Source organism: Benincasa hispida, chromosome 2, assembly GCF_027475165.1.
Source record: "Benincasa hispida cultivar pf3 chromosome 2, pf3_genome.v1.1, whole genome shotgun sequence".
Classification (NCBI taxonomy): domain Eukaryota; kingdom Viridiplantae; phylum Streptophyta; class Magnoliopsida; order Cucurbitales; family Cucurbitaceae; genus Benincasa; species Benincasa hispida.
The window spans coordinates 33,015,789-33,086,616 of NC_143479.1; the positions used below are offsets into that span (position 1 = coordinate 33,015,789).

The 70,828-nt window shown below is 37.7% G+C and overlaps 5 protein-coding genes and 2 long non-coding RNA genes across 10 annotated transcripts; all 7 read right to left on the reverse strand.

Annotated features, from left to right (window-relative positions):
* Positions 1-2,659: 2,659 nt before the first annotated feature.
* LOC150037836 (mediator of RNA polymerase II transcription subunit 7a-like) lies at positions 2,660-11,567 on the reverse strand. Of its 2 annotated transcripts, none has more exons than XM_090310660.1 (5): positions 10,667-11,567; positions 10,280-10,349; positions 8,968-9,134; positions 8,814-8,887; positions 2,660-2,890 (listed from the first exon to the last, which is right to left on the reverse strand). In XM_090310660.1, exons 1-5 carry the CDS (start codon positions 10,799-10,801, stop codon positions 2,887-2,889), a joined length of 450 nt encoding a protein of 149 aa, XP_090166786.1. In that variant the 5' UTR covers positions 10,802-11,567; the 3' UTR covers positions 2,660-2,886. The 2 variants fall into 2 exon arrangements, with proteins under 2 accessions (XP_090166786.1, XP_090166785.1); XM_090310659.1 differs by lacking the exon at positions 2,660-2,890 and adding an exon at positions 8,166-8,452.
* LOC150037837 (mediator of RNA polymerase II transcription subunit 7a-like) lies at positions 11,567-21,107 on the reverse strand. 2 transcript variants are annotated; one of them, XM_090310661.1, is made up of 6 exons: positions 20,093-21,107; positions 19,706-19,775; positions 18,387-18,553; positions 18,233-18,306; positions 17,651-17,871; positions 11,567-12,292 (listed from the first exon to the last, which is right to left on the reverse strand). In XM_090310661.1, exons 1-5 carry the CDS (start codon positions 20,225-20,227, stop codon positions 17,811-17,813), a joined length of 507 nt encoding a protein of 168 aa, XP_090166787.1. In that variant the 5' UTR covers positions 20,228-21,107; the 3' UTR covers positions 11,567-12,292; positions 17,651-17,810. The 2 variants fall into 2 exon arrangements, with proteins under 2 accessions (XP_090166787.1, XP_090166788.1); XM_090310662.1 differs by lacking the exon at positions 17,651-17,871.
* On the reverse strand, positions 18,641-18,959 carry LOC150037838 (uncharacterized). Its single transcript, XR_016527576.1, has 2 exons — positions 18,823-18,959; positions 18,641-18,721 (listed from the first exon to the last, which is right to left on the reverse strand). It is a non-coding gene; the product is annotated as an uncharacterized LOC150037838 (long non-coding RNA).
* On the reverse strand, positions 21,098-32,951 carry LOC120068796 (heparanase-like protein 1). Of its 2 annotated transcripts, XM_090310657.1 has the most exons (10): positions 32,109-32,925; positions 31,213-31,491; positions 31,078-31,114; positions 30,754-30,937; positions 22,878-23,026; positions 22,562-22,795; positions 22,290-22,479; positions 22,062-22,187; positions 21,866-21,965; positions 21,098-21,718 (listed from the first exon to the last, which is right to left on the reverse strand). In XM_090310657.1, exons 2-10 carry the CDS (start codon positions 31,420-31,422, stop codon positions 21,326-21,328), a joined length of 1,623 nt encoding a protein of 540 aa, XP_090166783.1. In that variant the 5' UTR covers positions 31,423-31,491; positions 32,109-32,925; the 3' UTR covers positions 21,098-21,325. The 2 variants fall into 2 exon arrangements, with proteins under 2 accessions (XP_090166783.1, XP_090166784.1); XM_090310658.1 differs by having other exon boundaries at positions 31,213-32,951.
* Positions 32,952-43,465: 10,514 nt separating this feature from the next.
* On the reverse strand, positions 43,466-46,436 carry LOC150037839 (mediator of RNA polymerase II transcription subunit 7a-like). Its single transcript, XM_090310664.1, has 5 exons — positions 46,172-46,436; positions 45,785-45,854; positions 44,473-44,639; positions 44,319-44,392; positions 43,466-43,957 (listed from the first exon to the last, which is right to left on the reverse strand). Exons 1-5 carry the CDS (start codon positions 46,304-46,306, stop codon positions 43,897-43,899), a joined length of 507 nt encoding a protein of 168 aa, XP_090166790.1. The 5' UTR covers positions 46,307-46,436; the 3' UTR covers positions 43,466-43,896.
* Positions 46,437-47,216: 780 nt separating this feature from the next.
* Positions 47,217-57,941, reverse strand: LOC120071576 (heparanase-like protein 1). Its single transcript, XM_090310663.1, has 10 exons — positions 57,138-57,941; positions 56,240-56,518; positions 56,105-56,141; positions 55,781-55,964; positions 48,990-49,138; positions 48,674-48,907; positions 48,402-48,591; positions 48,174-48,299; positions 47,978-48,077; positions 47,217-47,830 (listed from the first exon to the last, which is right to left on the reverse strand). Exons 2-10 carry the CDS (start codon positions 56,447-56,449, stop codon positions 47,438-47,440), a joined length of 1,623 nt encoding a protein of 540 aa, XP_090166789.1. The 5' UTR covers positions 56,450-56,518; positions 57,138-57,941; the 3' UTR covers positions 47,217-47,437.
* A 1,565-nt stretch (positions 57,942-59,506) lies between these two features.
* LOC150037840 (uncharacterized) lies at positions 59,507-60,087 on the reverse strand. Its single transcript, XR_016527577.1, has 3 exons — positions 59,947-60,087; positions 59,736-59,852; positions 59,507-59,646 (listed from the first exon to the last, which is right to left on the reverse strand). It is a non-coding gene; the product is annotated as an uncharacterized LOC150037840 (long non-coding RNA).
* Positions 60,088-70,828: the final 10,741 nt, after the last annotated feature.

Sequence of the window (70,828 nt, forward strand, 5' to 3'; positions counted from 1 at the left end):
GCAGTTAACAGATGGTCGATCCCGTAACTAAAGAGTTTAGTCGGTTATTCACGTATCGTTGGAGCTTCGAGCTACAGGTCCATAAGGTCCCTTTGGTAGCTCAATGGATTCAAGTTGAGGATTAGTTCTTGGTGTTGATTTGAAATGTTCAAATTGACAAGAGGTAATTTGATTATATATGATATGATCGGTGTGATGTATGAGATACATCTAGTAGAGGGTTAATGTAAATGAGATTTACATTAAGTGTTATGAAATAGAAAAAAGAGCTACAGTTTGTATGTTTCATGAGATGAAATAATAAAACTATAGGTTATCAATATAGTATGATAAGTTGGTTATTATTTATATTTATAATAATATTAATTATTGGATAAACTCTTTTCTCTAATAACCAATTGAGTGGGATATTATTGGTGGTGTCATGGTAACCGTGAGATAAAAAGGAAAAATATTTTCCTAATTTGAGAATGTTGTTGATTTGATATTTCCAGTCTCAAAAAGTTCTCACAAAAGGTGGTCAAGTAAATCAGATTTACTAAACGACGGCTTGGAGAGACTAGACGATTGTGGAGTGTTCATACACGATAAACACTTAGCTAGCCGATGAGCTAAATGATTGCATAGCTTTAGCTAGACGATCGCATAGCTTTTGATAAATGATTGGGCATTGACCTATACGATAGGTTTTATCATCTCCCACTTGCTCAATCATTTACACGATTGTCCTCCTCTGGTCTCTACCTCTAACCAAGTCCACACAGAGCCCACACTCCAAATTCTCACACCGAGAATACCAAGGTAACCTTTTTGGTGGTGTCATACTCAACTCAACACAGTCGAGGTTCTGTAGAGGCCGTTCGTGGTGTTTGGGGTGTTCGTGAGTTGGAGAACTCTTTGTTCGAGTTCGCTATGATTGTGTAGTGCAGCAGTCGTGGTATACGAACGTTCGTGTGTTATTGTGTTGCTGTGATCGAGCGTTCGTGATCAAGGGTCTTGAAGATGAGACTTCAAAGGTTTGTTAATTCCTTTCCTTGATCATGTAGTAAAGTTTGCTGTAATTTCTATTTTATGCATAACTGTATGTTTCCATTTGTGACTGTAATTGTATTGTTCATATGCAAATGAAATTTGGAATGATCCTTCCGCTGCTCATGGAAATCCTCATGCACAATTTCCTTCAGATTGGTATTAGTCACATTATACATAATATTCCCATTACTTAATCTCTTGATATTGAGTGATCGTGTGTTGTAGGGAGCAACTTCCTTTTGACAAAGTAGAGCTACACGTTTGCTTCAGGTATTAGGTTGTGTGGTAGCAGCGTCTTGACTCCCTTTGCTAAAGTGGACCATTTTGTTCCTGACAGTGCGACCACTTTCAACACCTACCTCTATTCCTCGGATGTTGGTGCTTCTATAATTTTGTTTCCCTCAGTGTTTGGGATGTTCTCCAAATTATATGTGTCATTTATTTTCTTAACATCGAACCCAATTGTCGCTTTGCCAACATCCACTTTGTATCTATCTTCTTGTGGCCTTCTTTCATAGAATGTGCTAACCATTGATGGTTTGACCATTTTAGCCCCATAGCAGAAATCTCTCCATCCCAACGTATCTACCACATCTTCTTCCACCATGGGTGCATTCTGTAGAAAACATCTGATCTCGATCAAAATTGGAGGCCTTTTCTTAAGCACTCGCTCTTCTTCCACTAGGGTGCTTTGGCCTTGTCTTCCTTCTTTCCTACTGCTTTCTCGACATGATCTCCTTTTTCGAGGCACTGTCTCCCTCAAACTTTTTCTTCTTTTCACCTGCTTTCTTCTTCTTCTCATCTTCCTCTCTTAAAAGCCTCTACTCCTCTTGAATTTTTTTTCATGTTGTGCTTCATGCACTCATCTTTTCCTTTTCTAGCTTTCTTCTTCTCATCACTTTCTTCTTTCCACTACTTTTCAAATTCAAGCGCGGCGAGGTTTGCACTATCTAGAGACTTTTCTGACCATTGCTGTGACGAGGCTCCAACTTGCTCATTATCCTCATAACATATTTCAAGGTGAAATTTTTTCGCAGTGATGAGTACTGTGGCTTCTGTTCTTAGCTCTAGGAAGCCTTCTCTGACCTTCTTGGCCTTAATGGTAATCTTCTCCACCAATCGCTCTGCAGAAGATGCAGGAAAGATTATTTCTTCCGCGCTCTTCCTTTTTCTTTCTTTTGATTCTTTCGCTGTCAGCTCTTCGTCTTCATCCACTAAATCGACATATGCAGCTTTTATTCTGTCGTTTTCCTTCATCACCTTCTTTTGTTCAAATGCAGCGAACATTTTTCCTGGAGGCCCTTCCTTGACAATCAGCGGACTTGGCACGTTGGATGTCAGTGCCTCAGGGCCACTCACCACAAGGCTAGAACAATGGGTCAATACTTCAACACCAACCCCCACCTTACTTGGTTGGTTGACCATGCCTTCGTCATCAAGGGAATCGAGCGGTTTAAGATTCTTGAGAATGTCCTTGTACACCTCCTGTCACACCCCCTCCCTACTCTCTTAATCTAGAAGAGGTTGTGACAGCAACAATTACCAACCCTTTTGTAACACTGATTGCCTAACTGACATTCTCAACCTACTTAGGAAACCCTGGAGAAAACACTCATAACATTCAAGGTGCTAAAAGAACTTAAAATAATTTAAACTTCAACATGGTTCCACACACAATATCGTTACAACATATATACAGAAACAAAGTTCAGTGGGCCCCATTACTTTGCCCTAGTCCCTAATATGCATGACATATGTGTATAGATATTTACAGATCAAACGCCTAAACTTTTTCTTCCAACTGAGTTTTGAGTGGCTGAGCAGCTGTACAGTTAACCTCTAGGGAGATGACCACTACCTGGTGAGGAGGAAAATATTTAAAATGAGTGAGCTACTAGCCCATTGAGTGACTAATAAAACATAAACATCATGCTTTAAAACTAAAAATTGCCAAGCAAACTGATTCTTAAATTACTTAAAACATAACATAGTTGGAAACATAATAGTTAAACCTTAGTTGAGAGAGAGCCTTTTTGCTCGATCCCTCAATGTCAAACCTTAGTTGGTGTGGAGTACTCTCAACACAACAAACGTCAATTCTACCTAAGTGCATGTGGTATTCACTAAGTACCATCATACCTTGGGTACTATGCCCTAGATACCTTCTCAAAGTCCTTCTTTAGTATTGGTCCATTACTAAACATTCTCAGATACCTTCTCAAAGTCCTTCAGTATCAGGTTCATAGTCATCATCATAAAACTCATACTTTGTAATAAAACATATTCTGGAAGCATGAGTATCATAAATCATATAACTTGAAACTACTAACACATGCTACTTAGACATAATGAATAGAAGTACTGAAATCATGCTTTCATAAAACATGAGTTATGCTTGCGTTAGAAAACTCATGGAAAACTAATTTTCTTGGAAATCTCTTTTTAACATACTTTGAAAGGAAAACAAGCATGAAATTAAACTTTAAGTAAACCATATGTTTACTAAAAGCATACTGAAAATACTTAGATTTTCGTCACTCACAGCCTTGGGTGTTTCTCCTAGGGTTGACAGGCTTCTTCTATTGTCAATAACCCTGTGAACATGAACAACATGTTTAGCTACTAGCATTAGCCCTCCCTGTGAGGCTAACTTCCATAGTTGAGCTCACATTCAGCCTAACATAAGATGCTTTCAACTCAACACATACCTTTCTATGTGTTTAACACTTAGAGATTTTCCTTGGATTTAAGCCTTAGCTATACAGCGAACATACATTATCAACACACACTCTCATGCGCCAACGCATGTCCTAGGCACCCAATCCAGTTGCTCACCAACACACACTCTGCCTCCTTTGCGCCTATGCCTTCAGCACACACCAGCACAGCCCAACGCACAGCTCAAAACATGTTGGCACTCAACCTAGCCTTGCACACGCATCTACCACTTCAGATGCTTGCTTGTTCATCCCAAGCAGCTGCCTGCTTATTCAAAATTTTCAGACTCAAATTTGAGCTCGAAGAACTTATTTTTCAGACCTTATCTTGGAAAATTTTCTTCTACCAAATTGTTAAAAATTTTCTTAACTAGCTTACCTTAAAAATTAAGCTCATAATTCTTCGTGGTTTGTCCGGAATAATTCAATATTTATCTCTGGCCCAGATTAAACTGAGAGTCTACCCTTCTTTCAAAATCTTTAGATTTTAGCTTGATTTCTATGGAAAGTTCTTCCAGAAGCCTTATAACATCAACTAGACTTACAAAGCTTTCAAATGGCTCTGAAATCACCTTGATAGCATGAGAGAACTGCTCAAACCAAGCCTCTGAAGTTGGCCTTCCCTTTTATACCATAGAGTGCATGTACTTCTTCAAATCTTATGTTGCCATCTCACCAACTAAGTGGGATTGATTCATCTGATCCTGACAGCTGACCATCTTAAACGGTGGTTAAGTTAAGTGTCTTCCCTTAATGACCAACGTAAGGCTCCTTGCCTACAGCACCCTCCAACTCAAGGATCACCAACCCTTATCGTCGCGCAGCCTACTACTCGACGCAAGTCTTGGCGAATCTCGCAAGCTTCACCTCGCATGGGCTTGTGGCCAACGCATAGTCCTCACCGCCCCCATACTGGCCAACGCACATGCCCAGCTCTCACTTAAGATTCACGACTGGGTCGAAAGAGAAGTAATGAGTTTTAACAGAGTTTCTTCTAATTTTTTTAGTATCTTCTACATGGTATTCTCGTGGTGTATTTATAGCGTCCAAGGGCAGCTTCTTTTCTCTCACTAATGATTGTGCTGATAAGGTGCATTAAATGTCATACCCTAATGTGCCGCCTGTTGCGCGACAGAAGTTCATTGATTCTACCATGAAGCTTTCTTATCAGCTACCAACTTGCTTTTTTATTTGACTTCTACCGCCCGTGTCACGTCGTTTCCCATTGCATGAATCCACTAACTTGGTTAACTATGTGATCTTCATTTTCGCTTTAGACTTCCTCGCGATCGCATAAACAGACTTTCTACACCAAACAAGGCATGATTTATAACTTTTTTTGTAAACATAGGCATTGTGTGTATATTTGATCACACGATGTAAATATCTCTATGAATTTTTCATCATATTGTCACATTTCCAGTGCTTTTTCCCAATTGTTTTAGATAAAAGAGACGGAATAACTTGTATTTCAACAAGTTATCATGTATAATGATACATTATAATATAAAGCTTATATTTTATTTAAACTTTATAACATAATTAATTTTGGATATGATTCAAAATTAATTTATAGGAGAAATAAATATTTGAAGGAATTCAAATATTAATGAATTGGATTCATACTGAAACTATAAGTTAAAATTAATGTGTATTTGGTACACATTAAAACCATAGGTTATGAGAGAAATCCAATTGAGTATGATTCAAATGTAAACCAAATTAAATATTTGATATTTAATTTTGAGATAATTTAATTGGAAAATTAAACAATTATTTAATTTGATTTCATTTGATTTCATTTGATTTCATTTGATTTCATTTGATTTCATTTGACTATAGATTATGTGAGAAATGTTTCATTTAATATGATTTAAATGAAATCATTAATTAAATTAGTTTTAATTAATGATTAATTAATAATTAATTTAATTAATTAATTTGATAACTCTTACATAGAGGAATTATCTAAAAACATGGGTGATCTCACATTTCTCTCCCTCCCCATCTATGTTAAAATTTGCTTGATCGATTCAAAAAAGATAGGAATGTTGTTCTTTTGGTGAAATCTCAATAGGAGAATTGGATTCTCACTTGATATACAAGGGTAAAGGTTTTCTATCCCTTTTATGTGTATTTTAAACATTCTTAACCTAGATTCTAATTTTAGAGTAGGCTATTTTTTTTCTCTGTATTATTTCTAAATTGCCCAATGTATGGGTATTTCACAAATCTTTGATAATGAGTTTTTATTTTGTACATTTCATTGTGTTAGGGCTTTCATCCCTATAGGATACTACTTATCTCAATCAAAATATGCATCTGATCTTTTGGCATGTTATGGAATCACTAATTCTGCCACAGCACCAACATCGTTGGATTCAATGTTCGTCTGACCTCTTTTGATGGTGTTCCTCTCGAGGATCCAATCCTGTATAGACAACTTGTTGGCAACCTTATAGTCAATTCATGTCTACTCCTCGCTCTATCCATTTCACCATTATACGATGGTACACTAAGGCATGGTCTTCAGTTCTCCTCTCAATTCTCATTGGTTCTCTCTGGGTATTCTTACGTTGATTGGGCAGATGACCTTCCGGATAGACGATCTACCATAAGTTACTGTTTTTATTTGGGTATTCTCTCATCTCCTGGCAGAGTAAGAAACAAACGGTTGTTTCTCGTTCTAGCACCGAATCGGAATATCGTGTGCTTGCTAATGCAACTTCAGAGGTAAGACTTCGTGCGCTCCTAGATAACATGGGGGCTCCTCAAAACTCTACCTTTAGACAGATACTTTGCAAACTCAAGTTGGTGCCTAACCTACCACCTTGTAATTTTTTGGGTTGGTTATTTTGTTTAGGTTATATATATTTTTAGGTGTTCTTGTGTGTATATATAGCCTTGTACTCCACATTTATGATGCACGGAGAAATACAAAAATACATAAAAGTTCACATGTGCGACTTGCTCTATAGCAATGATCTGTCTCATGACTTCAGCCCACAGCTCAATTTTCGATTCGCTCTGTGGTCTCTCCTCGATCCTACAAATTTTGCGAAGAAGAAGGAAGCTGAACAGGGCTCAAATGCTTACCTATTGATTCTGAAACATCACCGCTGCTTCGAATGCACCTTAGGACCCACAGGACCATGCATGGGTGCGTGAGATGTCGAAGACCCAACGACAGTTTTTGCCTCTTTTTCAATTCTAGGGACGGTTTTTGAGCTGCGCAAACGATCGACGCGGTGGTGGCTAACGATATCGTTGGTGGCAATGTTGACCTCGCAGATTGACGAGGTCAATGAGAAACAAGTGGCGCCACTCGGAACAGTCAACAAGCTCTCCTTTGAGCAGTATGCTCGACAGAAGGTCGATCAGGATTTTGGAATGGTGCTAGAACGTCCCTTCATCATTATTGGAAGTTGGAAAAGAAAAGATATGACGAAATTAGAAAATCAGAGGAAGATGGAAGGCTCCCCATCCTTATCTGCTTAATTTGGTTGTAGAAGGGTCGCAATAGGTGCAGTGGAGGTCTATTAGCAATTTCGACACTGAAGAACAGGTCCAAACCATGAAAATAGCAACTGCAGACGACTGGGTTGTTTTGGATTTTAGGATTTTGATGCAGTTGCACATTCAGGTGAAGTGGGCGCATCGACACAGTTTCCTCAAATTAGTCAAAATCCCAACAAAAGCTCACAAAGTCAACCAAAATAGTGAAAATCAACTCTTTAGACCAAGAGAACCTTTGTATGACCATTTTTTTCATTTAATAGCATTTATGTGGTAAAACAGAATTTTTTTTTTTAAATAATGTTTTTTTAATAAATAATGACAAAAATAGGGTTGGGGGGAAATATTTTCAAAAATAGGTGTTTTGGAAAAGTATCTAATCACAATCGTGTGGGTACAGGATTTCCATGTGGCAGAATCTGAATCTCTCCCACAATCTCGCTCTCTTCAATCTCGCTCTCTCCCACTTTCTCGCTCTGTTACACAGTCACTCCAATAGCTCTCTCCCACTTTCTCGCTCTCTCCAATCTCGCTCTCTCCCACTTTCTCGCTCTGTTACACACTCACTCCAATAGCTCTCTCCCACTTTCTCGCTCTCTCCAATCTCGCTCTCTCTCCAATCTCGCTCACACTCACTCCAATCTCGCTCTGTTACACACTCACTCCAATAGCTCTCTCCCACTTTCTCGCTCTGTTACACACTCACTCCAATCTCGCTCTCTCCCACAATCTCGCTCAAAATGTCGCTCTCTCCCACAATCTCGCTCTCTTCAATCTCGCTCTCTCCCACAATCTCGCTCTCTTCAATCTCGCTCTCTCCCACTTTCTCGCTCAAAATCTTGCTCTCCTAAAATCTCGCTCACTCCAACAATCTTGCTCTCTCCAATCTCGCTCTCCCACTTTTTCGCTCTCGCTCAGAATCTCGCTCTCTCGCTCAGATTGGAAGATGTTATACTTAAGAATTACCTAGACACGTCATCGATGCACCACAGTGTTGCTTTAGAACTGACCGAACCGAACCGATGAATTCAGTTGGTGCAGTTGGATATGAGGATCTCGAGTTTGAAACATTCAGCATGGACAAGACTTGTACTTTCTGAAGTCAACACTGATTAAAGAGCTAGTACTAGTGTCCATCCAAAGTTTCAAGGGACTCCATGAGTAATCTTTGTGCTTCTTCTCTCCTCCTAGACAAGAAAAATGCATTATTGATGGTGGTACTATTAAGCCAAATCGTGTCCTAAAAATTAGCAAATAATCTATGAGAGAATGCATAAGTTATAAGCCATAACAGAAATAGGCCTTAAAAAAGGTGCCTCAAAATAGAAATCGAGATTTCGTGATTAGAACATCAAGCTTAGCCTACTAGACTCATACCACCAAGAATAAGATCATATTGATAAAGGGACCAAAAATCCTAAGTTTAAATTTAATCAAGTTTTCCTGAAAAATTTTAAAATGTATAAAAAAAGTGTGGCGAATGGGAGTGTGGCTACGTAAATTCGTCCACATTCATATTTTTTATGTATTCCATCCTCAGTAGAATACCTTTTTATATCCTCAACAGCTTGTCTACGCCGCTCTATCTGAAGTTCTAGTATATGAATCAACGTTGCTCTAGCCTACAAGGTAAAATAAAAACCACAATGAAATGATTTCACCGATATGAATACATTGAATTTAAATGTGTGAAAATATCCACCTGATGTGGTCGCAATGAATTAAGCAGGTGGTGTAAGTTTTTGAATATTAGGGATATTTCTTCCACCCTCCTTGCGTATTGTGACGGCCTCTCAACAAGAATATCAGCAAGCTCCAGAATGTGAAGCTGCAGCTCCCTATTCAGAGCTCTCAATTCCTTCTTAAAATCTGAGAAGGAACCACAAATAATAGTGTTAGCTAAATGAGTTTGTTTAGGAGGCAGGCCTGTCGGGGAGAGAGTTAATCTAAGCAGTCTTTTTATTTTTGAACAATACTCTTAAGCAGTCTATACGAGTTCAGTGAGTAAGTTGTAGGTGAAGAGTCTTTAATTTAGATCTGCAGAGAACATTACAATCATTACCACTTACACATTTTCATGTCTATAAATACAGTATCACATATCTTCACGATAACGAACAGAACTATCAAATACTCACACAACAATGGAAATAGGAATATCCCAGCTCTCGTTATTCCATGCTGGTAACTTTAAAACCATCACACCGGTGCTGACTTGGAGAAAATCATCGGACTTCTTTTAAAAAAACTATAAGTTGCCTGCAGCCCTAGGTTCAATTGCATAAGCCAAGTTTTTCTGGTTGAAAATGAAGATAAAAAGAGGATGGTATGGGCAGGTGTAAGCAAGCATGCACATGTAGGCATCTCCGGTCTCAGGTGTGTGTATAATTTAATTTGGATACGGTTAAGTTTGCTACTCTAGTTGATTATCTTCACTGAAGCCTTTCCATCTTGAGGACGGATTGTAAATTGTTCCTTCACTTCAGCACCTCTCCTCCTCCAATACATGTATTCTATTCTTTAAAAGGCCAATGGCTGCCGGATTCAAACACGCAACCTCTAAGTAGGTTTTACTCAGAGACAACAGGCCCTTCTTAGCTAATGCGACCGCCCCTTGGGGGCTATGAGTTCATGCATTTTTCTTACCCCCCAAAAAAAACAAAGACCACAGACCTTAGAAATCAAAAGATAAATGCTTGAGCATAAAACTAACCTTATTTGAGAGACAAATATAACAATTCTTATCCAATAGAAAATTTGTATTACTTCATTAGACTTCTCTTATTTTAGCCATTGTTGGCTTTCTCTATTTGTTGGATATGATGAGGGTGCTATGGGGGTATCAACCTAGTTGAGATGTCCGGGTACACCTATTGATCCTATGGTTTCCTGATTGATTACACTCATCTCTTGTATTAATTATATTGTTTTAAAGGCTGTATCCTTTTCAAAAAAAAAATAGAAAATCATTGATAGAGAACAATTTGGAAGCACTGATAACCAAACATACTTACCAATATTTGGTCCTCTAGGGTAAAGCTGGCGCACTCCTTGCTCTTCCAAGCTTGGAAGCACGTCATCTGTCTAAAATCACAACAGAACAATCAAGATAAAGAAGTAAAAATCGAATCAATTACCATGAGGCTATTTAAATTATCAATTTAATCAAAATATACAAGGAATCCGCATTGAAAGGAGAATACTACGAAGAAATTTGGAAGCGGAATCCAACAACTTCAGAACTGAAAACCCTAAATACATCATGCACGTACATACGTCCCTTCAACTCCATCGAATTAAAAGATGAAACGTGCAACTAAACTCAAAACTGCTAAAAGAACTCGACTAAGGTATGAAATCAAAACCGAATCGATGTAAAAGGAATGGAGAGTAAATCTCACAGTGTAATTGCTACCAAAGCACATATAGGTGCCTTCGATGGGTGGAGGAGGCTCCGGTGCCGATTTCGGATCCTGCAAGTAATCTTTGTAAAGCTTGTAAAATGGAGGTGGCGGTGGATAGGTAGCCGTTGCCATGGTTAGGCGCTGATCGGAAAATTTCTAACAGAGTCGGGAGAGTTGGAATGATGCAGCGGAGTTCGTCGGAAGTCAACAAATAAATTTGTACGGTCACGTGACGTGGAGGAATGAAAAATGATGGTAATTTGGGTTAAGAATTTTTTTTTTAAATAATGTTTTTTTAATAAATAATGACAAAAATAGGGTTGGGGGGAAATATTTTCAAAAATAGGTGTTTTGGTTATTGACAGTAACACAATCGTGTGGGTACACGAATTCCACGTGGCAGAATCTCTCCCACAATCTCGCTCTCTCCCACTTTCTCGCTCAAAATCTCGCTCTGTTCTACAATCTCGCTCACTCCAATCTCGCTCTCTCCCACAATCTCGCTCTCTCCCACTTTCTCGCTCAAAATCTTGCTCTCTCCAATCTCGCTCTCTCTCACTTTCTCGCTCTCTCCTCCAATCTCGCTCTCCCCCATACAAGTATAAAAATAGAAGTACCTTTAGAAAAATATATAAAAATAAAGATAAAAAGTTTATTGAAATGAAAATTTCTTATGTTTTATCCTCTACTCGCATTTATTCAACTGAAAAAGTTTAAAATGAGATTTATATTAAATGTTTTATTTTTCCAGAAAAAAAATTATTGGAAGAACTGAATTTTAAGAAATATGAAACTTTGTAGATCAATTTAAGTCTCAATGCGTTATATCAGCACCTGTTTGGCTTTAAAGCTTATAGAAAAATTTAAAAAAATATATAGAAAAATTGTATTCAGAAATTTTTGAAGCTTTCAAAAGCAAATTCAATAATCCAAGAATTGAAAGGTTACACATTCAGTAGCCGAGCACGGCAAAGCAGATTTACTAGTTCACCAACAAAAGAATTGCAGAGACAACTAAATACAACATTATTTGGTAACATTTATGTTCATCACCGTTAGGTAACACTTCTGTTTCTTCACAAGTTGTTACCCACGCATTATCATACATCTTTCCAATTAATCATTACAAGGCTAGAACAATGGGTCAATACTTCAACACCAACCCCCACCTTACTTGGTTGGTTGACCATGCCTTCGTCATCAAGGGAATCGAGCGGTTTAAGATTCTTGAGAATGTCCTTGTACACCTCCTGTCACACCCCCTCCCTACTCTCTTAATCTAGAAGAGGTTGTGACAGCAACAATTACCAACCCTTTTGTAACACTGATTGCCTAACTGACATTCTCAACCTACTTAGGAAACCCTGGAGAAAACACTCATAACATTCAAGGTGCTAAAAGAACTTAAAATAATTTAAACTTCAACATGGTTCCACACACAATATCGTTACAACATATATACAGAAACAAAGTTCAGTGGGCCCCATTACTTTGCCCTAGTCCCTAATATGCATGACATATGTGTATAGATATTTACAGATCAAACGCCTAAACTTTTTCTTCCAACTGAGTTTTGAGTGGCTGAGCAGCAGTACAGTTAACCTCTAGGGAGATGACCACTACCTGGTGAGGAGGAAAATATTTAAAATGAGTGAGCTACTAGCCCATTGAGTGACTAATAAAACATAAACATCATGCTTTAAAACTAAAAATTGCCAAGCAAACTGATTCTTAAATTACTTAAAACATAACATAGTTGGAAACATAATAGTTAAACCTTAGTTGAGAGAGAGCCTTTTTGCTCGATCCCTCAATGTCAAACCTTAGTTGGTGTGGAGTACTCTCAACACAACAAACGCCAATTCTACCTAAGTGCATGTGGTATTCACTAAGTACCATCATACCTTGGGTACTATGCCCTAGATACCTTCTCAAAGTCCTTCTTTAGTATTGGTCCATTACTAAACATTCTCAGATACCTTCTCAAAGTCCTTCAGTATCAGGTTCATAGTCATCATCATAAAACTCATACTTTGTAATAAAACATATTCTGGAAGCATGAGTATCATAAATCATATAACTTGAAACTACTAACACATGCTACTTAGACATAATGAATAGAAGTACTGAAATCATGCTTTCATAAAACAAGAGTTATGCTTGCGTTAGAAAACTCATGGAAAACTAATTTTCTTGGAAATCTCTTTCTAACATACTTTGAAAGGAAAACAAGCATGAAATTAAACTTTAAGTAAACCATATATTTACTAAAAGCATACTGAAAATACTTAGATTTTCGTCACTCACAGCCTTGGGTGTTTCTCCTAGGGTTGACAGGCTTCTTCTATTGTCAATAACCCTGTGAACATGAACAACATGTTTAGCTACTAGCATTAGCCCCCCCTGTGAGGCTAACTTCCATAGTTGAGCTCACATTCAGCCTAACATAAGATGCTTTCAACTCAACACATACCTTTCTATGTGTTTAACACTTAGAGATTTTCCTTGGATTTAAGCCTTAGCTATACAGCGAACATACATTATCAACACACACTCTCATGCGCCAACGCATGTCCTAGGCACCCAATCCAGTTGCTCACCAACACACACTCTGCCTCCTTTGCGCCTATGCCTTCAGCACACACCAGCACAGCCCAACGCACAGCTCAAAACATGTTGGCACTCAACCTAGCCTTGCACACGCATCTACCACTTCAGATGCTTGCTTGTTCATCCCAAGCAGCTGCCTGCTTATTCAAAATTTTCAAACTCAAATTTGAGCTCGAAGAACTTATTTTTCGGACCTTATCTTGGAAAATTTTCTTCTACCAAATTGTTAAAAATTTTTAACTAGCTTACCTTAAAAATTAAGCTCATAATTCTTCGTGGTTTGTCCGGAATCATTCAATATTTATCTCTGGCCCAGATTAAACTGAGAGTCTACCCTTCTTTCAAAATCTTTAGATTTTAGCTTGATTTCTATGGAGAGTTCTTCCAGAAGCCTTATAACATCAACTAGACTTACAAAGCTTTCAAATGGCTCTGAAATCACCTTGATAGCATGAGAGAACTGCTCAAACCAAGCCTCTGAAGTTGGCCTTCCCTTTTATACCATAGAGTGCATGTACTTCTTCAAATCTTATGTTGCCATCTCACCAACTAAGTGGGATTGATTCATCTGATCCTGACAGCTGGCCATCTTAAACGGTGGTTAAGTTAAGTGTCTTCCCTTAATGACCAACGTAAGGCTCCTTGCCTGGCACCCTCCAACTCAAGGATCACCAACCCTTATCGTCGCGCAGCCTACTACTCGACGCAAGTCTTGGCGAATCTCGCAAGCTTCACCTCGCATGGGCTTGTGGCCAACGCATAGTCCTCACCGCCCCCATACTGGCCAACGCACATGCCCAGCTCTCACTTAAGATTCACGACTGGGTCGAAAGAGAAGTAATGAGTTTTAACAGAGTTTCTTCTAATTTTTTTAGTATCTTCTACATGGTATTCTTGTGGTGTATTTATAGCGTCCAAGGGCAGCTTCTTTTCTCTCACTAATGATTGTGCTGATAAGGTGCATTAAATGTCATACCCTAATGTGCCGCCTGTTGCGCGACAGAAGTTCATTGATTCTGCCATGAAGCTTTCTTATCAGCTACCAACTTGCTTTTTTATTTGACTTCTACCGCTCGTGTCACGTCGTTTCCCATTGCATGAATCCACTAACTTGGTTAACTATGTGATCTTCATTTTCGCTTTAGACTTCCTCGCGATCGCATAAACAGACTTTCTACACCAAACAAGGCATGATTTATAACTTTTTTGTAAACATAGGCATTGTGTGTATGTGTGATCACACGATGTAAATATCTCTATGAATTTTTCATCATATTGTCACATTTCCAGTGCTTTTTCCCAATTGTTTTAGATAAAAGAGACGGAATAACTTGTATTTCAACAAGTTATCATGTATAATGATACATTATAATATAAAGCTTATATTTTATTTAAACTTTATAACATAATTAATTTTGGATATGATTCAAAATTAATTTATAGGAGAAATAAATATTTGAAGGAATTCAAATATTAATGAATTGGATTCATACTGAAACTATAAGTTAAAATTAATGTGTATTTGGTACACATTAAAACCATAGGTTATGAGAGAAATCCAATTGAGTATGATTCAAATGTAAACCAAATTAAATATTTGATATTTAATTTTGAGATAATTTAATTGGAAAATTAAACAATTATTTAATTTGATTTCATTTGATTTCATTTGATTTCATTTGATTCAATTAACTATAGATTATGTGAGAAATGTTTCATTTAATATGATTTAAATGAAATCATTAATTAAATTAGTTTTAATTAATGATTAATTAATAATTAATTTAATTAATTAATTTGATAACTCTTACATAGAGGAATTATCTAAAAACATGGGTGATCTCACATTTCTCTCCCTCCCCATCTATGTTAAAATTTGCTTGATCGATTCAAAAAAGATAGGAATGTTGTTCTTTTGGTGAAATCTCAATAGGAGAATTGGATTCTCACTTGATATACAAGGGTAAAGGTTTTCTATCCCTTTTATGTGTATTTTAAACATTCTTAACCTAGATTCTAATTTTAGAGTAGGCTATTTTTTTTCTCTGTATTATTTCTAAATTGCCCAATGTATGGGTATTTCACAAATCTTTGATAATGAGTTTTTATTTTGTACTTTTCATTGTGTTAGGGCTTTCATCCCTATAGGATACTACTTATCTCAAGCAAAATATGCATATGATCTTTTGGCATGTTATGGAATCACTAATTCTGCCACAGCACCAACATCGTTGGATTCAATGTTCGTCTGACCTCTTTTGATGGTGTTCTTCTCGAGGATCCAATCCTGTATAGACAACTTGTTGGCAACCTTATAGTCAATTCATGTCTACTCCTCGCTCTATCCATTTCACCATTATACGATGGTACACTAAGGCATGGTCTTCAGTTCTCCTCTCAATTCTCATTGGTTCTCTCTGGGTATTCTTACGTTGATTGGGCAGATGACCTTCCGGATAGACGATCTACCATAAGTTACTGTTTTTATTTGGGTATTCTCTCATCTCCTGGCAGAGTAAGAAACAAACGGTTGTTTCTCGTTCTAGCACCGAATCAGAATATCGTGTGCTTGCTAATGCAACTTCAGAGGTAAGACTTCGTGCGCTCCTAGATAACATGGGGGCTCCCCAAAACTCTGCCTTTAGACAGATACTTTGCAAACTCAAGTTGGTGCCTAACCTACCACCTTGTAATTTTTTGGGTTGGTTATTTTGTTTAGGTTATATATATTTTTAGGTGTTCTTGTGTGTATATATAGCCTTGTACTCCACATTTATGATGCACGGAGAAATACAAAAATACATAAAAGTTCACATGTGCGACTTGCTCTATCGCAATGATCTGTCTCATGACTTCAGCCCACAGCTCAATTTTCGATTCGCTCTGTGGTCTCTCCTCGATCCTACAAATTTTGCGAAGAAGAAGGAAGTTGAACAGGGCTCTAATGCTTACCTATTGATTCTGAAACATCACCGCTGCTTCGAATGCACCTTAGGACCCACAGGACCATGCATGGGTGCGTGAGATGTCGAAGACCCAACGACAGTTTTTGCCTCTTTTTCAATTCTAGGGACGGTTTTTGAGCTGCGCAAACGGTCGACGCGGTGGTGGCTAACGATATCGTTGGTGGCAATGTTGACCTCGCAGATTGACGAGGTCAATGAGAAACAAGTGGCGCCACTCGGAACAGTCAACAAGCTCTCCTTTGAGCAGTATGCTCGACAGAGGGTCGATCAGGATTTTGGAATGGTGCTAGAACGTCCCTTCATCATTATTGGAAGTTGGAAAAGAAAAGATATGACGAAATTAGAAAATCAGAGGAAGATGGAAGGCTCCCCATCCTTATCTGCTTAATTTGGTTGTAGAAGGGTCGCAATAGGTGCAGTGGAGGTCTATTAGCAATTTCGACACTGAAGAACAGGTCCAAACCATGAAAATAGCAACTGCAGACGACTGGGTTGTTTTGGATTTTAGGGTTTTGATGCAGTTGCACATTCAGGTGAAGTGGGCGCATCGACACAGTTTCCTCAAATTAGTCAAAATCCCAACAAAAGCTCACAAAGTCAACCAAAATAGTGAAAATCAACTCTTTAGACCAAGAGAACCTTTGTATGACCATTTTTTTCATTTAATAGCATTTATGCGGTAAAACAGAATTTTTTTTTTTAAATAATGTTTTTTTAATAAATAATGACAAAAATAGGGTTGGGGGGAAATATTTTCAAAAATAGGTGTTTTGGAAAAGTATCTGATCACAATCGTGTGGGTACACGATTTCCATGTGGCAGAATCTGAATCTCTCCCACAATCTCGCTCTCTTCAATCTCGCTCTCTCCCACTTTCTCGCTCTGTTACACACTCACTCCAATAGCTCTCTCCCACTTTCTCGCTCTCTCCAATCTCGCTCTCTCTCACTTTCTCGCTCTGTTACACACTCACTCCAATAGCTCTCTCCCACTTTCTCGCTCTCTCTCCAATCTCGTTCACACTCACATCAATCTCGCTCTGTTACACACTCACTCCAATAGCTCTCTCCCACTTTTTCGCTCTGTTACACACTCACTCCAATCTCGCTCTCTCCCACAATCTCGCTCAAAATCTCGCTCTCTCCCACAATCTCGCTCTCTCCAATCTCGCTCTCTCCCACAATCTCGCTCAAAATCTCGCTCTGTTCTACAATCTCGCTCTCTCCTACAATCTCGCTCTCTTCAATCTCGCTCTCTCCCACTTTCTCGCTCAAAATCTTGCTCTCCTAAAATCTCGCTCACTCCAACAATCTTGCTCTTTCCAATCTCGCTCTCCCACTTTTTCGCTCTCGCTCAGAATCTCGCTCTCTCGCTCAGATTGGAAGATGTTATACTTAAGAATTACCTAGACACGTCATCGATGCACCACAGTGTTGCTTTAGAACTGACCGAACCGAACCGATGAATTCAGTTGGTGCAGTTGGATATGAGGATCTCGAGTTTGAAACATTTAGAATGGACAAGACTTGTACTTTCTGAAGTCAACACTGATTAAAGAGCTAGTACTAGTGTCCATCCAAAGTTTCAAGGGACTCCATGAGTAATCTTTGTGCTTCTTCTCTCCTCCTAGACAAGAAAAATGCATTATTGATGGTGGTACTATTAAGCCAAATCGTGTCCTAAAAATTAGCAAATAATCTATGAGAGAATGCATAAGTTATAAGCCATAACAGAAATAGGCCTTAAAAAAGGTGCCTCAAAATAGAAATCGAGATTTCGTGATTAGAACATCAAGCTTAGCCTACTAGACTCATACCACCAAGAATAAGATCATATTGATAAAGGGACCAAAAATCCTAAGTTTAAATTTAATCAAGTTTTCCTGAAAAATTTTAAAATGTATAAAAAAAGTGTGGCGAATGGGAGTGTGGCTACGTAAATTCGTCCACATTCATATTTTTTATGTATTCCATCCTCAGTAGAATACCTTTTTATATCCTCAACAGCTTGTCTACGCCGCTCTATCTGAAGTTCTAGTATATGAATCAACGTTGCTCTAGCCTACAAGGTAAAATAAAAACCACAATGAAATGATTTCACCGATATGAATACATTGAATTTAAATGTGTGAAAATATCCACCTGATGTGGTCGCAATGAATTAAGCAGGTGGTGTAAGTTTTTGAATATTAGGGATATTTCTTCCACCCTCCTTGCGTATTGTGACGGCCTCTCAACAAGAATATCAGCAAGCTCCAGAATGTGAAGCTGCAGCTCCCTATTCAGAGCTCTCAATTCCTTCTTAAAATCTGAGAAGGAACCACAAATAATAGTGTTAGCTAAATGAGTTTGTTTAGGAGGCAGGCCTGTCGGGGAGAGAGTTAATCTAAGCAGTCTTTTTATTTTTGAACAATACTCTTAAGCAGTCTATACGAGTTCAGTGAGTAAGTTGTAGGTGAAGAGTCTTTAATTTAGATCTGCAGAGAACATTACAATCATTACCACTTACACATTTTCATGTCTATAAATACAGTATCACATATCTTCACGATAACGAACAGAACTATCAAATACTCACACAACAATGGAAATAGGAATATCCCAGCTCTCGTTATTCCATGCTGGTAACTTTAAAACCATCACACCGGTGCTGACTTGGAGAAAATCATCGGACTTCTTTTAAAAAAACTATAAGTTGCCTGCAGCCCTAGGTTCAATTGCATAAGCCAAGTTTTTCTGGTTGAAAATGAAGATAAAAAGAGGATGGTATGGGCAGGTGTAAGCAAGCATGCACATGTAGGCATCTCCGGTCTCAGGTGTGTGTATAATTTAATTTGGATACGGTTAAGTTTGCTACTCTAGTTGATTATCTTCACTGAAGCCTTTCCATCTTGAGGACGGATTGTAAATTGTTCCTTCACTTCAGCACCTCTCCTCCTCCAATACATGTATTCTATTCTTTAAAAGGCCAATGGCTGCCGGATTCAAACACGCAACCTCTAAGTAGGTTTTACTCAGAGACAACAGGCCCTTCTTAGCTAATGCGACCGCCCCTTGGGGGCTATGAGTTCATGCATTTTTCTTACCCCCCAAAAAAAACAAAGACCACAGACCTTAGAAATCAAAAGATAAATGCTTGAGCATAAAACTAACCTTATTTGAGAGACAAATATAACAATTCTTATCCAATAGAAAATTTGTATTACTTCATTAGACTTCTCTTATTTTAGCCATTGTTGGCTTTCTCTAATTGTTGGATATGATGAGGGTGCTATGGGGGTATCAACCTAGTTGAGATGTCCGGGTACACCTATTGATCCTATGGTTTCCTGATTGATTACACTCATCTCTTGTATTAATTATATTGTTTTAAAGGCTGTATCCTTTTCAAAAAAAAAAAAAAAAATAGAAAATCATTGATAGAGAACAATTTGGAAGCACTGATAACCAAACATACTTACCAATATTTGGTCCTCTAGGGTAAAGCTGGCGCACTCCTTGCTCTTCCAAGCTTGGAAGCACGTCATCTGTCTAAAATCACAACAGAACAATCAAGATAAAGAAGTAAAAATCGAATCAATTACCATGAGGCTATTTAAATTATCAATTTAATCAAAATATACAAGGAATCCGCATTGAAAGGAGAATACTACGAAGAAATTTGGAAGCGGAATCCAACAACTTCAGAACTGAAAACCCTAAATACATCATGCACGTACATACGTCCCTTCAACTCCATCGAATTAAAAGATGAAACGTGCAACTAAACTCAAAACTGCTAAAAGAACTCGACTAAGGTATGAAATCAAAACCGAATCGATGTAAAAGGAATGGAGAGTAAATCTCACAGTGTAATTGCTACCAAAGCACATATAGGTGCCGTCGATGGGTGGAGGAGGCTCCGGTGCCGATTTCGGATCCTGCAAGTAATCTTTGTAAAGCTTGTAAAATGGAGGTGGCGGTGGATAGGTAGCCGTTGCCATGGTTAGGCGCTGATCGGAAAATTTCTAACAGAGTCGGGAGAGTTGGAATGATGCAGCGGAGTTCGTCGGAAGTCAACAAATAAATTTGTACGGTCACGTGACGTGGAGGAATGAAAAATGATGGTAATTTGGGTTAAGAATTTTTTTTTTAAATAATGTTTTTTTAATAAATAATGACAAAAATAGGGTTGGGGGGAAATATTTTCAAAAATAGGTGTTTTGGTTATTGACAGTAACACAATCGTGTGGGTACACGAATTCCACGTGGCAGAATCTCTCCCACAATCTCGCTCTCTCCCACTTTCTCGCTCAAAATCTCGCTCTGTTCTACAATCTCGCTCACTCCAATCTCGCTCTCTCCCACAATCTCGCTCTCTCCCACTTTCTCGCTCAAAATCTTGCTCTCTCCAATCTCGCTCTCTCTCACTTTCTCGCTCTCTCCTCCAATCTCGCTCTCCCCCATACAAGTATAAAAATAGAAGTACCTTTAGAAAAATGTATAAAAATAAAGATAAAAAGTTTATTGAAATGAAAATTTCTTATGTTTTATCCTCTACTCGCATTTATTCAACTGAAAAAATTTAAAATGAGATTTATATTAAATGTTTTATTTTTCCAGAAAAAAAATTATTGGAAGAACTGAATTTTAAGAAATATGAAACTTTGTAGATCAATTTAAGTCTCAATGCGTTACATCAGCACCTGTTTGGCTTTAAAGCTTATAGAAAAATTTAAAAAAATATATAGAAAAATTGTATTCAGAAATTTTTGAAGCTTTCAAAAGCAAATTCAATAATCCAAGAATTGAAAGGTTACACATTCAGTAGCCGAGCACGGCAAAGCAGATTTACTAGTTCACCAACAAAAGAATTGCAGAGACAACTAAATACAACATTATTTGGTAACATTTATGTTCATCACCGTTAGGTAACACTTCTGTTTCTTCACAAGTTGAAGACCACGCATTATCATACATCTTTCCAATTAATCATTACAGAAACAATAACTTGATGATATTGAACAATTATTCTGAACGTATGCAGCTTCAATAAACTTTACAGTTGTGTTGCGAAAGCATGAGCATAGTAATGTTTGTAATCACAAGCAAGACGGTGCATCGAAGTTGGGGAATACTATGAAAGCAATGGACAACGGATCCATATGGATCGGCGTGTTGACGTCTCGGAGGATAGGATTCAAACTTGGGATCTCTCCATCAGCTGTGAGCTCCAATGGAGATCCATTTAGAAGCATGGTTTGGCTTTGGAGGTAGCCATCCTTTGGAGTCAAGTGGTATTCTTCTCTTGAAACTGTTGCATCAGAGACTTTGTTGCCAGTCCATGCTACAGTCTTTTTCATGCCTTTTAGGAAGGATTTTTCTCTCTTAACCCCATTTTCTTGGACATTCAGGAACATATTTTTGCTGTTTTGGACATGGATTGAAAAATGTGTTTGGTTGCTCAAATTTATCAGAAGTACTGTTACACCAGTCTGCAAACAGAATACAATAATCAAAGCAAGTTAATATCTTAACTATGGATAACTTGTCCAAGATTGAGTTGGAACAACTTCAAAAGGGAGCATATTTGATTTAAGCTAGTCCTAAGAATGGCTTTCAAATTGAATGAAAGCACTTACATTTCCTCTTGAACAATGAGCATAAGATCGTAAATACGATGAAGCATCAGTACCGATAGGAAGAACAATTTTTCCCATAAGCCGATGCCACAGAAGAGCACTGTTCACAAAATGAAACAGATCTAAAGATCAGATACACAAAGGACTAAAAAGTAGACTAAAGGAGTTAATATTGGTAAATTTGTAAAAGTGTTGCCTGTAAAAATCTGGATTTGGCACAAGTGTGGATGTGTTCAGCAGACCATAGTGACCTCCAATTAATGTCTGCCTACAATACACTTTGGTATTGTACTTGGATGCCAATCCTAGCTGATCTAAGTACCTAGAGTTTACATGTAAGATACAAACGATTCCGTGACATTACACCCAATTCAAAACAAGCATTACAAGGGCATGACTACACGTTTTTGGGGATGAAGATTACCAAAAGCTATTAATGAATGTGTTGGATACATGACGACCACCGCTGTTATAGGCCCCCCCAGACTCTCCAACCCATGCAGATGCCCATGGACCATGAACTTGGATGGTCTGGTCTAGCCTATTGAAGACTTCTGATACCCTGCTTAAGTAATGTGGATCCAGGATGTTGTTTGCAAGATGGGGATCAATGCCTAGAACGAAAAGAACAACAATGAACAATTGAACAGACGACCAAATTGATCCATCTGTCTTTTGGACACTGCATTAACTTACCGGCCCCAAGATTGTAAATATGATGTGTGACGACATTCACAACATTAGATCCTGAAACCTGAAGAAGCTTAGCATACCACTCCGGCTCAAAGAATCCTCCTGGTGCTACAAGTGAAGGTTTTGAGTTGGAATCCTTGTACAAATCATTGATGATGTCTCTTAGCTTGATCACATCTTTTGCATACAATTCGACATCAACACTCGCACCAACACCATGTCCACTCAATTCATTACCTGCAGTTTCAAGGATATGAAATTTGAGCTGAGGCCACAGACCAAATGATCCTAACGAATGGTAACTTTTAGAGTATTTTACCAAATTCCCATGAATCTATCACATATCCCTTTGAAATGGTATAATTCATAAAATCCTGAGCATTAGTAGAGTCCCACTCTCCTACCCATTTATCTCTCTGAATCCGGTGCCTTCCATGTAGTGCATTCAAGCCAAAGGTCACTATGGCCCTGAAAATGAAAGATTTGACCCATGATAAGACGTGTGGAGTAATGTTCTAATCTAATATTTCCCTTTTTAACAAGCATAACCTTGATAAAGATTCAAAGCATAAAGGAGTTAGAGAACTAAGAGTATGTTTGGTAGGCAATTTGGATTATGTTTTATGTGTTAAGATTAGTTCAACAAATATGCATGGGTAGATAATTTGGATTTTGTTTCTGAACTGTTTTTGGATGTTGAGATCAAAACACTAAATTCTAAAAACAACGATTTTGTGTTCTCATTGTTTTCAGATTTTGAATTTGAAATTTTCAAATACAGATTATATTAAAAAAGAGAAAAGTGTTAATATATATGGTATTTGATGTTATAAACTCAATTATTCTGGGTCAATTAGAATATGTATTATATGATGTATTATAAATTATATGATATTACAAAATAATAATTATACAAAATTTTTAACATAAAACAAACTCATAAATAAACTAACAATAATTTCTATTCAACCTAATAGTTGTGGGTAACTACAATATCTACCATTATTTTTAAATATATTATCAAACATATTTTGAATAATTGTTTAAATTTGAATTCAATTTATGAATTTTCTACCAAACATATACTTGAAAACATGAAATACAACTATGGTTTCATTGAATTCCTTGTTTTCAAAGTGCCTACCAAACATATGGTAAAGAATTCAACGTTTTATGACTTTATCATAAGAAAATATCAAATTGCATATGCACCATAATGACCAAGATTCATCAGCTCTCAGAGAGGTCGCCTTCCGGAAATGGTAGAAACATGATCTACACTAACAGTCAATTGTAATACTTTTGTCACACATAACATGCCTTCACTTCAAACATTTTAATGAAATGCCTCTCAGGATACAAATGCTTACGGTTGAAAGTAGGGTTTGTACCTAGGGGTATTTTTGTTTGTTTACAGTACTCTAGGGTTCCCTACTTTTCTATTTATATGTGCAGTCTCCTTGTATTCTGTGTATCAAAAATTATAATAAGAAACTTCTATATCGTGGTTTTTTCTCCCTGTACTAGGATTTTCCATGTAGATCTATGTGTGCCCTCTTTCTCTTTTCTCTCTTCTTGTTCATCATGGTATCAGAGCATGGAGATGAAACCTTGGCCAACATTGAGGAAAATCAAACAGAAGAATCACAAGTGCCATCTGGCACCACAACCACCGATATTGTCGCTATCGTACGGACCACTATAGAACGGTACTTCCAGACGGTCCTACCTCATCTTCATCAGCCAATTGGAGCAACCTAACTCAGAGGATAGGTGGCCAACTAGATCGAAAACCAGCAGACCCAGCCGGCCGATTGGATCGGCCACCAGACGGCGGCTATAGCGGCCACAGCGCGCCAAATGATCGGGAGCCAGGGGGTGAGCGAATTCCAACTTCGTGCTAAGCCATCCACAAGTAGACGCCAGTCGGTCGAAGAGATCCCGCCCGACCCATCCGACTTCCACCCAGTCGGAGCTTTCTAGACCGGCTCCAGCTGCCCACAGGAGTCCCTTCGGTTCCAGCCAGCCGATTCCAACGCTGCGATCCCAACCAACCGTGACCCACTGCGATCCCAGCTAGCCGACTCCAGCCGTGACCCATCTGATCCGAGTCGTGGTTCTTGCCCAGCACCAACCGCACCTTTGGGTCCTTCTATTCCAGCCATGATGCCTCCATTTCAACAGAGTATGGGTTGGCAGTTTTAGTCAAAGAATACCTGTGGATGGCAGATTTGAGGTAGAAGAATCATCTTCGTCGTATCCTGGATAGAAACTTGAACATATCCAGGAACAATTCATCCAACTTCAACTCCAGATTAAACAGCAAAACGAGTCGGTTCAGCAACAAATAGCTATCCTTGGAAAAGCTCTCGGAACGACCTCAAATGTCCAATCAGAACTCCCTTCCAGTCTACCAATTTACTCATGAAATCCGGTAACTTCTTTCCCTACTTTACCTACAGCCAATTTATTTTCTGGTGCTATGGGAAATTCTACTGGTTTTATTGTTGGGGAAAAATTAAATGGTCACAATTATTTTTCGTGGTCTCAATCTATTAAAATGGCCTCGAGGGTTGTCATAAATTCGGTTACTTGACGGGTCAAATACCGAAACCGAGACCTGGTGGCCCAAGAACGTATCTGGAAGGGGGAAGATTCCTTATTCCGGTCTTTTTTAGTGGGTAGTATGGAGTCGCAGATTGGAAAACCTTTTCTATATGCTGCCACAGCGCGAGATATTTGGGATGCGGTTCAAAAGTTGTATTCTAAACGACAGAATGCTTCCCGGCTCTATACTCTACGCAAGCAAGTTCACGAGTGCAAGGAGGGAACAATGGATGTTATAGCTTACTTCAACAAGTTGTCTCTTCTCTGGCAAGAAATGGACCTATGTCGTCTGGGACTGTCATTGTGGGGGAGTCCAACATTTCAAGTCTGAGGAAACTGACTGTGTGTATGATTTCCTCGCTGAGCTGAACTCTAAATTTGATGCGGTACAGAGTCGAATACTGTGACATCGTCTGATACCATCCCTGATGGAAGTCTACTTGACGGGTCAAATACCGAAACCGAGGGTTGTCATAAATTCGGTTACTTGACGGGTCAAATACCGAAACCGAGACCTGGTGACCCCCAAGAACGTATCTGGAAGGGGGAAGATTCCTTATTCCGGTCTTTTTTAGTGGGTAGTATGGAGTCGCAGATTGGAAAACCTTTTCTATATGCTGCCACAGCGCGAGATATTTGGGATGCGGTTCAAAAGTTGTATTCTAAACGACAGAATGCTTCCCGGCTCTATACTCTACGCAAGCAAGTTCACGAGTGCAAGGAGGGAACAATGGATGTTATAGCTTACTTCAACAAGTTGTCTCTTCTCTGGCAAGAAATGGACCTATGTCGTCTGGGACTGTCATTGTGGGGGAGTCCAACATTTCAAGTCTGAGGAAACTGACTGTGTGTATGATTTCCTCGCTGAGCTGAACTCTAAATTTGATGCGGTACAGAGTCGAATACTGTGACATCGTCTGATACCATCCCTGATGGAAGTCTACTTGACGGGTCAAATACCGAAACCGAGGGTTGTCATAAATTCGGTTACTTGACGGGTCAAATACCGAAACCGAGACCTGGTGACCCCCAAGAACGTATCTGGAAGGGGGAAGATTCCTTATTCCGGTCTTTTTTAGTGGGTAGTATGGAGTCGCAGATTGGAAAACCTTTTCTATATGCTGCCACAGCGCGAGATATTTGGGATGCGGTTCAAAAGTTGTATTCTAAACGACAGAATGCTTCCCGGCTCTATACTCTACGCAAGCAAGTTCACGAGTGCAAGGAGGGAACAATGGATGTTATAGCTTACTTCAACAAGTTGTCTCTTCTCTGGCAAGAAATGGACCTATGTCGTCTGGGACTGTCATTGTGAGGGAGTCCAACATTTCAAGTCTGAGGAAACTGACTGTGTGTATGATTTCCTCGCTGAGCTGAACTCTAAATTTGATGCGGTACAGAGTCGAATACTGTGACATCGTCTAATACCATCCCTGATGGAAGTCTACTCTAAAATTCGCCTCGAGGAAGACAGGTCTAGTGCTATGAATGTTGATTTCGTCGATTGATTCTACTGCTTTTAAGACGCCAGGTCCTGTCAATGACAAACAGAATAGCAAGCCTCCCCCGGTGTGAGCACTGCAAGAAGCCCTGGCACATTAAGGACCAGTGCTGGAAAGTAAATGGTCGTCCACCCAATGGCAAACAGCGTCAGTCAAGTTCTGGACGAGCACTGGCAAGTGAGTCAGCAAATGGAGGTCCTCAGCCTCAAAACCAGGAGACTAGCTTGAATAACACCAATGCAGTGGGTGTGAGCGCAATTGCCCTGTCAGGCACTATTCAATCCTTTGGCCTTGTTAGTATAAATGGTAGCAAGCCGTGGATTCTAGATTCAGGGACTACAGACCACTTAACTAGCTCCTCTTACCAGTTTTTCTCTTACTGTCCAAGTGTTGGAAATGAGAGAATCAAAATTGTTGATGGATCTTTCGCTCCTGTGGTCGGGAAAGGCCATCTTTCTCCTTTTGAGGGATTAACTCTACGAGATGTGCTGCATGTTCCCAAAATTTCCTATAATCTATTATCTGTTAGTAAGCTTACAAGAGATTTGAAATGTTGGGTCACTTTCTCACCTGATGCTATTGTGTTTCAGGATCTGAGCTCAAGGACAACGATAGGCATCGTCCGGCATGACAGGGGGCTTTATTTCCTTACTGAAGATACTTCTTCTAGGATATGTGATAGGACTAGTTTACTTTCATCATGATTTTCTACTTCTGAAAAAGATTACATGTTATGGCATTATAGTCTTGGACATCCTAGCTTTCATTATATGAAATATTTATTTCCCCATCTATTTCACAATGTTAATATTTCTACTTTGACTTGTGATGTGTGTATTGGGGCTAAACAACCTCGTGTCTCGCTGAGCTCTCAACCTTATAAGCCTTCCCAGCCGTTCACACTCTTCCATAGGATGTTTGGGGTCCTTCACCAATTACCATTTCTACCGGCAAACGCTGGTTTGTAACCTTTATTGATGACCACACTAGGCTAACTTGGGTCTTCCTTCTCACCGAAAAGTCTGAGGTCTCATCGGTCTTTCAACAGTTCTATACTACTGTAGAAATCCAATTCGACAATAAAATCGCTATCCTTCGAAGTGATAACGTTGAGGAGTTTTTCAATAATTCTTGTCGAGAATTCTTAGCCTCAATGGGGATTGTCATCAGAGTTTGTGTGCGTATACTCCTCAACAAAATGGGATCACAGAACGAAAAAAAACGTCACCTTGTCAGGTCGCTCGCTCCCTTATGTTGTCTACTTGCCTTCCTTCCTACTTATGGGGAGATGTTCTTCTAACAGCAGCTCATTTAATAAATTGGATGTCTTCCCATGTCTTAAAGTTTCAAACCCCCTTGGAAGGTTTTAAGGAGTCCTACCCCAATAATCGTCGTATTCCTAATGTTCCACTTCGGGTGTTTGTGTGTTGCGTTTGTCCACACCCATGGTCCTAATCGCACCAAGTTTACTCCCCATGCTCAAAAGTGCGTCTTTGTGGGGTACCCACTTCATCAGCGTGGATACAAATGTTACCATCCATCTTCGCGAAAATATTGTCTCAATGGATGTTACCTTCCTTGAAAATCAACCATTCTTCCCCATTAGTCATCTTTAGGGGGAGAGTACTAGTGAAGAACTAATTGGAGTCCAAGTTCGCTAGTGTTACCTGAACTTGGGAGTAGGAGCGCTCTTCCTGAACCTGTTATAAGTGTCAACGAGACTATCCTTCCTACTGAACAAGTCCCGTGGATAATGTACTATAGGAAGAATCTTAGAAAGGAAACAGTGTCGCCTGTCACCTCTCCGACTCCAGTCCAGGAGTCAAACCAAGCATCAGTTCCATGTACTAGTATTTCTACCCCCGATGATAGTAACGTTTGTGTTGATAATAATGTTTGTGTTGAAGATGATGTGAGTGAAGACAGAGAAAATGGTGACAGTACCGACAATTGTACCGAGGACACCTTATGCGAAGAGGGTGTAGGTGTGAGTGATGACAGTTTTGAAAAAACTATTCCTGCAAATAGTACTCTTGAAGGTGAAAGAGATCTCTCAGACGATAAGACTCATGAGCAAAAGGCTAAATGTGGTGGAGGATCAGATGGGAAGAAAAGCCATGATGCCTCTCTTGATCTTCCCATTGTTTTGAGAAAAGGTACGAGGTCTTGCACGAAGTATTCACTGCAAAGTTACCTATCTTACAGTAACCTGTCTTCCGAATTCAAGGCCCTTACTACAAGCCTAGACGCAGTTACGATACCTAGTAGTATACATGCAGCGATGGAGATTTCTGAATGGAAAGCTGCAGTTATGGAGGAAATGGAGGCACTTGAGAAAAATAACACTTGGGACCAGGTTACTCTTCCAAGGGGACACAAGGCAGTTGGGTGCAAATGGGTGTTTACCGTTAAATACAAGCCTGATGAAACGATTGACATGTACAAGGCGAGGTTAGTTGTCAGAGACTTCACTCAGACCTTCGAAATAGATTATTCTGAGATATTCTCCCCGGTGGCAAAGTTAAATACTGTTCATGTTCTTCTTTCAGTTGCAATTAACAAAGACTGATCTCTCCACCAGTTTGATGTGAAGAATGTCATTGATGTGAAGAATGTCATCCTTAATGGAGAATTAGAAGAAGAAGTCTACATGAGTCCTCCTCCGAGGTTCGAGAAACAGTTTAATCACAGAGTTTGTAAACTGAGGAAGTCCTTATATGGGTTGAAATAGTCTCCAAGAGCCTGGTTTGGTAGATTCACTACCTTCGTAAAATCACAAGGATACAGTCAAGGACACTCCGATCACACCCTCTTTACGAAAAAGGCAATATCAGGGAAAATTGCAGTTCTCATTGTGTATGTGGATAACATTGGCATATTAGGTGATGATGCTTCAGAAATTGACAGGCTAAAGAGGAAAATGGTTGAGTAATTTGAGATTAAGGACCTCGGAAAATTAAGGTACTTTCTCGAAATGGAAGTGGTTCATTCGGAAGAAGGAATTTCAGTCTCTCAACGAAAATACACTCTCGACTTATTTAAGGAGACAAGTATGACAGGTTGTAAACCAATTGATACCCCTGTGGAAGTTAATGTCAAACTCAACAACCTAAATAATAGTGTTCCGATCAACAAGGAAAGGTATTAGTGGTTTGTTGGAAAATTGATCTACCTTTCTCATACCAGACCAAACATATCTTATGCTGTCAGTGCAGTCAGTCAGTTTATGCAAGCTCCTTACGAAGAACACATGAGAGCAGTGGAATGCATCCTGAGATATTTGAAAACCTCTCCTAGTAAGGGGTTGATGTTCAAGAAATCTGACAGCCGATGCATTGAGGAGTACACGGACGCTGATTGGGCAGGTTCTGCAGTAGACAAAAAGTCGACATCTGGATATTGTACCTTCTTGTGAGGTAACCTCGTTATTTGGAGGAGTAAGAAACAGGGAGTTGTTACCAGAAGCAGTGTCGAGGCAGAATACAGGGCCATGAGTCTTGGGATATGTGAAGAAATTTGGCTGAAAAAGGTCCTAATTGATCTCAATCAAGATAGTATCTTCGGATGAAACTTTATTGTGATAATAAAGCCACAATAAGCATTGCAAATAATCCAATGCAGCATAACAGAACAAAGCACGTGGAGACTGATAGACATTTCATTAAGAAGAGACTTGACAGTGGCAACATTTGTATCCCCTACATTCCTTCCCGTCAACAGATAGCAGATGTTCACAAAAGGGCTTCACAGACAGAATTTTGACTCTTGTGTTAGCAAGTTGGGCCTTGTTAATATCTATGCTCCAACTTGAGGGGAGTGTTGAAAGTAGGGTTTGTATCCTAGGGATATTTTTGTCTTTTTACAGTACTCTAGGGTTCCCTACGATTCTATTTATATGTGCAATCTCTTTGTATTCTGTGTATCAAAAATTACAATAAGAAACTTCTATATCGTGGTTTTTTCCCTGTACTAGGGTTTTCCACGTAGATCCGTGTGCCCTCTTTCTCTTCTCTCTCTTCTTTTTCATCACATACCAAACTAATATTTCAAGGAGTTGCAAAGAAAGACAAGAATCAAATGTCTTACCCTGTGGTCTTGAATAATTGGTTTAGATCATCCCATCTGCTCATGTGCAAACACCCCTTGGAAAAACCAAACAGCCCCCAATTCACCTTCTGAAATGGATGGCAAGGTGTCTTCAAACTTCCTACGTCATACAACACTTGATCTTGTAGAGAACCACCAATTCTTATCCTCAAATGCTCAAAAGCTTCAAATGTGACCCGCCACACAACATCGGTGTAAGTATAGCAGTTACAGAGGATTCTTATAAGAAGAAATTTTATTGCACATAGTATAGTTCTGACGATGGATAAAAACATCGAGATTCATGTTATCAAGAAAGAATACCTTGTATTGCCTTGACGAGGAGAGGATGAGACAAGTTCTGAAAAAAGGAAACATACAGAGCTTGAATCAATCACAGAGAATTAGCGACAAAATCCTTTGTTCAAACATCGAGGATGAAAAGTATCTAATTCTCACCAAATTTACTGCAGAAGAATACCCCCATGGACAACGATTGTAATTACACTTATCATGAGGCCACCAATCAATGGTGGCACAAATATAGTTATCATCAGTTTCAGCAACTACTGCAGCTCCATCTACTATGATACTAGCGTGTGTAGCTCTCTGAGCCAAAATAGTGGGTAGAGAAACTAAAACAAGAAACAAGGAGATGCTGAAGTCCATTGGTAAATGAAATAAGATGCCTCAAACACCAACTCGCACGGAATCATACAGTTCACAACTTCACATGCCCTGCATCAAAAGGAAGAAGAAAAAGATACGTATATGACAGAAGAATACTTGTCATCTAAAATGAAAGATTCAAAAATGACATGACTTTCTTAATGGATACGTTGCTTGTGAAAGATATGATGGAAGAACAAGATCTGCTGTATAGTGTCTCCAACTGACTATGTACACTGCTCAACCATTAATATTGCCAAGAAATAGATTTTACTGAAGCTGCACCAAATAGGAGACTAAAGCTTATTGAAAAAAGATATAGACAGAAAGTTCAATACCTTATATCAAAACATGTATATTAGCTTTCATATCCAAGCCGACCAAATTTTTCCTCTTTTCTTTTGGAATTAAATTCGAGAAGATTAAGATGTAGTTTGTAGTTGTTATAGAATTCTTGGGTCGTGTGTAGATTTGGTACTAGTTAGTTGTTTGTTTCTTATTCGAAAAAAAAAAGATCAGAAGACGCGTAAAAGTGCAACTAAGAACCGAATCATTAGAGACCCATCTGCAAAGCTAAATCACAAAGAAATTCCCAAGAAGATGTAAATTCGAGGCAACCCAGATGCAAATCAAGTAAATCAGATCAAACCTAGAGAAAAACAAGCATCGAATTCCATAAACTATACCATGGAAAGGTGAAACTTAGCTGAACTTTCAGAGCTGCAAGCTGCTTCGATGCTAGTACTTTTTCAGCTGAACTCTGGGAGCTGCTTCGATGCTAGTATTCTTCAGCGAAACCACTGGCTGTTTCCACCTCCTTCCTGCGACTTCCTTTTTGAATTGCAACGAATTATGCTGAGTAAGTACAGTGGCCATGGTGGGTGAAATGGGTCTTTCTCATATTTGTCCTTTTGACTAAAAATCTTACTTCCAAACACCGACGGATGCTCAGTATAAATTTATTTGGGTGCCATGAAAAATTTTCACCATAATTGGAATTCATCTTGCCGGACAATCACTCATTTTGCCGCTACCCCTATTTTGGGACTACCGAAACGAGGAATTTTTTTGGTAATCGGAACTCATCTTGCCACTACTTGCAGAATCACCATTCCCCCACCGCCGCCCTAGAACTCCATCATGGTTTATGGGTCCAATGGTTTTTTTGGGAACATTAGAGTGTGTGAAGGAAAATACATTGCACATATGGTTTTTGCAAGTAAAGAAGAAGGAAATTTGAGAACTGTACAAGAGAGTAATCAGAGATCTCTGCATTAAAAATTGAAATAAGAGAGAAATTAATGATTGAAAGATGGAAGATGAGCCTAGAAAGAAAGAATGGAAGTATGTTTCATTCTAGCATTCACTAGACAAAGAGGAAGAGAGTGAGAAGAAATGAAGAAAAAACAGAGGAGAGAATAATTATGAAAAGAAAATATATGAACTGAGAAAAAGACAAGAGAGGAAGAAAAAAAAGAAAAGAATAAATAGAAAACAAACTCTAAAACTCACTGATGAGAGAAGTGAATGGGAAAAGTAAAATTGTGGGAGAGAGAATTTAGAGGATGTTTGCCCAACTTGGGTTGGGTTGGGTGGATAAAAAAAATTCATCCACCCCTTTGGTTCATCAAATATTAGAGAGATTTATTATTTCGTTATTTATGTTAATTTACATTTTTTACTTCGTTATTCGCATCAATTCTCCCAATTATTCTCTTCCTATAATAATTACCAACTCAATTCAATTCTGCACGGCAGACGTCCCTTTACTATTTTTTTTAAGTCTATGTGGTTTTAGAAAATCATGGCATACCTTAACTAATGATTTTATTTAATGGTTTGTCGAAAAATTACATTTTTTTGTTCGACCAACTACGTTAGTTTGGCTAGTTTCATTGTTCGACTCGGTTTTTTGAATTGTTTTGCTCACTCTTAAATAAAAAGATTATTTCTTTTATGAGAAATAATAAAATTTAAAAATTTTCGAATTGTATTAGGTTTGAGAATTCAAAAATTCATTTTCGTCGATGAAGATGTAGTATTTTTACCTTAAAATCTAGACCTTTATCCATTTGTTTTAAATTTTAGTCGTGGAACAGTTAAATTCTTGGATTTGCATAAATTTGGTTAAATATTTCGTTTTCATCCATTCCGTTTTAAATCTTAGATGATTTAAAGGAGTTTAATGATTAAATTTTAATTAGATGTGAATGTGCAATTTGATTTTTTGTCTTGTCTTTTATAACTTCTTTTCTTTTCCTATATTACGTTTTTTTTTTTTTTTTGCGCCTCCCGAGATCGAAAAAAAAGACCGTCATGTTCAAAAAGTTATAGAAAATATTGGAAATGATATTTAAAAAAAATAAATAAAACCTATTTTATTTAAAGTGGAAATGTGAGATTTGTGAATAGTATATGATTCATTGCATAATTAGAAGTGTCTATGCTCCTAGATCACTCTAAATATTTGACACAACTAATCTAATCTACATCGTTAGAGTTTAACTTATAAATATAAACTAGTCATCCAAAATGAATTTATGAAAAAAGCATATGAATTTAGGATAAGAAAATTATTTGAAATGGTAAAATTATTGAAAATATTTACAAGGTATAACAAAATTTTAGAAACACTGGAATAACTTGTAATAAATAGCCAAAGATTTCTAAATATATTTTTATATTTAATTTAAATTTGAAACAAGTTTTCTGTATTTAATTAAGATCTAAAACGTTTTCCTATTTAATTTAGATATGAAACGTCTTTGTATTTAGTTCAGATCTGAAATGTTTTTCTACATTTAATTTAGAAAAACTTTTTTATTGGATTCTTATAAAAAGGAAAATTTGTTGTCTTAGTCCTTAAGAGCGACATGATGTTTCTTTCTATTAAAATGAATTAATTATTAGCAAAATTTTCACTCGATTCTAATCCTTCTTCGACGAGTACACATCTGAGAAGGATGTTGTGTTAATCTTGGAGAGCCGATTTTGCACGACGTCACAACAATGATTGAGATCTGGAATTGACAACGTGCACCAATTTGAAAGCAAAAAATGTGTCAATGTCAATCAAATCTGAAAAGGTTTGTCCAGATCTAGCCCCCATCACGCCGTGATGTTTTCAGCCGTCGCCTGTGGCGATTTCCTCTTTGGCAACTTCATCTGCACAAGCTCACGACAGTGACGAAAGGATAGAAACCGGCGGCTTTCACCTATGAATTGTAGCAGCGAGGTTTTTCTTGATTGATTTTCAACCTTAGTCTGTGATGACCCAAACTGCTTTTGGCCTCAAATTAGTTTGTCCATATCTCGAAGATGACAGAACGGCAAAATGGAACTTATTCGATCACCAACAAACCACATTTGATTTCGTTTAGCGTCTTTCAGTACCAATTTGAACACCTTCCAGCAGCAATTCAAGTCATTTTTTGAATCTTGGAGAAGAATTTGTCATTGCACAGATTTTCTTAGGATAAGAGGCGATTTCATTGGGCAAATTTGGCTGATAGTTCTTGTGCTGAGATTAATGGTTTATGTCTCTGATACTTTTCTCTGAGAGGCTTTATATGGATGTTGATGCAGAAGAGTTGGAGGCTGGCTGGTAATGGTCTAAAAAGGTAGTTAGGAAGGTAATTTCTTTTATATACTATTATCCCCATGAGAATGCTTAGTGCATAATTGCTATGACAATGATTAGTATAAAACTGTTATGGGAATGCTGAGAATGTAGCTATTAAATTCATAATATGTTATGTTTATGTGGAATGTTATTACATGATTCTGTGCAAAGTTTAATATTGTCAATCAACATAACATTCAACTTGTGGAAAATATGCTATTACAAATTATATGTTGCAATATGTATAAAGGTTAAGTCATCACAAGTATAAACCAAAAGTCATGTTGCGAGAGACTATATGGTAAACATGAATGAATTGTGTTGGGAAGAAATTTTGAGCGATATTATACTTTAATTCTTGTTTTGAGATTAATAAGGGGTGATCTAAGAGAGACTTTCATTTCAAATTAAGAAAAGATAGAAAGTATTAATTTTTGTAAACTAAATTAAGGAAATAGGCGCACTTATGATGCTAGTATGAGCCTTAAGAAAAATAAAGGAGATAATTGGGTATGGGTGGTCGTTGTGGGCTGTTCGGAGTAAGATTGGGAGGTCTTGGTGCTTGAGGACTATCTTGCGAAGTAGAGATAGATTCAAGCATCTGGTTCGTCTGATGATTGGCGATGGACGGTCTTGTTTTGTTTGGTGGGATCCTTGGCTGTCGGGGGGTGCGATTTTGGATTCATACAGGTCTACGGTGGTTCATGATGCAAGAAGTAGTTTGGAAGCGCAGTTGTCGGAGTTCTTAGATGGTAAGGAGGTTGGAGGTGGCCTACAATGTCTTGGGAGCTGCTTGAGATCTGGGGTCTTATCCAGCTAGTGGGGCCTAGGGTGAGGGAAGAGGATTATTAGGTTTGGGTGTCGAATGCTAGTGGTCGGTTTTCTATCGCTAGTGCTTGGGAGAGTATACGTCCTAGGGTGTCTTAGGCTGGTACTTTGTGGGCGAGGGGTGGTATTCCGTGTCACTCCTTCTGTGCGTGGTTAGCAGTGACGGATAGATTGGGTATGCGGGATTGGTTGAGGAGTTGGGGTGTGTTGTCAGAGGGGGGTGTCTTCTGTGTGGAAGAGAGGTGTGGTCTAGTGTGTTGCGTCAGTTGGGTTCGATGCATCGGATGGTTGGTTGGGATGTAAAGTTAGTTGGTTGTGTCGAGTGGGGTCGGGTAAAACGGTGCATAGTAAGTTGTTCCGTGTTTTCTGGTGTGCATCCATATACTACATCTGGCAGGAGCGTAATCGGCGGTTGCATGGAGGTTGACCAAGGTCAATGTCTGCTCTGTTTCACCTTATGGTCTCTACAGTTCGTGCTCGTGCAACTTCTTGGCGGGTTGACCTTCTTGGTCTTATCTAGTGTGTGTACGGATGTTGTTTACTTTTGAACTTCACATTATTCTCTATTTTGCTGTAGCCCTTAGTTTGTGGGCTTTTGAGTTCTTTTATCTACCTTTCTTCCTGGTGGTTTGCGAGTTTGCGTCTATTATTGGTTTTGTTCTGGTCTTATCCTGTTGGCTTTGTTGCCTTGTCTTTACTTGTGCTTGGTTGCTTTGATGCCTTGATCCTGGACTGTGGAATCCTGTTGTTGTATAATAATATCACCTATTCTAAAAAAAAAAAAAAGGAGATAATTTTTCTTAGTCTGAATATGCAAAGATTATAAGAAGTGTTATGTTTTTTATGAACTATACTAGACCTATTATTGCATATGTTGTGAGAAGATTGAGTAGATATACACATAATCATGATAAAGATCATTTGATTGCTCTTCGTCGTTTATTAAGATATCTTAATGGTACAGTAGATTATTGTTTGCATTTTAATAATTTTTTCCATATTAGAACGGTAGTGTATACAAATTAGGTAACTTAAAATGACGAAGTAAGCTTTACTAGTGGATGCGTTCTTATTGGGTAGAGAAGCTATTTCATGGAAATCTACAAAACAGACTTGTATAGCAAGGTCCACCATGAAGTTTGAATTTATTGCTCTAGAATTAGCAAGACAAGAGGCTAAGTGGCTTAGAAGTCTATTGGGAGATTGTAGGAGGCATCAGTATGATTGACTTAGAAGTCTATTGAGAGATGATTTATTGTGGGTGAGCATTAGTACTAGTCTCTTTGCAATGTGATTCACAGACTGTCATAGAAATTGTCAAGAATAGTGTGTGTGATGGCGTGAGGAGGCATATATATCTCAAGCATGGAGTTGTGAAACAATTATTAAAAGGAGGATTATTTCATTGTAAGATTTGAGAGGAATTTTGTAGATCCTCTCACTAAAGGCCTAACATGGAGAGTAATTCTAGAATTTTCAACACAAGTATGGGATTCAAAACATTATAATGGTCCATAGCCCTTTATTTGGGTGGTCTATTGCGATAGACTTGATGATCCATATACCATTATATGGGTGGTCTATTGTGATAAACTTGATGGTTTATAACCCTTCATTTGGATGGTCCTAGTACTGACTTGATGGACAGAACTAAAACCTTAAAAAAATTCCATAGCCCTTCCTTTAGGTGGTCCTAGTATGGACTTATGGATAATTGTAAAATCTTCATAGCTCAGTTTTTTAGTGGTTTGTCTTTGACAGGCTTGATGAAGTTAGTGGTATGGACTAGATGTAAAATCCTCATAGCTCAGTTTTGAGTGGTTTATTGTGATAGACTTGATGAAGCAATTAACGTGATTATGAAGGTGTGGCCGCCTTCTATGGAAAAGTTTAAGGGTCTTTTTCTAGAGCTTTCACGTTGACCTGAGGTTCTATGTGCACGGCCTTAAATAGCAGGCTCTTATCACGGAATCGATGGAAATTTAAGGAGTAAAATGTGTTGTAGGTGTCTCAATCATAGTTATTGAAAGTTCAAGAAGTAATTCTCTCTTTCTAATCAAGTTGTTGCCCTACTTCATGTAAAGACGGAGATCCTATTCCTAGGGCATTGGATGAGCATCAGGGGACCATTGATCAAGGACTTTGAAGACAACAATCGAATTTCTTCACTATGCATCAATTCAAATTGAAAGATATTTATGTTTAAGTTTATTCTCCTATATTTTTGCTCAAATAAATTATTTATTATTTTTAATTGTCAGTCATTAGTGGGGGATTGTTAGAAATGTCTAGTCAATTAGTCATTTACTGGAATGACTGTAATAAAATAGTCAAAAATTTCTAAATGTATTTATTTAATTTAAATTTGGTAACGGTTTTCTGTATTTAATTAAGATCTGAAACGTTTTCCTATTTGATTTAGATATGAAACAACTTTGTATTTAATTCAGATCTGAAATATTTTTGTATTTAATTCAGATCTGAAACGTTTTTCTACATTTAATTTAGAAAAATATTTTTATTGGAATCTTATAAAAAAGGAAAATTGGTTGTCTTAGTCCTTAAGAGTGAAATTTGAATTTGACATGATGTTTCTTTCTATTAAAATGATTTAATTCTGAGCAAATTTTCACTCGATTCTAATCATTCTTCGACGAGTGCACGTCTGAGAAGGGTGTTGTGTTAACCTTGGGGAGCAACCGGCTTCTGGAGATTTAGCACCAAGATCGCGTCGATTTTGCATGACGTAGATCTGGAATTGATGACATCCAACAAATAATATGTAAGAAAATCAAATTCAAGACAACCTAGGTGCAAATCAAGCAAATTAGATCAAATTCAGAAAAAAAATAAGCAAATCAATCCCTATTACATCTCATTAAAAATTGTCACGTGACATTTTCTATTCACCAAAACCATCGACTCTCGATGGAATGGAATGAAGTGACGGCTCAAAAAGAGAAAGAGAGTGAATGCTTAAGATTATTAACGATGGATTAGGCGCTGAAATCAAGCTTGTAATTGGGAACTTTATTGGTTATGGGTGCTTTAATCCGGATATTTTCTTCCTCGTGCCACCACTTTCTTTTTTGAAAAAATAAATAAATAAATAAGCTTCAAAATTTAATGGGACTCCCACTTCTGAAAATTTGGAGAAAACGGCATGTATTTAATTTGTTCAAAGTTTTGATTTTTTATTCAAGAGGTAAATTTTCTTCCCACATTGGATTTATGTTTTATTTTCAATAATTAACTTGTCTCTGTTGTCTTTTCAATTAAGAAACTCAGTCTTTATGGAGCAGAGAAATGTTTGATAGAGATTTGGCTGATTAAATATATTTGATTTGACTAGAAGGGTCAAATTAAAATACAATAGCTTGTTGGATGTTTTATTTAAATATTGTAGTTTAGAAAACTATTTAGTGAATTAGAGTAGTTTGGAAACTATTTAGCAATATATTGTAGTTTGGCAGATCTGAGAAAGAGAGAGGGATTAAGTCGAGTTTTGAGAACTCGATGTACTAAGGTCGAGTGTTGAAAACTCGACCTCGACACATTGTCTCGTCTCTTCAACCCTCAATCTCACCTGTCCAGTTGATTCATCTTTAATCTTCTACCTGTCCAGTCTGCAACTCTACATGCAAAATTAATCCGTGGGTCGAGTTTTCAAAATTTTCCCTCTGCCTTCCTCCCCCTGTCTTACTACTACCTTCGGTTGCTCTCTGAAGTCGTCTTCTTCTTCCAAAACTTCTCAAAATTTTGCTCTCTTCTCTTTCCAAGACTTATAAAAAAAAAAAAAAAAAAAAAAATCACTCTCCCTTTTTTACTCTTTTATCTCTTGGATCATCTTTTCCTCCTTCTTTCAAAAGTTGTTACTAAATCCTCTTCTTTCCTACATTCGTCCCTTAAATTGTGAGGTTTGTACATTTACTCTACAAAGTTTCAATTTTTTTAAAAATAATTATAAATTTTGGTCCTATTCTCATACTATAATATTTTTTTTATAGTTTGTGTTGCTATTTGGGTAATAAATAATAATAAAAAAAAGTAACATTCATGCAACAAAATTCCTAGTTTTTTTTTTCTAAATAAAAAATAAGTTGTAGACTCATATTCTCATAATATTCTATTTTTTCGTAGTTGTTGTTGTCAAATAACAAATAACAAAGAAAATAGAGACCATTGTCACTTTGAGGAAAAAAGTAAAATTGCTATTGAATTTGTGAATTTACTTTTTATTGGTTACTGGTTACGAGTTTTTTTTATATTTATATTATTCTAAATATACCATTTTAATTCCTTATATATTGATGTTAGTAGATTTATCAGGTTAATCCTTTTAATAGTTATTGAATTCAATAATATTTACATATTGATAATTATATTTATATGATATTAGACCTACCATGTTTATGTTTTTTTTTTCTGCATTTTAAATAATATTAGATTTTGTTAGTATCAGTGTTATTCTTTTAGTATTAGTGCATTTTAAAAAGCTTAGTAGTTGTTTTTCTTATTTAAGACAAAAAGTTTTTTTGTTATTTAATATATATTTCTTATAATATTCGATTGTTTTAGCATTTAATTTTGATGTTGAAATTTTTTTTTATTAGTTTTTAATATTTTTAATATTTTATTTTTATTTTTATTTTTATTTTTTTGTATTTAAGTTTGATAAGTAGTAAAATAATTAGTAATGTAGTGTTTATCCTTTTTTATTTATTACTAATTTCTTTTATATTTATATTATTTTAGATATACCATTTTAATTCCTTATATATGAAAGACGTAAGTTTGCTCTTTTAAAGAAAGAGAGCAATAAAATTAAATTAGGTGTAACCTTGTTCTCAAAATGTAAAAAGATTTGTATGTCTATATTTAAAGAGCATGAAAATCGTTATTAATTTTTTAATATGTTGTGTACTTTAAATAATATTATAGGAAATATAAAGTTATATACTTTATGATTTAAATATGTTTTTTATATAATTTAAAATTGAAAGTTATGTGACAGTGATATTCATATTATTGTCTCTCAGTTCAGACACTGGTTTATTTTTTTTTTTAATTTAAATTATTTAAATAATAAGAATTAAAATTAATAAGTATAAAAATAGTTGAGAAAAGTGGGAACAGAAAAAAAAAAACAAAAAAAAACAAAAAAAACAAACCAAACTTGACTAATCAACAGAAAATTAATAATACACCATAAATAGATTTGAAGTACATATATATTTTGCAATATAATAACATTGCTAAAACATGCATTGTTATTGTTGTATTCTCTCATCTCCTGGCAGAGTAAGAAACAAACGGTTGTTTCTCGTTCTAGCACCGAATCGGAATATCGTGTGCTTGCTAATGCAACTTCAGAGGTAAGACTTCGTGCGCTCCTAGATAACATGGGGGCTCCCCAAAACTCTGCCTTTAGACAGATACTTTGCAAACTCAAGTTGGTGCCTAACCTACCACCTTGTAATTTTTTGGGTTGGTTATTTTGTTTAGGTTATATATATTTTTAGGTGTTCTTGTGTGTATATATAGCCTTGTACTCCACATTTATGATGCACAGAGAAATACAAAAATACATAAAAGTTCACATGTGCGACTTGCTCTATCGCAATGATCTGTCTCATGACTTCAGCCCACAGCTCAATTTTCGATTCGCTCTGTGGTCTCTCCTCGATCCTACAAATTTTGCGAAGAAGAAGGAAGCTGAACAGGGCTCAAATGCTTACCTATTGATTCTGAAACATCGCCGCTGCTTCGAATGCACCTTAGGACCCACAGGACCATGCATGGGTGCGTGAGATGTCGAAGACCCAACGACAGTTTTTGCCTCTTTTTCAATTCTAGGGACGGTTTTTGAGCTGCGCAAACGGTCGACGCGGTGGTGGCTAACGATATCGTTGGTGGCAATGTTGACCTCGCAGATTGACGAGGTCAATGAGAAACAAGTGGCGCCACTCGGAACAGTCAACAAGCTCTCCTTTGAGCAGTATGCTCGACAGAGGGTCGATCAGGATTTTGGAATGGTGCTAGAATGTCCCTTCATCATTATTGGAAGTTGGAAAAGAAAAGATATGACGAAATTAGAAAATCAGAGGAAGATGGAAGGCTCCCCATCCTTATCTGCTTAATTTGGTTGTAGAAGGGTCGCAATAGGTGCAGTGGAGGTCTATTAGCAATTTCGACACTGAAGAACAGGTCCAAACCATGAAAATAGCAACTGCAGACGACTGGGTTGTTTTGGATTTTAGGGTTTTGATGCAGTTGCACATTCAGGTGAAGTGGGCGCATCGACACAGTTTCCTCAAATTAGTCAAAATCCCAACAAAAGCTCACAAAGTCAACCAAAATAGTGAAAATCAACTCTTTAGACCAAGAGAACCTTTGTATGACCATTTTTTTCATTTAATAGCATTTATGCGGTAAAACAGAATTTTTTTTTTTAAATAATGTTTTTTTAATAAATAATGACAAAAATAGGGTTGGGGGGAAATATTTTCAAAAATAGGTGTTTTGGAAAAGTATACAGTATCACAATCGTGTGGGTACACGATTTCCATGTGGCAGAATCTGAATCTCTCCCACAATCTCGCTCTCTCCCACTTTCTCGCTCTCTCCAATCTCGCTCTCTCTCCAATCTCGCTCTGTTACACACTCACTCCAATCTCGCTCTCTCCCACTTTCTCGCTCTCTCCAATCTCGCTCTCTCCCACTTTCTCGCTCTCTCCAATCTCGCTCTCTCTAATCTCGCTCTCTCCCACTTTCTCGCTCTGTTACACTCACTCCAATAGCTCTCTCCCACTTTCTCGCTCTGTTACACACTCACTCCAATCTCGCTCTCGCTCTCGCTCTCGCTCTCTCTAATCTCGCTCTCTCCCACTTTCTCGCTCTGTTACTCACTCCAATAGCTCTCTCCCACTTTCTCGCTCTGTTACACACTCCAATAGCTTTCTCCCACTTTCTCGCTCTGTTACACACTCCAATCTCGCTCTCTCCCACTTTCTCGCTCAAAATCTTGCTCTCCTAAAATCTCGCTCACTCCAACAATCTTGCTCTCTCCAATCTCGCTCTCCCACTTTTTCGCTCTCTCCTCCAATCTCGCTCAGAATCTCGCTCTCTCAATCTTTGAACTTTGAACCTTGAACCATATAATGTTCTGGGCTCAATTATGCATGTTCTGATAAAATTCTGATGTTGAACCATATTATTGGTAGGAGTCTATCAACGATAGAAGTCTATCGCCGATAGACTTGGCTATATTTGTAATTCTTCTTAAATGATGTTATACACTTGGTAATTCCCAAAAATGCTACCAATTGCAATTACCCTACTAATAAATCCAATCATAATGGGCCAAAATGAGACAAGCTAGATAGTAATTGACATATTAAACAAATGAGTATATATGTATTTATATATTATTGGTTCACTCACGTGGATATAAATACTTGAACCAAGCATCAATAATTGACCAAACAAATTAAACATTGGAAAGTTATCATTGTCTCCATCGTTTTTGCTGCATCCCACAGCCTGGCGCAACGTTGTATTTCAAATAATAATGCACTGTGAGAGAAAGCCAGAGACGCAATAACAACATTAATTCCTCCCAAAGTCTCATAGTCATAGTCACTCTTCTTGCCATCGAGAATTCTAAATCGTACAATCTATAGAACCGATTTTTTCAAGTACGTTTCGTAGTCACTACACTCGACCAGTGGATTAAAGCTAACAAAGTAGTTAGTTCAATTAATTACATTCCACACATTGACAATCTGCTCAAGTAATCACAATAGGAGGTTGTCGTCCCTTCTGGATCTTGCACAGATTGGAAGATGTTATACTTAAGAATTACCTAGACACGTCATCGATGCACCACAGTGTTGCTTTAGAACTGACCGAACCGAACCGATGAATTCAGTTGGTGCAGTTGGATATGAGGATCTCGAGTTTGAAACATTCAGCATGGACAAGACTTGTACTTTCTGAAGTCAACACTGATTAAAGAGCTAGTACTAGTGTCCATCCAAAGTTTCAAGGGACTCCATGAGTAATCTTTGTGCTTCTTCTCTCCTCCTAGACAAGAAAAATGCATTATTGATGGTGGTACTATTAAGCCAAATCGTGTCCTAAAAATTAGCAAATAATCTATGAGAGAATGCATAAGTTATAAGCCATAACAGAAATAGGCCTTAAAAAAGGTGCCTCAAAATAGAAATCGAGATTTCGTGATTAGAACATCAAGCTTAGCCTACTAGACTCATACCACCAAGAATAAGATCATATTGATAAAGGGACCAAAAATCCTAAGTTTAAATTTAATCAAGTTTTCCTGAAAAATTTTAAAATGTATAAAAAAAGTGTGGCGAATGGGAGTGTGGCTACGTAAATTCGTCCACATTCATATTTTTTATGTATTCCATCCTCAGTAGAATACCTTTTTATATCCTCAACAGCTTGTCTACGCCGCTCTATCTGAAGTTCTAGTATATGAATCAACGTTGCTCTAGCCTACAAGGTAAAATAAAAACCACAATGAAATGATTTCACCGATATGAATACATTGAATTTAAATGTGTGAAAATATCCACCTGATGTGGTCGCAATGAATTAAGCAGGTGGTGTAAGTTTTTGAATATTAGGGATATTTCTTCCACCCTCCTTGCGTATTGTGACGGCCTCTCAACAAGAATATCAGCAAGCTCCAGAATGTGAAGCTGCAGCTCCCTATTCAGAGCTCTCAATTCCTTCTTAAAATCTGAGAAGGAACCACAAATAATAGTGTTAGCTAAATGAGTTTGTTTAGGAGGCAGGCCTGTCGGGGAGAGAGTTAATCTAAGCAGTCTTTTTATTTTTGAACAATACTCTTAAGCAGTCTATACGAGTTCAGTGAGTAAGTTGTAGGTGAAGAGTCTTTAATTTAGATCTGCAGAGAACATTACAATCATTACCACTTACACATTTTCATGTCTATAAATACAGTATCACATATCTTCACGATAACGAACAGAACTATCAAATACTCACACAACAATGGAAATAGGAATATCCCAGCTCTCGTTATTCCATGCTGGTAACTTTAAAACCATCACACCGGTGCTGACTTGGAGAAAATCATCGGACTTCTTTTAAAAAAACTATAAGTTGCCTGCAGCCCTAGGTTCAATTGCATAAGCCAAGTTTTTCTGGTTGAAAATGAAGATAAAAAGAGGATGGTATGGGCAGGTGTAAGCAAGCATGCACATGTAGGCATCTCCGGTCTCAGGTGTGTGTATAATTTAATTTGGATACGGTTAAGTTTGCTACTCTAGTTGATTATCTTCACTGAAGCCTTTCCATCTTGAGGACGGATTGTAAATTGTTCCTTCACTTCAGCACCTCTCCTCCTCCAATACATGTATTCTATTCTTTAAAAGGCCAATGGCTGCCGGATTCAAACACGCAACCTCTAAGTAGGTTTTACTCAGAGACAACAGGCCCTTCTTAGCTAATGCGACCGCCCCTTGGGGGCTATGAGTTCATGCATTTTTCTTACCCCCCAACAAAAACAAAGACCACAGACCTTAGAAATCAAAAGATAAATGCTTGAGCATAAAACTAACCTTATTTGAGAGACAAATATAACAATTCTTATCCAATAGAAAATTTGTATTACTTCATTAGACTTCTCTTATTTTAGCCATTGTTGGCTTTCTCTATTTGTTGGATATGATGAGGGTGCTATGGGGGTATCAACCTAGTTGAGATGTCCGGGTACACCTATTGATCCTATGGTTTCCTGATTGATTACACTCATCTCTTGTATTAATTATATTGTTTTAAAGGCTGTATCCTTTTCAAAAAAAAAATAGAAAATCATTGATAGAGAACAATTTGGAAGCACTGATAACCAAACATACTTACCAATATTTGGTCCTCTAGGGTAAAGCTGGCGCACTCCTTGCTCTTCCAAGCTTGGAAGCACGTCATCTGTCTAAAATCACAACAGAACAATCAAGATAAAGAAGTAAAATTCAAATCAATTACCATGAGGCTATTTAAATTATCAATTTAATCAAAATATACAAGGAATCCGCATTGAAAGGAGAATACTACGAAGAAATTTGGAAGCGGAATCCAACAACTTCAGAACTGAAAACCCTAAATACATCATGCACGTACATACGTCCCTTCAACTCCATCGAATTAAAAGATGAAACGTGCAACTAAACTCAAAACTGCTAAAAGAACTCGACTAAGGTATGAAATCAAAACCGAATCGATGTAAAAGGAATGGAGAGTAAATCTCACAGTGTAATTGCTACCAAAGCACATATAGGTGCCTTCGATGGGTGGAGGAGGCTCCGGTGCCGATTTCGGATCCTGCAAGTAATCTTTGTAAAGCTTGTAAAATGGAGGTGGCGGTGGATAGGTAGCCGTTGCCATGGTTAGGCGCTGATCGGAAAATTTCTAACAGAGTCGGGAGAGTTGGAATGATGCAGCAGAGTTCGTCGGAAGTCAACAAATAAATTTGTACGGTCACGTGACGTGGAGGAATGAAAAATGATGGTAATTTGGGTTAAGAATTTTTTTTTTAAATAATGTTTTTTTAATAAATAATGACAAAAATAGGGTTGGGGGGAAATATTTTCAAAAATAGGTGTTTTGGTTATTGACAGTAACACAATCGTGTGGGTACACGAATTCCACGTGGCAGAATCTCTCCCACAATCTCGCTCTCTCCCACTTTCTCGCTCAAAATCTCGCTCTGTTCTACAATCTCGCTCACTCCAATCTCGCTCTCTCCCACAATCTCGCTCTCTCTCACAATCTCGCTCTCTTCAATCTCGCTCTCTCCCACTTTCTCGCTTAAAATCTTGCTCTCTCCAATCTCGCTCTCTCTCACTTTCTCGCTCTCTCCTCCAATCTCGCTCTCCCCCATACAAGTATAAAAATAGAAGTACCTTTAGAAAAATGTATAAAAATAAAGATAAAAAGTTTATTGAAATGAAAATTTCTTATGTTTTATCCTCTACTCGCATTTATTCAACTGAAAAAATTTAAAATGAGATTTATATTAAATGTTTTATTTTTCCAGAAAAAAAATTATTGGAAGAACTGAATTTTAAGAAATATGAAACTTTGTAGATCAATTTAAGTCTCAATGCGTTACATCAGCACCTGTTTGGCTTTAAAGCTTATAGAAAAATTAAAAAATATATATAGAAAAATTGTATTCAGAAATTTTTGAAGCTTTCAAAAGCAAATTCAATAATCCAAGAATTGAAAGGTTACACATTCAGTAGCCGAGCACGGCAAAGCAGATTTACTAGTTCACCAACAAAAGAATTGCAGAGACAACTAAATACAACATTATTTGGTAACATTTATGTTCATCACCGTTAGGTAACACTTCTGTTTCTTCACAAGTTGAAGACCACGCATTATCATACATCTTTCCAATTAATCATTACAGAAACAATAACTTGATGATATTGAACAATTATTCTGAACGTATGCAGCTTCAATAAACTTTACAGTTGTGTTGCGAAAGCATGAGCATAGTAAGGTTTGTAATCACAAGCAAGACGGTGCATCGAAGTTGGGGAATACTATGAAAGCAATGGACAACGGATCCATATGGATCGGCGTGTTGACGTCTCGGAGGATAGGATTCAAACTTGGGATCTCTCCATCAGCTGTGAGCTCCAATGGAGATCCATTTAGAAGCATGGTTTGGCTTTGGAGGTAGCCATCCTTTGGAGTCAAGTGGTATTCTTCTCTTGAAACTGTTGCATCAGAGACTTTGTTGCCAGTCCATGCTACAGTCTTTTTCATGCCTTTTAGGAAGGATTTTTCTCTCTTAACCCCATTTTCTTGGACATTCAGGAACATATTTTTGCTGTTTTGGACATGGATTGAAAAATGTGTTTGGTTGCTCAAATTTATCAGAAGTACTGTTACACCAGTCTGCAAACAGAATACAATAATCAAAGCAAGTTAATATCTTAACTATGGATAACTTGTCCAAGATTGAGTTGGAACAACTTCAAAAGGGAGCATATTTGATTTAAGCTAGTCCTAAGAATGGCTTTCAAATTGAATGAAAGCACTTACATTTCCTCTTGAACAATGAGCATAAGATCGTAAATACGATGAAGCATCAGTACCGATAGGAAGAACAATTTTTCCCATAAGCCGATGCCACAGAAGAGCACTGTTCACAAAATGAAACAGATCTAAAGATCAGATACACAAAGGACTAAAAAGTAGACTAAAGGAGTTAATATTGGTAAATTTGTAAAAGTGTTGCCTGTAAAAATCTGGATTTGGCACAAGTGTGGATGTGTTCAGCAGACCATAGTGACCTCCAATTAATGTCTGCCTACAATACACTTTGGTATTGTACTTGGATGCCAATCCTAGCTGATCTAAGTACCTAGAGTTTACATGTAAGATACAAACGATTCCGTGACATTACACCCAATTCAAAACAAGCATTACAAGGGCATGACTACACGTTTTTGGGGATGAAGATTACCAAAAGCTATTAATGAATGTGTTGGATACATGACGACCACCGCTGTTATAGGCCCCCCCAGACTCTCCAACCCATGCAGATGCCCATGGACCATGAACTTGGATGGTCTGGTCTAGCCTATTGAAGACTTCTGATACCCTGCTTAAGTAATGTGGATCCAGGATGTTGTTTGCAAGATGGGGATCAATGCCTAGAACGAAAAGAACAACAATGAACAATTGAACAGACGACCAAATTGATCCATCTGTCTTTTGGACACTGCATTAACTTACCGGCCCCAAGATTGTAAATATGATGTGTGACGACATTCACAACATTAGATCCTGAAACCTGAAGAAGCTTAGCATACCACTCAGGCTCAAAGAATCCTCCTGGTGCTACAAGTGAAGGTTTTGAGTTGGAATCCTTGTACAAATCATTGATGATGTCTCTTAGCTTGATCACATCTTTTGCATACAATTCGACATCAACACTCGCACCAACACCATGTCCACTCAATTCATTACCTGCAGTTTCAAGGATATGAAATTTGAGCTGAGGCCACAGACCAAATGATCCTAACGAATGGTAACTTTTAGAGTATTTTACCAAATTCCCATGAATCTATCACATATCCCTTTGAAATGGTATAATTCATAAAATCCTGAGCATTAGTAGAGTCCCACTCTCCTACCCATTTATCTCTCTGAATCCGGTGCCTTCCATGTAGTGCATTCAAGCCAAAGGTCACTATGGCCCTGAAAATGAAAGATTTGACCCATGATAAGACGTGTGGAGTAATGTTCTAATCTAATATTTCCCTTTTTAACAAGCATAACCTTGATAAAGATTCAAAGCATAAAGGAGTTAGAGAACTAAGAGTATGTTTGGTAGGCAATTTGGATTATGTTTTATGTGTTAAGATTAGTTCAACAAATATGCATGGGTAGATAATTTGGATTTTGTTTCTGAACTGTTTTTGGATGTTGAGATCAAAACACTAAATTCTAAAAACAACGATTTTGTGTTCTCATTGTTTTCAGATTTTGAATTTGAAATTTTCAAATACAGATTATATTAAAAAAGAGAAAAGTGTTAATATATATGGTATTTGATGTTATAAACTCAATTATTCTGGGTCAATTAGAATATGTATTATATGATGTATTATAAATTATATGATATTACAAAATAATAATTATACAAAATTTTTAACATAAAACAAACTCATAAATAAACTAACAATAATTTCTATTCAACCTAATAGTTGTGGGTAACTACAATATCTACCATTGTTTTTAAATATATTATCAAACATATTTTGAATAATTGTTTAAATTTGAATTCAATTTATGAATTTTCTACCAAACATATATTTGAAAACATGAAATACAACTATGGTTTCATTGAATTCCTTGTTTTCAAAGTGCCTACCAAACATATGGTAAAGAATTCAACGTTTTATGACTTTATCATAAGAAAATATCAAATTGCATATGCACCATAATGACCAAGATTCATCAGCTCTCAGAGAGGTCGCCTTCCGGAAATGGTAGAAACATGATCTACACTAACAGTCAATTGTAATACTTTTGTCACACATAACATGCCTTCACTTCAAACATTTTAATGAAATGCCTCTCAGGATACAAATGCTTACGGTTGAAAGTAGGGTTTGTACCTAGGGGTATTTTTGTCTTTTTACAGTACTCTAGGGTTCCCTACTTTTCTATTTATATGTGCAGTCTCCTTGTATCCTGTGTATCAAAAATTATAATAAGAAACTTCTATATCGTGGTTTTTTCTCCCTGTACTAGGGTTTTCCATGTAGATCTATGTGTGCCCTCTTTCTCTTTTCTCTCTTCTTGTTCATCATGGTATCAGAGCATGGAGATGAAACCCTGGCCAACATTGAGGAAAATCAAACAGAAGAATCACAAGTGCCATCTGGCACCACAACCACCGATATTGTCGCTATCGTACGGACCACTATAGAACGGTACTTCCAAACGGTCCTACCTCATCTTCATCAGCCGATTGGAGCAACCCAACCCAGAGGATAGGTGGCCGACTAGATCGAAAACCAGCAGACCCAGCCGGCCGATTGGATCGGCCACCAGACGGCGGCTACAGCGGCCACGGCGCGCCAAATGATCGGGAGCCAGGGGGTGAGCGAATTCCAACTTCGTGCTAAGCCATCCACAAGCAGACGCCAGTCGGTCGAAGAGATCCAGCCCGACCCATCCGACTTCCACCCAGTCGGAGCTTTCTAGACCGGCTCCAGCCGCCCGCAGGAGTCCCTTCGGTTCCAGCCAGTCGATTCCAACGCTGCGATCCCAACCAACCGTGACCCACTGCGATCCCAGCTAGCCGACTCCAGCCGTGACCCATCTGATCCGAGTCGTGGTTCTTGCCCAGCACCAACCGCACCTTTGGGTCCTTCTATTCATGATGCCTCCATTTCAACAGAGTATGGGTTGGCAGTTTTAGTCAAAGAATACCTGTGGGTGGCATATTTGAGGTAAGGGAATCATCTTCGTCGTATCCTGGATAGAAACTTGAACATATCCAGGAATAATTCATCCAACTTCAACTCCAGATTAAACAGCAAAACGAGTCGGTTCAGCAACAAATAGCTATCCTTGGAAAAGCTCTCGGAACGACCTCGAATGTCCAATCAGAACTCCCTTCCAGTCTACCAATTTACTCATGAAATCCGGTAACTTCTTTCCCTACTTTACCTACAGCCAATTTATTTTTTGGTGCTATGGGAAATTCTACTGGTTTTATTGTTGGGGAAAAATTAAATGGTCACAATTATTTTTCGTGGTCTCAATCTATTAAAATGGCCTCGAGTGTTGTCATAAATTCGGTTACTTGACGGGTCAAATACCGAAACCGAGACCTGGTGACCCCCAAGAACGTATCTGGAAGGGGGAAGATTCCTTATTCCGGTCTTTTTTAGTGGGTAGTATGGAGTCGCAGATTGGAAAACCTTTTCTATATGCTGCCACAGCGCGAGATATTTGGGATGCGGTTCAAAAGTTGTATTCTAAACGACAGAATGCTTCCTGGCTCTATACTCTACGCAAGCAAGTTCACGAGTGCAAGGAGGGAACAATGGATGTTATAGCTTACTTCAACAAGTTGTCTCTTCTCTGGCAAGAAATGGACCTATGTCGTCTGGGACTGTCATTGTGGGGGAGTCCAACATTTCAAGTCTGAGGAAACTGACCGTGTGTATGATTTCCTCGCTGAGCTGAACTCTAAATTTGATGCGGCAGGTCTAGTGCTATGAATGTTGATTTCGTCGATTGATTCTACTGCTTTTAAGACGCCAGGTCCTGTCAATGACAAACAGAATAGCAAGCCTCCCCCGGTGTGAGCACTGCAAGAAGCCCTGGCACATCAAGGACCAGTGCTGGAAAGTAAATGGTCGTCCACCCAATGGCAAATAGCGTCAGTCAAGTTCTGGACGAGCACTGGCAAGTGAGTCAGCAAATGGAGGTCCTCAGCCTCAAAACCAGGAGACTAGCCTGAATAACACCAATGCAGTGGGTGTGAGCGCAATTGCCCAGTCAGGCACTATTCAATCCTTTGGCCTTGTTAGTATAAATGGTAGCAAGCCGTGGATTCTAGATTCAGGGACTACAGACCACTTAACTAGCTCCTCTTACCAGTTTTTCTCTTACTGTCCAAGTGTTGGAAATGAGAGAATCAAAATTGTTGATGGATCTTTCGCTCCTGTGGTCGGGAAAGGCCATCTTTCTCCTTTTGAGGGATTAACTCTACGAGATGTGCTGCATGTTCCCAAAATTTCCTATAATCTATTATCTGTTAGTAAGCTTACAAGAGATTTGAAATGTTGGGTCACTTTCTCACCTGATGCTATTGTGTTTCAGGATCTGAGCTCAAGGACAACGATAGGCATCGTCCGGCATGACAGGGGGCTTTATTTCCTTACTGAAGATACTTCTTCTAGGATATGTGATAGGACTAGTTTACTTTCATCATGCTTTTCTACTTCTGAAAAAGTTTACATGTTATGGCATTATAGTCTTGGACATCCTAGCTTTCATTATATGAAATATTTATTTCCCCATCTATTTCACAATGTTAATATTTCTACTTTGACTTGTGATGTGTGTATTGGGGCTAAACAACCTCGTGTCTCGCTGAGCTCTCAACCTTATAAGCCTTCCCAGCCGTTCACACTCTTCCATAGGATGTTTGGGGTCCTTCACCAATTACCATTTCTACCGGCAAACGCTGGTTTGTAACCTTTATTGATGACCACACTAGGCTAACTTGGGTCTTCCTTCTCACCGAAAAGTCTGAGGTCTCATCGGTCTTTCAACAGTTCTATACTACTGTAGAAATCCAATTCGACAATAAAATCGCTATCCTTCGAAGTGATAACGTTCAAGAGTTTTTCAATAATTCTTTTCGAGAATTCTTAGCCTCAATGGGGATTGTCATCAGAGTTTGTGTGCGTATACTCCTCAACAAAATGGGATCACGGAACGAAAAAAAACGTCACCTTGTCAGGTCGCTCGCTCCCTTATGTTGTCTACTTGCCTTCCTTCCTACTTATGAGGAGATGTTGTTCTAACAGCAGCTCATTTAATAAATTGGATGTCTTCCCATGTCTTAAAGTTTCAAACCCCCTTGGAAGGTTTTAAGGAGTCCTACCCTAATAATCGTCGTATTCCTAATGTTCCACTTCGGGTGTTTATGTGTTGCGTTTGTCCACACCCATGGTCCTAATCGCACCAAGTTTACTCCCCATGCTCAAAAGTGCGTCTTTGTGGGGTACCCACTTCATCAGCGTGGATACAAATGTTACCATCCATCTTCGCGAAAATATTGTCTCAATGGATGTTACCTTCCTTGAAAATCAACCATTCTTCCCCATTAGTCATCTTTAGGGGGAGAGTACTAGTGAAGAGACTAATTGGAGTCCAAGTTCGCTAGTGTTACCTGAACTTAGGAGTAGGAGCGCTCTTCCTGAACCTGTTATAAGTGTCAACGAGACTATCCTTCCTACTGAACAAGTCCCGTGGATAATGTACTATAGGAAGAATCTTAGAAAGGAAACAGTGTCGCCTGTCACCTCTCCGACTCCAATCCAGGAGTCAAACCCAGCATCAGTTCCATGTACTAGTATTTCTACCCCTGATGATAGTAACGTTTGTGTTGATAATAATGTTTGTGTTGAAGATGATGTGAGTGAAGACAGAGAAAATGGTGACAGTACCGACAATTGTACCGAGGACACCTTATGCGAAGAGGGTGTAGGTGCGAGTGATGACAATTTTGAAAAAACTATTCCTGCAAATAGTACTCTTGAAGGTGAAAGAGATCTCTCAGACGATAAGACTCATGAGCAAAAGGCTAAATGTGGTGGAGGATCAGATGGGAAGAAAAGCCATGATGCCTCTCTTGATCTTCCCATTGTTTTGAGAAAAGGTACGAGGTCTTGCACGAAGTATTCACTGCAAAGTTACCTATCTTACAGTAACCTGTCTTCCGAATTCAAGGCCCTTACTACAAGCCTAGACGCAGTTACGATACCTAGTAGTATACATGCAGCGATGGAGATTTCTGAATGGAAAGCTGCAGTTATGGAGGAAATGGAGGCACTTGAGAAAAATAACACTTGGGACCAGGTTACTCTTCCAAGGGGACACAAGGCAGTTGGGTGCAAATGGGTGTTTACCGTTAAATACAAGCCTGACGAAACGATTGACATGTACAAGGAGAGGTTAGTTGTCAGAGACTTCACTCAGACCTTCGAAATAGATTATTCTGAGATATTCTCCCCGGTGGCAAAGTTAAATACTGTTCATGTTCTTCTTTCAGTTGCAGTTAACAAAGACTGATCTCTCCACCAGTTTGATGTGAAGAATGTCATTGATGTGAAGAATGTCATCCTTAATGGAGAATTAGAAGAAGAAGTCTACATGAGTCCTCCTCCAGGGTTCGAGAAACAGTTTAATCACAGAGTTTGTAAACTGAGGAAGTCCTTATATGGGTTGAAATAGTCTCCAAGAGCCTGGTTTGACAGATTCACTACCTTCGTAAAATCACAAGGATACAGTCAAGGACACTCCGATCACACCCTCTTTACGAAAAAGTCAGTATCAGGGAAAATTGCAGTTCTCATTGTGTATGTGGATAACATTGGCATAATAGGTGATGATGCTTCAGAAATTGACAGGCTAAAGAGGAAAATGGTTGAGTAATTTGAGATTAAGGACCTCGGAAAATTAAGGTACTTTCTCGAAATGGAAGTGGTTCATTCGAAAGAAGGAATTTCAGTCTCTCAACGAAAATACACTCTCGACTTATTTAAGGAGACAAGTATGACAGGTTGTAAACCAATTGATACCCCTGTGGAAGTTAATGTCAAACTCAGCAACCTAAATAATAGTGTTCCGATCAACAAGGAAAGGTATTAGTGGTTTGTTGGAAAATTGATTTACCTTTCTCATACCAGACCAAACATATCTTATGCTGTCAGTGCAGTCAGTCAGTTTATGCAAGCTCCTTACGAAGAACACATGAGAGCAGTGGAATGCATCCTGAGATATTTGAAAACCTCTCCTAGTAAGGGGTTGATGTTCAAGAAATCTGACAGCCGATGCATTGAGGAGTACACGGACGCTGATTGGGCAGGTTCTGCGGTAGACAAAAAGTCGACATCTGGATATTGTACCTTCTTGTGAGGTAACCTCGTTATTTGGAGGAGTAAGAAACAGGGAGTTGTTACCAGAAGCAGTGTCGAGGCAGAATACAGGGCCATGAGTCTTGGGATATGTGAAGAAATTTGGCTGAAAAAGGTCCTAATTGATCTCAATCAAGATAGTAATCTTCGGATGAAACTTTATTGTGATAATAAAGCCGCAATAAGCATTGCAAATAATCCAATGCAGCATAACAGAACAAAGCACGTGGAGACTGATAGACATTTCATTAAGAAGAGACTTGACAGTGGCAACATTTGTATCCCCTACATTCCTTCCCGTCAACAGATAGCAGATGTTCACAAAAGGGCTTCCCAGACAGAATTTTGACTCTTGTGTTAGCAAGTTGGGCCTTGTTAATATCTATGCTCCAACTTGAGGGGAGTGTTGAAAGTAGGGTTTGTATCCTAGGGATATTTTTGTCTTTTTACAGTACTCTAGGGTTCCCTACGATTCTATTTATATGTGCAATCTCTTTGTATTCTGTGTATCAAAAATTACAATAAGAAACTTCTATATCGTGGTTTTTTCCCTGTACTAGGGTTTTCCACGTAGATCCGTATGCCCTCTTTCTCTTCTCTCTCTTCTTTTTCATCACATACCAAACTAATACTTCAAGGAGTTGCAAAGAAAGACAAGAATCAAATGTCTTACCCTGTGGTCTTGAATAATTGGTTTAGATCATCCCATCTGCTCATGTGCAAACACCCCTTGGAAAAACCAAACAGCCCCCAATTCACCTTCTGAAATGGATGGCAAGGTGTCTTCAAACTTCCTACGTCATACAACACTTGATCTTGTAGAGAACCACCAATTCTTATCCTCAAATGCTCAAAAGCTTCAAATGTGACCCGCCACACAACATCGGTGTAAGTATAGCAGTTACAGAGGATTCTTATAAGAAGAAATTTTATTGCACATAGTATAGTTCTGACGATGGATAAAAACATCGAGATTCGTGTTATCAAGAAAGAATACCTTGTATTGCCTTGACAAGGAGAGGATGAGACAAGTTCTGAAAAAAGGAAACATACAGAGCTTGAATCAATCACAGAGAATTAGCGACAAAATCCTTTGTTCAAACATCGAGGATGAAAAGTATCTAATTCTCACCAAATTTACTGCAGAAGAATACCCCCATGGACAACGATTGTAATTACACTTATCATGAGGCCACCAATCAATGGTGGCACAAATATAGTTATCATCAGTTTCAGCAACTACTGCAGCTCCATCTACTATGATACTAGCGTGTGTAGCTCTCTGAGCCAAAATAGTGGGTAGAGAAACTAAAACAAGAAACAAGGAGATGCTGAAGTCCATTGGTAAATGAAATAAGATGCCTCAAACACCAACTCGCACGGAATCATACAGTTCACAACTTCACATGCCCTGCATCAAAAGGAAGAAGAAAAAGATAAGTATATGACAGAAGAATACTTGTCATCTAAAATGAAAGATTCAAAAATGACATGACTTTCTTAATGGATACGTTGCTTGTGAAAGATATGATGGAAGAACAAGATCGCTGTATAGTGTCTCCAACTGACTATGTTAAACACTGCTCAACCATTAATATTGCCAAGAAATAGATTTTACTGAAGCTGCACCAAATAGGAGACTAAAGCTTATTGAAAAAAGATATAGACAGAAAGTTCAATACCTTATATCAAAACATGTATATTAGCTTTCATATCCAAGCCGACCAAATTTTTCCTCTTTTCTTTTGGAATTAAATTCGAGAAGATTAAGATGTAGTTTGTAGTTGTTATAGAATTCTTGGGTCGTGTGTAGATTTGGTACTAGTTAGTTGTTTGTTTCTTATTCGAAAAAAAAAAGATCAGAAGACGCGTAAAAGTGCAACTAAGAACCGAATCATTAGAGACCCATCTGCAAAGCTAAATCACAAAGAAATTCCCAAGAAGATGTAAATTCGAGGCAACCCAGATGCAAATCAAGTAAATCAGATCAAACCTAGAGAAAAACAAGCATCGAATTCCATAAACTATACCATGGAAAGGTGAAACTTAGCTGAACTTTCAGAGCTGCAAGCTGCTTCGATGCTAGTACTTTTTCAGCTGAACTTTGGGAGCTGCTTCGATGCTAGTATTCTTCAGCGAAACCACTGGCTGTTTCCACCTCCTTCCTTTTTGAATTGCAACGAATTATGCTGAGTAAGTACAGTAGCCATGGTGGGTGAAATGGGTCTTTCTCATATTTGTCCTTTTGACTAAAAATCTTACTTCCAAACACCGACGGATGCTCAGTATAAATTTATTTGGGTGCCATGAAAAATTTTCACTATAATTGGAATTCATCTTGCCGGACAATCACTCATTTTGCCGCTACCCCTATTTTGGGACTACCGAAACGAGGAATTTTTTTGGTAATCGGAACTCATCTTGCCACTACTTGCAGAATCACCATTCCCCCACCGCCGCCCTAGAACTCCATCATGGTTTATGGGTCCAATGGTTTTTTTGGGAACATTAGAGTGTGTGAAGGAAAATACATTGCACATATGGTTTTTGCAAGTAAAGAAGAAGGAAATTTGAGAACTGTACAAGAGAGTAATCAGAGATCTCTGCATTAAAAATTGAAATAAGAGAGAAATTAATGATTGAAAGATGGAAGATGAGCCTAGAAAGAAAGAATGGAAGTATGTTTCATTCTAGCATTCACTGGACAAAGAGGAAGAGAGTGAGAAGAAATGAAGAAAAAACAGAGGAGAGAATAATTATGAAAAGAAAATATATCAACTGAGAAAAAGACGAGAGGAAGAAAACTCTAAAACTCACTGATGAGAGAAGTGAATGGGAAAAGTAAAATTGTGGGAGAGAGAATTTAGGGGATGTTTGCCCAACTTTGAATGTATTGTTTGTCTTTTTTCTTTTGGAAAATGACGGATAAATTTTTGGAATTTATGTTGTTTACAAATGGTAATATGATTGATGATGTTGATGAAGTTGATTATGATCGACCACCATGTGGGGGTTTTAGCATAAATGTGAACCGTGAACTTGTTTTTTTAACAATTCATTGAAATGGTAGAGATGCCACTTGGTGTAAATGTAACGACCCGACCCCCTAGGACTTAGGTAAGGCCATTACTAAAATAAATACATGCACAAAATTTAAAAACGCTCAGTTATTTGAAATAAATGCTAATTAAATAAGAGAAGTTCAAAAGGCGTTTATTAAATGTAATTGTTAAAACAGTTAATAGGGTACCCAAAATTCTTAAAGGCTAATCAAAGGCATATAAAAGAAATAATCCTTAGTAATAAATTTTAAACAGTAAAACCAAATAACAGATTTCAAGATGCGGAAGCGAAAAGGTCTAGTCCCAATAACACGATCACGAATTCCGCTGCGCCATCGCCGGTACATCTTTACCTTTTCCTGAAACATCAACATAAGAAAGAATGAGTATGAAATACTCAGTAAGTAGCCCCACCACTGGGGTCAGACTAGACATCTATGTCCTCTAGATACTCGCATATGACACATAAACACATGAAACAGACAAGAGACTGAGTCCTATCCTATTGTAGTTAAGTATGCCCACACAACTGGTGAATCCCGAAGGAAACACAAAACTGGTGAATCCGAAGGAAACACAAAACTGGTGAATCCCGAAGGAAACACAAAACTGGTGAATCCCGAAGGAAACACAAAATGGTGAATCCCGAAGGAAATAAAAAACTGGTGAATCCCGAAGGAAACACAAAACTGGTGAATCCCGAAGGAAACACAAAACTGGTGAATCTCGAAGGAAACACAAAACTGGTGAGCATCTAACTAATCAATGAGGATATTCACACAGTCTCAACATTCAAAGAATCAACACCGTACAATTCTAAAACATACATGAAATCCTTGGTACCATGGCTCCATCACATACACATAATCCTTAACATATTATACAACATTCATGTAAATCTTACATCATAATTCTACAACATACAAGTATGCCTCAACACCAGCAAATCAGACGTCGACATATGAAAACACATACTAACGATCAAGTGCTTAAATGTGTATTTAAACAATTCAGAACTCGTGCCAGAACATACTTTGATTCAGGTCATACTATCAATCAACATGCTAACAATTTACTATAACATACACTCACCATGCTAGCATACAACTAAAGCCTAGCCCGTGGGCAGTTCCAGTGGTAAGATTACTTACCTCAAATAAAGTCCAAAGGTTAAATCACGCGAACAAACTCCTTTCTAGCTTTCCACAACTTTTGAATGAGATCCTAGAACATGGACAAAAATCGATCTTAACTTTTAAGCCCAATTTTTAAACGTTAAATCATTCCCAAATTACCAGCACAACTTACCCAAAAGTGGTTTGACCAAGATCATCTCAAAGTTCTAACACCAAAATTTTGTTAGAATCAAACTCAAGTCGTTAGCGTCTAAATTCAAAACTTCTCCAAAACTTGAATCTAAAGCTCAAAGTGTAGTTTGTTCCAAATTGTCTTCAGTCTCTCAAATAAGTGCCTTAATCTAAGCAATTCAATAATAATGGTTAAAACCTCAAACAAATTCCAACAATAACATTTTAATTCAATCCTTCCAAGGCTTAATATACTTACCAAAATGTTGCTTGGTCCAAAATTAGTTTCAAACTCAAATCCGTTTGTGAACCCAACTTAATCCTGTGCAATGTCTGACAACACACTTCGACCTTAAAATTCCTTCAATGCTTGAATCTATGGCCCAAACATAATGGGTGTTAACAATTTTAGCCAAAACCAACTGAGTAACCAAAATCTTCAAGAAAATTCTAAAAGACTCATATCTTACCCAAAACTTCACCATAAGCCAAAATCTGACAAACGGTGGCGAAGGGAGGCAGTGACCGATGGAGATCGGCAGCTGGGCTGGCGGCGTGCGAACGGTCAGCAACAGAACTAGACGGATCGAGCGGCGTGAGGGCGAAGCAGGCAGTGACGACTCAGATGGCACCTCCGGCTGGCAAGATTGGTGCGGCACGCAGCAGTCAAAAACTGGAGCGGCGACGGCGCGGGCGACTGGCTTGGGTCGTGCGGTCTACGGCCTTCGACGGCTGATAGAGGCAGTTTGAACTGACGGTCTTTAACGGCTCGGACTGGCAACGGCGAAACTCTCGTGGCTAGAGGCGGCAAGCTGAAGGGCGTGTGAACGGTAGGAAAGATTTGGAGGAAAGAGTTTCGATGTGCGTGAGGAAGAAGACAAGTTTCTTTTTTATTTTATAAAATAATAATAATAATAATAACTAAAAAGGAAATAGTATAATTATATTTAAATCATTTCCTTATTCCACTTTATACTATTTAATTCCTTTCCTTTTTCCAAAAATAATTCATTCCTGCCATAACTTTTCAAATTTAATTTGAAAATTGAATAATTTTTTAATAATTTCCACGACAACACTTAAATCCTCGCACTTATACTTTAAATTCAAAATTCTAAACATGCCCTTCAACTAAGGACAATTACTGAAAAATGAAAAGTTTTACATTATTAATAAATAAATAAAAAAGGTGTGGGATGTTACATTCTTCCCCCCTCAAAGAACTTTCGTTCTCGAAAGTTCATCCTTGAAAAGCTCCGGGTACTGGGCCTTCATCTCATCCTCTCGCTCCCATGTGGCTTCCCTGAACTGGTGGTTCTGCCACAAAACTTTCACAAAAGCAATTTTCTGACGACACAATGTCTTTACTTCTATAGCAAGGATCTCTATGTGCTTCTCCTCGTAGCTTAAGTTATCATTCAATTGTAAGGGCTCGTAGTCAACTACGTGGGACGGGTCTGTCACATACTTCCTTAGCATTGAAACATTGAAGACATTATGAACTGAAGACAACGCTGGGAGCAATGCCAAACGGTAAACCTCAGAATACCTTTCATGGGTGCCACTTTTAAGAACACTTTCACACCAGTCTCAAATTTCAGGTCCTTACGTCTTACATCGGCATAGCTCTTCTATCTGCTCTGAGCTGTTTGCATACGAGCCCTAATCTTCTGTATTGTCTCATTTGTGGTCTACACCAAATCAGGTCCTAACAATTTCCTCTCTCCTACCTCATCCCAACACACAGGGGACCTGCAACTCTTCCCATATAGGGCCTCAAATGGCAAAGTCTAGTGACAGTCTGATAGCTATTATTATATGCGAATTCCATTAAATGTAAGTGAGAGTCCCAACTCCCTGAAACTCTAGTGCATAAGCGCACAACATATCTTCCAATATCTGGTTCAGACATTCTATTTGACCATCAGTCTATGGGTGAAAATTGTACCAAAATCCAATTGAGTACCCAATGCTAAATGGAGACTCATAAAAAAAAACTAGATGTAAAACGAGGGTCATCGTTTGACATAACTAAAACTAGTACCAAAAGAGGTGTAACAACCCCTTCCATAAATAACTTTGAAACTTAAGATGTTGAAAATCAGCAACACTTCTACACGTCAGAGCTGAGAACTGTGAAAACAGTCATGATGTTAAGAAAGTATTATATATTAGAAACATATATCTGAGCCTACCATGTCACAGGGAAAACTTCATATGTGCAGTGAAGAAACTGGTCATACTATATAATGCGTCATCTGAAGATACGTACCAGAACAAATCTAGTCAATTGAAAACTGCTTTTACTCTACAAGCACCAACTATGATGTCTTTCCTAGGGTCTACATGTCTGAGAATAACTCTGTCTAATTAAGTCTCACATTCATGAGAAACTCATCATGAGGCTCTATGCTGTCATGGGCTATAAAACTTGCTTGAGCCAATCCTCATATTATTCTTTAGCCTTAAAACAATCACATATCATTAGTTAGACCCTGTTGCGGATGAGTCTAAAATTCCCTCTGAAAATAAGGTTTTGAAGTCCTTAGATGCTAAAGCGCCAGTCAATTGATAACACATTTCCATAACCTCGTAATAACCGTAATTGATCCTTGAAGTCATTTTTTTTAACGATAAAACCTTCTTGATTCATAAGTCCTAGCTTGGATTACTCGTACTCCCTAAAGCTAGTTAACTCATTGTCCATGCAAGAGAATACATATTATCTTGTAATGCTCCAAACCCACTTTTAGTAACTTCTTACTATCAACTCAACTTTATTGCCAAGGCTATCCCTTATACCAATGGTTACATTGGAAGGTCCAACTTACTTACTTTTGTGCATATACAATTATTGTCTACCTCGAGTTGGATTATTTTCTTTTCTCAATCAAATTGATGGTCTTGCTAGTTCATGTTTCCAACACTTGCACGCAAAGTCAAAATCCCTTAAATCTTACTAATGCCCAACATTTGCATCATAGTTCAATGTTTTACGTCTTAATTAATGAAGTCTCAACATACCATATCAATAGTTCTTGAACATCTACTGTTATTAGTAACTCCCTTTTAACTTAACCCTTCTCAACCTTCTGTTTCGGTAACAGATTCTTGTGTTAAAACAAAGTCCCATACCAATCACCTACATAAGCTATCTTTCCATCTAACACATATTGTCCCAAAGTCCCACATGATAATGAGGTATTCTTCTTTTACACCAAAACAAATACCTTGTAACCTCTCTTATCAAGCCTTCAAACCATACTTAACTAGGAGTTTCGAACACATTAAATTTCTTTCTCTTTCCAAAAGAGTAAACTTTCTTGGATATTTTTCTCTCATTCACACTTATCTCTGATAAAACCACTAAATTCATTCACCCTTTTTTTCCCACTTTCCATGTAGAACATAATCTCTTTACTGAATTATATTTTACTTAACTCCTCCATAAATCTTATCTCTCTCACTAAGAATTTCCATCTTGTAGAATTCTTCTTTGTAAATTTGCATACTTTTAAACTCCAAAAGACTTTTGTTTCTTCAAATTTGCCTAACTTGGATATCCTCATCACAATAAGGCTCTGGTTTTTGTCTAAGTATACTAGAATAATCCTTCAACCTAAACAAATAACACCTTACTTTATCCCCTTTAAGTCCAAGGTCATGTCCAACTATTTTAGCTTCCTTTAATGACATCAACTTAGCTAAATATTCCAAAATAATTCTTCATCAACACATATACTTTATCTACTCCATCAAGTCGTTGTATTATCCAAGTGATTATGACTTATGAATCCTTTCTAAATTTCTTCTCAAAATGTTGAGATTTTAATATCTTAAAACCTTTAATAAATCCATCGTCTCTTCTTCTTGTCCTTCATATCCATAAAACAATCTTTAACCTTATTTTCGAGAATGTGCCATGTGAAGAAATTTATTTATACTGTCTCCACTTGCACCACAAAACATAACACTAGTCCTTAATGAATTCTTGTCAAGACAATTTTATACCTGGCTTAAACATATACATACCTTTATTTCTAAACTGTCATAACTCTACATAGTTTCATCAACCTTTAATATCTTTGAACTGAGGTATATGTATTTGTTCGTTTCTTACATAATTCCCATGAGATAACTAGTGCCAAGTGATCTCATAATTTATTTTATTTTATTTTCCTCCTTTTGTAGTGTCATACCTGATAATCCTCTTGTAATAACTTCTAACGAATCACTGTCCTAACATTAGAATATAACTGGTGCATTTAAGCTAAACAAATATTTTAATGCACCACTATCATAGAACTTGTAATTGATAGGACATACCTGGCGATGACGAGGAATCCGTTCATGGGCCATAGGGACAATCTAGACTTACATAGTAAGTCAGTCTACATAATCCAAAACATGGGCTCTGATACCAACTGTAACGACCCGACCCCCTAGGACTTAGGTAAGGCCGTTACTAAAATAAATGTGCACAAAATTTAAAAACGCTCAGTTATTTGAAATAAATGCTAATTAAATAAGAGAAGTTCAAAAGGCGTTTATTAAATGCAATTGTTAAAATAGTTAATAGGGTACCCAAAATTCTTAAAGGCTAATCAAAGGCATATAAAATAAATAATCCTTAGTAATAAATTTTAAACAGTAAAACCAAATAACAATTTCAAGATGCGGAAGCGAAAAGGTCTAGTCCCAGTGACACGATCACGAATTCCGCTGCGCCATCGCCAGTACATCTTTACCTTTTCCTGAAACATCAACATAAAAAAGAATGAGTATGAAATACTCAGTAAGTAGTCCCACCACTGGGGTCAGGCTAGACATCTATAGACAATAAGAAATAATATATAGACATCCTAATCTAACACTACCAAGATCAGTAAGGTTTATGTCATTCCCTATTCCTGATGAACAAGCAATAAACTTAACGTTCTCAATCGCGATGTCACTCCCGAATTTAGTGCATTATATATGAGTAGCGTAGGATTGGATATAAACTTGAATGCACCCTTTAGTCAATTTGAAGATCCGACTCAATATATTGACCCTAATCAAGAATCAGTTGCACCACCCTATGATGATGAAGATATGGTGGCTAACTGATAAGATATACTAACATTCAACGGAAGAAAATATAATCAATAAGCACTCTAATTACATTTAATTTGAGTTCTAAAAGCATGTTTTTGTAGAAAACAAAAGAGGGTTTCAAGTAGGGGTGTTCAAAAAATCCGGTAACCCGACCAACCCGGACTACCCAACCCAAACCGCAAGGGTTGGGATGGGTTAGATTTTATTTTATGTTGGGTTGGGTTAAAATTTTTAAAAATATTAAATTTGGCTTGGGTCTCGGGTTACCCCATTTCATGACCCAAATATATATATATATATAAAATGAAATATAACATAAAACCTGCAGATCGTATAGCATTACTTAGTGATCGTGTAGTGAAGCTCAGCAATTGTGTAGATAATTTAAGCGATCGTATAGTATTTTGTAAACAATCGTGTAACAGAGCTCAGCGATCGTGTAGATAATTTAAGCGATCGTATAATATTTTGTAAACGATCGTATAGCGAAGCTCAACGATAGTGTAGATAATTTAAGCGATCGTATAATATTTTGTAAACGATCGTATAGCGAAGCTCAACGATAGTGTAGATAATTTAAGCGATCGTATAATATTTTGTAAACGATCGTATAGCGAAGCTCAATGATCGTATAGCATTTGTTACTCAGTGATCGTGTAGCCGAGCTCAACGATCGTATAGCATTTGGTAAGCGATCGTCTAGCATTTAGTAGACAATCGTATAGCATTGGTAGGCAATCATGTAGCATTTGCCAATTGGTAAGCGATTGTATAGCATTTAGTAGACAATCGTATAGCATTGGTAGGCGATTGTGTAGCATTTGCCAATTGGTAAACGATCGTGTAACAGAACCGGTGACCCAACCCGGCCCAACCCGAAAATTTTGGGTTGGGTTAGGTTGGGTTGACTTGACCCTCCAAAAATGAACTAATAGGGTTCATTATTAGCCAATCCAAATTTTTGGATTGGTCCACAAAATTCTCCCAACCCGGACTATGTACACCCCTAGTTTCAAGTTTAACATACCTTTGATGATTCTCCCAATTCCAAGCTGCTCTTCACATGATTTCAGCTCCAATTTGACAGTGAAGCACCAAGAAATATTCTCCACTATTCTCATCCTTGAATTTGAGTGGTGGAACTCCAAATTGAGTGAATTTGTGAAGGAAAATTTTGTGGGTTTAAAGAGAGAAGAAAAATTGCAGAGAACTTTTTTCTTTTAACAACTAATTTCTACTTCCTCAGCCAAATTTGAAGTGTTTTATTCAGCCTTTACATGCAAGCATTATTGAACACCTTCAATGCCAGTAGGAGCTTCATCAATTAGCTGCAATTACACCTCCTACTTGGTGTAATGTGGGAAAAACTCACTAAAACCAAATTTTACAATTTTCAATTTTTTTATTTCAAATTTCAATTAATTCTAAAATTAACTAAAATTTGATTTAATTAATCATAATTAATTAAATCTAAAACACCAAAATTCAATTTCTTAAATTGAATTTGAAATTGAAAATTAATTTGCTAATTTTAATTAATTAATTAAAAATTTAATATCAAATATTAAATTAATCACACACCTAATTTTAGATATGAATCCTATTCATGTAATTAATATTTAAATCAAATATTTAAATATTATAAACTCTCCAATTTCGTTTGATTTCAATAAATTAAACGTTAATTATATCGAGAATAATTATACAAACCTTAATTTCAATTTGAACATTTCAAATTGATATCATTCCAAATTCACTCAATTTATTAATTTAAGGTGTTCATGTTTTATGAGCTAGTAGAGGGACCTTATGGACCTACAGATCATGAGCTCCAATGATTTAAGATTAATTGGCTAAAACTCTTTAGACCAAATTAGTTAGTATACGTTAACTATCAAATCACACCACTATAGCTCGATAGTTGCACTCTCCTCACTGTAGATATATTTGTGTCCACTTGATTTAACCATAATCAATAAGTCGATCCTTCACAAATTGTTCGTAATAACGGCTGGGTCAATATGTTGTTTTACTCTCGATAATACATCTTGCTCCTTACATTCCACTGATCCTCTGATGAACAATTGGATTGTGATCAAATCACTAAACCAGATCCCTCTCGGTTCAATGAGAGGGTGGGGCCCATTGTTCAAAACCTAGATTCAGTACTTAAAAGAACAACCTTTCTTCTATCCCTAAAACGGGTAGGCATGAATTCCGTCTTGCACCCTATGTCCCCAGCTATCTACCCAATCTTACTCCTGAAATGGGAGGCTTATTAAGTCGACACTGTTGAGTCAACCCTCACCCATGCAAATCTAAGAATAATCTTGAATAAACATGAGTTTATGGTTAGTTCAGAATTAAGATCGAGTTACCTAGGTCATCTAAGCGAAATAATCAATCTTAAACAGTAAACAATATTATAAAGTCAAAGTGACTTCTTTCTTGGTCCGATTTTATGCAAACTCATTGCATATGATGCCCCCACTCCTCAAGTCAATACATGAACGAATCAGGATCACCTCATTTGTAGCACATTTACAATAATTATAACAACTACAGAGTAGGTCGCATTCTTTAGTGTTACCAGAATAAGGCACTCAATCTTATTCATATACTATAGACCGTTTTGGCTATTTACTCGAACTTGATCCATCGTTATGTCTCTAGATAAAGTTCAAGTATTCATATAACAGCCATGGATCTTAGTTTATTAGATTTAGACTTTACAAAAATAATTTATAGATTCAATAACAACTTTATTAAAAAATTGCTTAATAACATCTTTATTGATAATAGAATGTATTTAACTTTACAAACTGCGAAAAGACTTACACCCAACAATACTCCCACTTAGACTAAAACCCCAGTGGATGAATATATACAAATATATACAATGTTGAGTTACAATGAGAGAATAAATATAAAAGAATAAATACAATAAACTAGGGCATCAAATACTCATAAATTCTCCCACTAGCCCTGGTTATGAGTATCTCATAAACCTAGTCTTACTAGGTGACCTTCGAATACTTTAGCTGAGAGGGCCTTTGTAAATGGATCAGCTAAGTTGTCTTACGAGGCTATCTACGTGACGATCACATCTCCCTAATGTACAATCTTTCTGATGAGATGGTACCTTCGTTCAATATACTTTCTGTGTTTATTGCTTTGAGGTTCCTTTGAATTTGCAATCGCTCCACTGTTATCGCAATATAAGGTGACTGACAGGTGCATGTTGACTTGTTATACCCTAACACTAGGATGCATGATGTTCTATGTTTATAATGATGCGATACTACTTCTAGGTCTGCGTTAATTGTGGATGTTCATGTAGTATGTTATGCGTTGTCATAAGTTTCCTTACGATGGAACCAAGTGTAATTCCACCGCAAGTTTCTCGGTGTGATCCGAGGTCGAACACGGGGACTGATTTAGGTTATTGTGGTATGTTCATGATATATGCGACCAGGTTTTCAATCTTTAAAATTTTTTTGTACAGGTATATAAATTGCTATAAAATAAAGTAAAGCAGTAAAGATGCGATAATAACATAAAAATACGGTAAACCTAAGCTAGATGATACAAGATACAGGCTTCATGTTACAAGATGTTGGGGTCAAGGCTGGCTGTGAAAGTTATGCAAAGAATGGGGGAATGCGGTGGCAAGTCTTATGAACAGAATAGAAAGAGAAAGACAAATAATATAAACAATGCAAGTTCTTAATTGCATTGAAGCTACAAATCTCTTGGCGTACACCTTTCAGTAATCTATCGCGCTCCCACATGTCTGTGGTGAAACAGAGACTAACGAAATGAACGCAAGGTTGCTTCCATGTCTAGAAGTACTACTCGCTTTAGTTAACGCATTCTTCTGACCTTCTCTCTATAGATCAGAATGGCATCTTCACTTCTGCTCTCGCAGGTGAAGATGTCGTCTTGCATGCTTTAACTAAACGCATTTTATATCTTTAACACATATTAAGTACTTGATTAATTCATATTGCTTATCAAGGAATTAAAAAGACATCATGAAGAAAGTGAATGATGGGTGAACGAAAATAGACAAAAAATGGTAAATGAAAGCTATTGAAACATTTAATATCTCTATTAAGCGTTTGATACATGGTGTGTGAATGAAGAGATAAAGAGAACGTGAAATACAATGATGAAAGAGATAGAACAGATACAAACAAGTGCCAATGTCTTGGCACAGATTTGATGGAGATCTGCTTGTCGGATAGGATGGATTTGATGATAGGAAGAACTTCCCTCTCAGGCTTACTCCATCGGTAGTAGGGATCTTTGCATAGAGCTTTCGATCGAGTGTGTGGAAGGTTAGATATGAGATTCACCTCTCGGCCTTATCTCATCTTCTTCCTGGATTTCTTCACTTAAGCACTCAGCTCAACCTTTTCTCTCTACAATTTAGCAACACTTAGCCTTGTATCAAGTAGCATAAGTTTTCTCTAAAATCAATGGTGTATTTATAGAAGTAGGTCTTTGACTCCGGCCTTGTGGTCCCCACTGATTGTTATGGTAATTCCGAAGATGGAGGGATATTATTCCTTCTGTTATGAAATCAAACCGTCAATTCTGCACAACTGTTAGTTGTACACGTGTTTCAATCCTTCGCTTTTGCGTTGCTTAGCTACATCTTTCGATCATGGGTTCGCATGTGGTGTTGTTTTTATTACAACATGCGATTGAAACATAGCTCGGGATCGACTATAGCATTGCGCTGTTATTGCGGTAATCGTCTCTTCATTGTTGATTGACGGCGCAACGTTACAAAGATGCGTTGATCAGTTTCTCGTAAGCCTTGAGCGCAAGCGGTGACTTGGTCTCCTGCAAAACAGAATAAAATTCAATTTGTTGTCCATCTTTATGGTGTTAGTGTAATTACGAACATTTATAATTATTGTAATTCTAGGCTAATTTTCATACAATCAGTGCATATTCACTAACTTTTGGCCGCAATATCTAGATAAGGTGGCATAAATAACTTGTATTTCTACAAGTTATCAATGCATATTCGGAACCACTTCCAATCTGTCAGGAACTTTCTGAGCCATACTGCTTCTTTCTCCGCTTCACTTGCAGCTACATACTCAATTTCCATTGTGGAGTCGGTAATACAACTTTGCTTGATACTTCTCCACATTATTGCTCCTCCATTTAGAGTGAATACTGACCCCGAGGTTAATTTTCTTGAATCTATATTGGTCTGGAAGTCAAAATCAGTGTATCCAGTAAGGATCAAATCCTTAGCACCATACACGTGCATATAATTTCTTATTGTTTGAATATACTTGAGGATGTTTTTAAAGGAAGGATCAAATCCTCAGCACCATACACGTGCATATAATTCCTCATTGTTTGAATATACTTGAGGATGTTTTTAAAGGCAGTCCAATCATCATATCTAGGATTGGATTGAAACCTGCTGACTATTTCAACTGCATAGCAAATGTCGGGACGAGTACATACATGGCATACATTAAACTCCCTACTACTAATGCATATGGAATTCGTTTCATATCCTCAACCTCTTGAGGTGTCTTAGGACTTTATTCCTTTGACAGATGAATTCCATTTCTGAAAGGCAACGTTCTTTTCTTGGACTTTTGCATTTTATATCAAGACAACATCTTGTTTATATAAGATGCTTGAGATAATGCTAAAGTTCTATTCTTGCGGTTTCGAACTATTTGGATCAGTCATCTCTTATTGTCACCTTGAAATTCTACTGCATTTCCTATGAGTAGAATATCATCAACATACAACACCAGAAAAGTAACAGTTTTGTTAACGATTTTCTTGTAAACACAAGGTTTGTCAACATTTTGTTCAAATCCATAAGATTTGATCGCAGTGTCAAATCTCATATTCCAGGATCTGGATGCTTGTTTCAACCCATAAATGGATCGATTAAGCTTGCAAACTTTTTGCTCTTTACCCTATTCAATAAATCCATCTGGTTGAGACATATAAATACTCTCTTCAAGATAACCATTTAGGAAGGTTGTCTTGACATCCATTTGCCATATTTCATAATCATAAAATGCAGCTATGGACAAAATTATTCTAATTGACTTTATCATGACAACCAGAGAGAAGGTTTCTTCATAGTCTACCCCTTCTCTTTGGATAAACCCTTTTACCACAAGTCTAGCTTTGTAGGTTTGTACCTTACCAATTTGATCTCATTTTGTCTTGTAGATCCATTTGCAATCGATGGATTTTACCCGT

Excerpts from the sequence above, each read along its gene's own strand:
- LOC150037837 (XM_090310661.1), bottom strand. The coding sequence starts at position 20,227 with ATGGCAACGGCTACCTATCCACCGCCACCTCCATTTTACAAGCTTTAC. Across the intron at positions 19,776-20,092 it reads GCTTTGGTAGCAATTACACT|ACAGATGACGTGCTTCCAAG; the intron begins GTGAGATTTACT and ends TTGTGATTTTAG. Across the intron at positions 18,307-18,386 it reads ATTCATTGCGACCACATCAG|GCTAGAGCAACGTTGATTCA; the intron begins GTGGATATTTTC and ends TTTACCTTGTAG.
- LOC150037836 (XM_090310659.1), bottom strand. The coding sequence starts at position 10,801 with ATGGCAACGGCTACCTATCCACCGCCACCTCCATTTTACAAGCTTTAC. Across the intron at positions 9,135-10,279 it reads CCCTAGAGGACCAAATATTG|ATTTTAAGAAGGAATTGAGA; the intron begins GTAAGTATGTTT and ends GTTCCTTCTCAG. Across the intron at positions 8,888-8,967 it reads ATTCATTGCGACCACATCAG|GCTAGAGCAACGTTGATTCA; the intron begins GTGGATATTTTC and ends TTTACCTTGTAG.
- LOC120071576 (XM_090310663.1), bottom strand. The coding sequence starts at position 56,449 with ATGGACTTCAGCATCTCCTTGTTTCTTGTTTTAGTTTCTCTACCCACT. Across the intron at positions 55,965-56,104 it reads CCTTGTCAAGGCAATACAAG|CTTTTGAGCATTTGAGGATA; the intron begins GTATTCTTTCTT and ends TCACATTTGAAG. Across the intron at positions 49,139-55,780 it reads CAATTATTCAAGACCACAGG|GGCCATAGTGACCTTTGGCT; the intron begins GTAAGACATTTG and ends TTTCATTTTCAG.
- LOC120068796 (XM_090310658.1), bottom strand. The coding sequence starts at position 31,422 with ATGGACTTCAGCATCTCCTTGTTTCTTGTTTTAGTTTCTCTACCCACT. Across the intron at positions 22,796-22,877 it reads GATAGATTCATGGGAATTTG|GTAATGAATTGAGTGGACAT; the intron begins GTAAAATACTCT and ends TTGAAACTGCAG. Across the intron at positions 22,188-22,289 it reads ACATTCATTAATAGCTTTTG|GTACTTAGATCAGCTAGGAT; the intron begins GTAATCTTCATC and ends TGTAAACTCTAG.
- LOC150037839 (XM_090310664.1), bottom strand. The coding sequence starts at position 46,306 with ATGGCAACGGCTACCTATCCACCGCCACCTCCATTTTACAAGCTTTAC. Across the intron at positions 45,855-46,171 it reads GCTTTGGTAGCAATTACACT|ACAGATGACGTGCTTCCAAG; the intron begins GTGAGATTTACT and ends TTGTGATTTTAG. Across the intron at positions 43,958-44,318 it reads GCTGTTGAGGATATAAAAAG|GAGGAGAGAAGAAGCACAAA; the intron begins GTATTCTACTGA and ends TTTCTTGTCTAG.